General features: G+C 48.9%; 3 protein-coding genes across 3 annotated transcripts in view; 1 reads left to right on the top strand and 2 right to left on the bottom strand.

Moving 5' to 3' along the window:
• Nucleotides 1-10945: 10945 nt before the first annotated feature.
• ZNF488 (zinc finger protein 488) lies at nt 10946-31493 on the top strand. The gene is made up of 2 exons (XM_007962655.3): nt 10946-11081; nt 25397-31493. The coding sequence occupies exon 2, from the start codon at nt 25548-25550 to the stop codon at nt 26526-26528; it is 981 nt and encodes a 326-aa protein (XP_007960846.3). The 5' UTR covers nt 10946-11081; nt 25397-25547; the 3' UTR covers nt 26529-31493.
• A 3878-nt stretch (nt 31494-35371) lies between these two features.
• On the bottom strand, nt 35372-46589 carry RBP3 (retinol binding protein 3). Its single transcript, XM_007962654.3, has 4 exons — nt 43227-46589; nt 41218-41408; nt 38826-38968; nt 35372-37254 (listed from the first exon to the last, which is right to left on the bottom strand). Exons 1-4 carry the CDS (start codon nt 46278-46280, stop codon nt 36899-36901), a joined length of 3744 nt encoding a protein of 1247 aa, XP_007960845.1. The 5' UTR covers nt 46281-46589; the 3' UTR covers nt 35372-36898.
• A 20211-nt stretch (nt 46590-66800) lies between these two features.
• GDF2 (growth differentiation factor 2) overlaps nt 66801-69632 on the bottom strand; it is a 5161-nt gene continuing 2329 nt past the window's right edge. The window contains exon 2 of the mRNA XM_007962653.3: nt 66801-69566. Coding sequence (XP_007960844.1) covers nt 68623-69566 — 944 coding nt within the window. The 3' untranslated portion in view covers nt 66801-68622. The remainder of the gene's footprint in view (nt 69567-69632) is intronic.

The following is a 69632-nucleotide window of genomic DNA, read 5'->3' as shown; positions in this document are numbered from 1 at the left end:
TACAGCCATCTGATCTTTGACAAACCTGAGAGAAACAAGAAATGGGGAAAGGATTCCCTATTTAATAAATGGTGCTGGGAAAATTGGCTAGCCATAAGTAGAAAGCTGAAACTGGATCCTTTCCTTACTCCTTATACAAAAATTAATTCAAGATGGATTAGAGACTTAAATGTTAGACCTAATACCATAAAAATCCTAGAGGAAAACCTAGGTAGTATCATTCAGGACATAGGCATGGGCAAAGACTTCATGTCTAAAACACCAAAAGCAACGGCAGCAAAAGCCAAAATTGACAAATGGGATCTCATTAAACTAAAGAGCTTCTGCACAGCAAAAGAAACTACCATCAGAGTGAACAGGCAACCTACAGAATGGGAGAAAATTTTTGCAATCTACTCATCTGACAAAGGGCTAATATCCAGAACCTACAAAGAACTCAAACAAATTTACAAGAAAAAAACAAACAACCCCATCAAAAAGTGGGCAAAGGATATGAACAGACATTTCTCAAAAGAAGACATTCATACAGCCAACAGACACATGAAAAAATGCTCATCATCACTGGCCATCAGAGAAATGCAAATCAAAACCACAATGAGATACCATCTCACACCAGTTAGAATGGCGATCATTAAAAAGTCAGGAAACAACAGGTGCTGGGGAGGATGTGGAGAAATAGGAACACTTTTACACTGTTGGTGGGATTGTAAACTAGTTCAACCATTATGGAAAACAGTATGGCGATTCCTCAAGGATCTAGAACTAGATGTACCATATGACCCAGCCATCCCATTACTGGGTATATACCCAAAGGATTATAAATTATGCTGCTATAAAGACACATGCACACGTATGTTTATCGCAGCACTATTCACAATAGCAAAGACTTGGAATCAACCCAAATGTCCATCAGTGACAGATTGGATTAAGAAAATGTGGCACATATACACCATGGAATACTATGCAGCCATAAAAAAGGATGAGTTTGTATCCTTTGTAGGGACATGGATGCAGCTGGAAACCATCATTCTCGGCAAACTATCACAAGAACAGAAAACCAAACACCGCATGTTCTCACTCATAGGTGGGAACTGAACAATGAGATCACTTGGACTCGGGAAGGGGAACATCACACACCGGGGCCTATCATGGGGAGGGGGGAGGGGGGAGGGATTGCATTGGGAGTTATACCTGATGTAAATGACGAGTTGATGGGTGCAGCACACCAACATGGCACAAGTATACATATGTAGCAAACCTGCACGTTGTGCACATGTACCCTACAACTTGAAGTTTAATAATAATAAATAAATTTAAAAAAAAAGAAAAAAAAAAAAAAGAAAAAGGCCATATATGAAAACACACAGCTAAAATACTCAAAGGCGAAAGATAAAAAATGTTTCTCTAAGATCAAGAGCAATACAAGGATGTCCATTTGCATTGTGTTCATTCAACATAGTATGGAAATTCAAGCCAGAGCAATTAGGCAGGAAATAAAAATAAAAGACATCCAAAGTGTAAAGAAGAGACAAAATTGTCCCTGTTTATGAATGATATGATCTTACATGTAAAAACCCTAAAGATTCCACAAAAAACTGTTAGAGCCAGTAAATAAATTTAGTAAAATAGCAAGATACAAAATTGACATGCAAAAATTAATTGCATTTCTATAGACTAACAAAAAATCAAGTGAAATTAAGATAATAATTTTATTTACAATAGCACCACACAAATAAAATACTTAGGAATAAATTCAGTGAAGGAGGCAAAAATAGGTATATTGAGAACTATGAAACATTGTTAAAAGAATTTAAAGATAGAAATAAATTGAAAGACATTTTATGTTTAAAGATTAGAAGACTTAATGTTGTTAGACTGACAATAATAGCCAAAGACATCTACAGATTCAGTGTAATCTTTACCAAAATCCCAACAGCAGTTTTGTTGCAGAAATGGAAAAATCCATATAAAATTCACATGGAATCTCAAGAGATTACAAATACTACCCCTTAGACCCCCCAAAAATCTTTAAAAGGAGAAAGTAGAGTAATTGTATTTTCTGATTTCAGTATTTATTACAGAGTTACAGCAATCAAAACAGTGTGGTACTGGTCTAAAGACAGACATATAGACCGATGAACAGTATAGAAAGCATAGAAATAAATCTTTATGTATATGGTTGATTGATTCTTTAAAAATGTTGCCAAGACTATCTAATCTGGAAAAGCACAGTAGTTTCAACAAATGTTGCTGTGAAAACTGCATGTCCACATGTAAAAGAATGAAATTGGGCCCTTACTATACACCATTACAGAAATTAATCCAAAATGAATCAAAATGTAAATATATGAGATAAAACTACTAAAATCTTAGTAGAGAACATAGGAGAACACCTTTATGACACTGGATTTGATAATAATTTTTTGGATATGACACCAAAAGCACAGATAACAAAAGAAAAAAGTCAAAAACTGAATTTGTCCATGGCAATTACATTGTTATGCATCAAAGGATAGTATCAAGAAAATGAAAAGACAGTCCACAGAATGGAAAAGAGCATTTGCAAATTAAGTATCTGATAAGAGATTGATATCCATAATATATAAAGAACTCCTACACATCAACAACAAAAATCAAACAAGTCCAACAAAAAATAAGCAAAAGACTTAAGTAGACATTTCTCCAAAGAAGATATACAAACGTCCAATAAGCACGTGAAAAGAGGCTCAATATCACTAGTCATTAGGGAAATGCCAATGAAAACCACAATGAGAAGCAACTTCACATCCATTGGGATGGCTAATATCAAAAAAGAGAAAATAACAAGTGTTGGAAAGACCGTAGAAAAACTGTATCCATTGTGCATTGTTGCTAGGAGGGTAAAATGGTGCATCCACTGTGGTAAACAGCTTGGCAGTTCCTCAGAAAGTTAAACATAGAATTACCATATGATCCATGAATTCCACTTGTAAATATGTGTATGCCCAAAAGAAGGGACAGCAGAAACTCAAACAGATATGTGTATGCCAGGTTTCATAGCAGCATTATTCACGATAGCCAGATGGTAGAAGCAACCCAAGTGTTCATCAACACATGAATGGGTAAACAAGAAGTGGTACATATACATACAAAGAAATATTATTCAGCCATAAAAACGGATGAAATTTGATAGATGGCATAAGATGGCTATACCTTGAAAACCGTTTGTTAAGTGAAATAGGTCAGATAAAAGAAGTCAAATATTGTATGTTTGTATGTATGTATACAATTATATATCTTATAATTCCGCTTACGTGAGATATCTACAGTGAACAATTCATACATACAGGAAACAGAATAGAGATTACCAGGGGTCAGAGGAGGGAGAAATGGGTGGTAATTGTTTAGTGAGTAGAGACTTTCAGTATGTGAGGATGAGAAATTCTGGAGATGCATGGTGGTGATGGGTGCAAAACTGTGAATATACTTAATGTGAAGGATTGTACACTTAAAACTAGTTAAAATGATCAATTTTATGTTGTATATATTTTATCACAATTAATAACTTTAAAAACCTAATAGCATGGATTGTGGATCAGGCAGACACAAGTTAGAAGCCCCAAGTCTGAATCTACTGAATGTCTAGGGCATGCTACTTAACCTCTCTGAGCCAGTTTCCTCCTCTCCCCAGAGCTAAACATCTTCCCCAACCCTACTTCATGGCTGGTGGTAAAGATAAGCCAGAAACGTGAGCTGGTGCAGGGGACCCCACAGCGCAGGCCCCAGTGCACGGTCACTAGGTCAGCCTGAAATCAGAGACCCAGGCTGAAAGAAGTGAGCAAGGAAGCCAGTAGGTGAGCAAGGTGTGGAGACTGAGGACTTGTCAGCCTAGAGCAGGAAATATTCCTGGGGAACACAACAGTACTAAGCAGGAAAACAAAATGAAATGAAAAAGAAACTTCCTGCATTAATAAGAGGACAACAAAGTCTATTCTAGATGAGATCATTTTTGGGGAAGTATAAAAATGGTGCTTCGTGCAAGGAAGTATCTCTCCAAAAGAGTGGGCTGGCTCAGAAGTATGTGTGCCCCAGGTCACTGGGTTGCGTGAGCAGAAATAAGGGGTCCCTGCCCCAAGCAGGATGGGAAGAGATTGGGCTTGACCAGCTTTGAGACCCTCACAGTCTCCAGGCCCTAAGCATTCTCTGAACTGTTAATCTTGAAATCCAGCAAACAAGGCAGAGCAGAGGGAACACCATTCAGGCAAAACCCCAGCTTCCCCACCCCATCTTCCCATTACCTGCATTTACTGAGGTCAGACCACAAAAGCCCTCTGGGGCCACCACTTAGTTAGGGAGTCCAGTGAGCTGTCGGGGTCCTGAGCAGTTTGGGAAGAGGCCCCTGGAATCTTGTGGGCAGCAACATCTGGTGCAATGGCAGCCCGGGGCAGGCCAATGTGTGGGGCAGCCAGACAGCACCTGCCGTCCAGTACCGGAGGTTGGGAGCACTGGAGAATGGAAGGACAACAGGGCTCAGCCAGGACCCAGGGGTCCATCCAGTCCTCACCCTGTGCACAGGCTGGAACACCTGGTGCCTCCCTACCTAGCACATAAGCATGGCTAGCTCCTTGGGGGGTTGGATGTGCTCAGCACCCTGCTTGGCATGTGGCAAGTGCTGAATGTTATTTCACATTCCCCACCTGTGCCCAGAGACCTTCCCCATCCATCCCAGGCCTGAGCTGTGCCCCCACTGGGGTCCCAGGCAGAACACTAGGGGAGTGGATAGGTGACATGTAGCAGGGGGCAGCTGAGAGGATCCTTTGGACCCTCACTACCATTCTGGAAGAATGGACTCAACAAGGCTGCCAGCCCCCCATGAAGTCCATCCGTTGTCCAAGTCCAATCAGATGCCCAAGAGGGGAATCACCACCCCGAAGGATCAAGGGGCAAGACCTGTCCAGGGCATCTGTGCTAAGGATCAAGGGGGCAAGACCTGTCCAGGGCATCTTGGAAGTCCCTAAGCTGAACAGGCAGGAGGGACTTCCAGCAAGCAGGAAGCCCCCGCCATTGTTGGCTTTCCTTAGGAGCTGGTGGGTTGGGGTCTGTGTTCCCCAAGCATCAGCATACAGGGGGAATTATAAAAATCAGAGGGAGTTCAACCTGCAATGCTGGAAACAGCCCAGCACAGGAAGCCTGAGTCTTGTCCCACCACCTGCTTCTGGGGACTTCTCCAACCTCCAGGGGTCACCCCTGACCAGGAAGCCAGATAGAAAAATACCTAAGCTACTCATAGTCCAGGATTGTAGTGAGGTTGCCAGAAGGGCAGGGGAAGGGCTTTGGAGACCAGAAAGGGCTTCAACATTCTCCTGAAGATTACACGACTGCTACTAGTGAATAAGCACAGAGTGTATTCCCACCCAACAGGAAGAGTGGAAAAGGGAACCAAGACAATTTCTCCAAGGCTTAACACTGGCCCCGTTTCCTACTTTGAGAGCCAGAAGGTGCCTAATGCACAGCCCAGCTTTCCTAAGGCCACCCCAAGACAGGCCAAACTGTTCCTGAAAGTGCAGAGCCTGTCACGTGGCTCTCCAAGTTGTAGAAGGAGCGCTTTTATTGCAGTATTCCAGAATCTTCTCCTTGTGGCCTTAGCCATGGATTGCACTCCAGTCTTGGTGGTCTTGGAAGTTTATGGAGACTGGGTGCGGGTGGTGGCAGAAGATTCTCCAGCCAGGGCTGCAGTACTTGAAGCTCCCCAAACTAAATGGCAGAGAAGGCAGCAGCAACAGCAAGAAGAGTGCCAAGAAGGGCTCACTATGGCAGTAGCTCCCCATTTTCTGGCTGCTCCTGTGACCCCACCTCACTCTTGAGTCCCTGTGCCAGGGCCCAGGTTGGCTAAGCACAGGCTCCCTCTGGCCACCTTCTCTGCTGCCTCCCCCTGTGCCCTGGGGCTGCAACCCTCATGCTCTGTCACCAGTGCACACTGAGGTCCTCCACCTGGAAACTGCCCAGGTCACAGAGACTAGGGTCAGCAGCTGGCTCTGGGAGACTTGCCTCCAGCTACCTGCCTGGCTCTCCCCCTACCCTGGGAGCAGAATTCTGTATTATGATTGACAGGAAGAGTGACATGGTGACTGTGACCTGCAGCTCTGCCCAATGTTCTGCATGTTGACAACACTAGGGGGAGTCATAGGATCTATGGAGGGGGTGTAAGACGAAACCTCTATTTCCCTTACAATAGCCCTGACACTGTCCCTTAAACCCCCCCAGATCCTGCCTTTTTGTTTACTGGAAGAGTTAGCCCAGGTGATGTAGGTGAGGATGTCACTGTGGGTGAGGAGGTCAAGGACTGAGAGGCCAGAATGTTGGCAGTGAGAGGTCATTTGCATGATACTGAGGTCCCCCAGGGGATGGCAGACCTGGAGGGAGATGGAAACTGCAGTGTTACCAGTGTCCTTTGAATGAAGGACATTCTGGTTCTCTACTGCTGTGCACCAGATCACCCCACACTTAGGGACACAGAACAAGGCCCATTTTATTACACTCACAGGTTCTGAGGGTCAGGCACTCGGGCAGAGTGGGGAGGGCTCCACATGTCTGGAGCCCCCAATGGGAAGGCTTGAGCAGCCTGACATGACTTGAAGGATTGGACACTGGAATTTCTGGAGGCTCCTCCACTCAGAAGTGTGGGTTCTAGGCAGGAGAACTCAAAAGCTGGGCTCAGCTGAAACTGTGAATGGAGACTCTGCATGTGGCCTCCTTGCATGACCTGGCCTTCCTCTCAGCATGGTGGCTTAAGGATGTTTGGGCTTTAACAGGTGGCTCAGAGCTCCAAGAGTAAGTATTTTCAGTGAGGAAGTCAGAAATTGTAGCGCCTTTTATGGCACCACCTTGGGAATCACACAGTGTCACTTCCACTGTACTCTATTAATCCAAGCGGTCAATGGGATACAAGAGTCAATGGGAGGGAACACAGGCCCCATCTCTAGGGCAGGAGCGTGAATGAGTTCACATTCCAGTGTCAAAACTGCTGTATGACCAGGGCTTTGAATGGCAGAGAGGGTATAGTGGGTGGAAAAACATGGGCACAACCAAGTGGGATTCAGGAGTCAAACTGTTACTGTAAAACATTTGTAGAGATACCTTAATCAATTTTATTTTCTCCATTTTTGTATGCACAAGAGTGATATATAATTTTAGAAAATTTCTAGCAAGTCTATATGTTCTGGTTCTGTGTTCCTACCCAAATCTCATCTTGAATTATAATTCAAATTGCAACCCACATGTGTTGGGGGAGGGACTTCATAGGAGGTGGTTGAATCATGGGGATGGTGTGCTGTTCTCATGATAGTGAGTGAATTCTCATGAGATCTGGTGGTTTTGTGAGGGGCTTTCCTCCCTTCTGCATTTCTCCCATTATTCTCCTTCCTGCCATCATGTGAAGAAGGACGTGTTTGCCTCCCCTTTTGCCATGATTGTAAGTTTGCTGAGGCCTCCCCAGCCAAGCAGAACTGTGAGTCAATTAAATCTCTCTTTCCTTTATAAATTGCCCAGTCTTGAGCAGTTCTTTACAGCAGCATGAGAATGGACTAATGCAATAAATTGGTATCAGGTAGTGGGTTGCTGCTGTAAAGATACCAAAAAATATAGAAGTGACTTTGGAACTGGGTAAAGGCAGAGGTTGGAACAGTGTGGAGTGCTCACAAAAAGACAGGCAGGATGATGTGGGAAAGTTTGGAACTTCCTAGAGACTAGTTGAATGACTGACCAAAATGCTGGTAGTGATATGTACAATGAAGTCCAGGCTGAGGTGGTCTCAGATGGAGATAAGTAACTTGTTGGGAACTGGGATAAAGGTGTCTCTTGCTATGTTTTAACAAAAAGGCTGGTGGCATTTTGCCCCTGCCCTGGAGATCTGTGGAACTTGGAACTTGAGAGAGATGATTTAGGATATCTGGTGGAAGAAATTTCTAAGCAACAAAGGGTTCAAGAGGAAGCAGAGCATAAAAGTTTAGAAAATTTGCAGCCTGAAGATGTGATAGAAATGCAAAACCCATTTTCTGGGGAAAATACAAACCCACTGCAGAAATTTGCATAAAAATGAGGACATGAATGTTAATCATCAAGACAATGGGGAGAATGTCTCCAGGTCATCTCAGAGACCTACAGCAGCTCCTCTCATCACAGGACCAGAGACCTAGGAGGTAAAAATGGTTTTGTGGGTCAGGCTCATTGGCCCTCACCTCCGCTATGCAGCCTTGGGACACAGCGCTCTGCATCTCAGCTGCTTCAGCTCCTGCCATAGCTAAAAGGGGCCAAGGTAGAGCTTGGGTCATTGTTTCAGAGAGTTCAAGCCCCAAGACTTGGAAGTTTGCACATGGTGTTGGGCCTGTGGGTGCAGAGAAGTCAAGAATTGAGGTTTGGGGCCAGACGTGGTGCTTGCATCTGTAATCCCAGCACTTTGGGAAGCCAAGGCTGGTGGATCACCTGAGGCCAGGAGTTCAAGACCAGCCTGGACAACATGGTGAAACTCTCTGAACTAAAAATACAAAAATTAGCCTGGCATGGTGGCAGGCGCCCGTAATCCCAGCTACTTGGGAGGCTGAAGCAGAGAATCACTTAAACCCAGGAGGTGGAGGTCACAGTGAGCCAAGATTGTGCCACTGCACTCCAGCCTGGGTGACAGAGTGAGACTCCATGTCAGGAAAAGAAAAAAAAAATAATTGAGGTTTGGGAATCTCTACTCAGATTTCAGAGGATGTGTGGAAACACCTGGATGACCAGGCAGAAGTTACTACGAGGGCAGTGCCCTGATGGAACCTCTGTTAGGGCAGTGCAGAAGGGAAAAGTGGGGTTGGAGCTCCTCCACAGAGTTCCCATTTGGGCACTGCCTAGTGGAGCTGTGAGAAGAGGACAACTGCCCTTCAAATCCAAGAATGGTAGAGCCACTGACAACTTGCACCTTGTGCCTGGAAAAGCCACAGGCACTCAAAGGCAGCCCAAGAAAGCAGCTGGGAGGGGGGCTGCACCCTGCAAAGTCAAAGGGCCAGAGCTGCCCAAGGTTGTGGGAGTCCACATCTTGCACCAGCATGACCTGGGTGTGAGACATGGAGTCAAAGGAGGTCATTTTGGAACTTTAAGGTTTAATGACTGCCTTGTTGGGTTTCAAACTTCATGGGGCTTGTAGTCCCTTTGTTTTGGCCAATTGCTCCCATTTGGAATGGGTGTATTTACCCAATGCCTGTACTTGCATTGTATCTAGGAAATAACTTTCTTTTGAGTTTACAGGTTCATAAGTGAAAGGACTTGTCTTGTCTCAGATGAGACTTTGAACTTGGACTTTTGGGTTAATGCTGGAATGAGTTAAGATTTTGGCAGACTGTTGGAAAGACATGATTGTGTTTTGAAATATGAGGAAATGAGATTTGGGAGGGACCAGGGGTGGCATAATAAGTCCTGCCTCTATTTTCCCACCCAAATCTCATCTTGAATTGTAGTCCTAATTGTAATACCCGTATGTAGGGTGAGGGACTTAGTGGGAGGTGATCGAATCATGAGGGTAGTTTCCCTGTGCTGTTCTCATGATAGTATAAGTGAGTTCTCAGGCAATCGAATGAGTTTGTGAGGGGCTTTTACCCCCTTCACTCTGCACTTCACTCATTCTTCTCCTTCCTGCCACTCTGTGAAGAAGGACCTGTTTTGCTTCCCTTTCCACCACGATTGCAAGTTTCCCGAGGCCTCCCCAGCCACGCTGAACTGTGAGTCAATTAAACCTGTTTCCTTTATAAATTACCCAGTCTCAGGCAGTTCTTCATAGCAGTGTGAGAATGGATTAATACAGTCTAAAATATATCTTTCTTTATATAACTTAAAAATTACAAGTGATGAAAAGCACTGAGTTGGTTGGTTGTCAGTTTTTTCCCCCTCTTTTGGAGTTGTATTTAGTATAATAGAGTATCTTAAATTAGTGTTGTTTTATAATCAATGAAATTGGGTGTACTTCTATGCTGTACTAATATGGGTGTTACTAATATGCTGGGGGCATATTAGGGTTCTCTTGCTTCATGCCTTCCGTGACACTTGTTATTGTTATATTTTAACATTTATGCCTAATGATTAAACATCTCCTTGTGGTCTTAATTTGCATTTTCTAATTACTCTAGAGACTTCCTCCATTCACATGATTTTGGTCGCTAATGGTTCCTCCGAAGTGCCTATTCATGTCTGTGTCCATTCTTTGCTTTGGGTGTTCCTCTTTCATTAAAAGTATATATCCTGGATACTAATCCTTTATCAATTGCTGCAAGCATCTTCTTTCAGTGTGTGGCTTGCTTTTTCACTCCGTTTGTTGTTTTTTTAATCAAAGTATAAGTTCTTAATTTTAACGCACTTGAACTGTCATTTTCCACCACGGCCCGAGTCGCGGAGCCCGCCTTCCTGGTAGAGCGCTGCGTAGTCACAGCTGGGGTCTGGGGAGCAGAGGCTGCGGGCGCTCCCAGGGGTTGGCGGGGAGAGCTGGGCGATTTCGGCGGGGGGAGGTGGCGCTCGAGGGGCCGCCAGGCTGCGCGGGGAAGGAGGGCCAGGAGGCCGCGGGGGTCCTCGGCGCAGACTGGAGCCGCAGGCACCACGCGCAGCCCCCGCCCGCCTCGCCGAGGTCCCGCGGGCCCAGGAGCGAGAGGTCTGGCGCCCAGAACCAGAGCGGGTCGGCGGGAGCAGGCGTCGCCTCCAAAGGACGCCCTCGCCCTCCGGCAGGCGCTGGCTCCAGACCCTGACCAACCAGCTGGGGGCGTCTCTGCGGAACTGAGCCGGGGTAGGGCCGGGCAGCCCATAAGATCAGAACGGGGTTTTCTCCCGGGGTTGCGGTTTCTTTGGCCAGCGGCGCCCTCCCCCGCCGGGGCCGCCCACCTGCAAGCCCCGCCCCGAAGACTGGAGCTTCCCTGGGGGTGGGCTAAGCCGAGGCCACGCCCCGAAGGCGGGAGCGGCTTTGGGCCGGGACCTGTCCGCCGTTAGGGCTCCAGCGCCAAGTTCAGAGCCACGCGCTGTGCTCTTGGCCGGGAGGAGGCTGTGCTGCCCCAGCACCTCTTGCTCCACGTCTCCAGAGAGCCCAGGTGAGGCGCGCCCTCCTGTCTGCAGGGACAGAGCCGCGAGCGGGCGCGGGCGGCGGGGTCCATCTCACTTCCACTGCCTTTCCCCAGGACAGGGTTGTTGAGTCCTGCCTTTGACTGTGGGGTCCTTTCCTGCCCAATGTCGCCAGCTTCCTCTAGCTCTCTCATGTCGTCTCCGAGTCTCATCCCCGTTTCTGTTCCCTTTCTCCTCTCTCACTTTTTCTCCTCTATTTCTTCTTTATTGTCTTCCTGTTTTCATTTCCTTCCGTGTCAGTCTCTCTCCCTCTCCCTCTTTTCCTCTCTATCTTTATCCTCCTCCCTCACCTTCCCCCTCTCCCCGCTGTTTTTTCAGCACTCAAGAATTCTACCTATGATTTTTTTTTTTTCTCCTAGGGTGACTTTCAGGCTGCAGTTGTTTTCATCCCTCCCTCTGCCCCTTCCGGGGTTTATCGTGTATTGCTCTGTTATTCTCAGCCCAGGCTTGCGCTGGGCAGTAGGGTAAGAACCATGCATCAGCCCCAGATCCTTTCTCCAACAGATTATATCCAAAGATCTGGACGTGTAACCTGTTCACTGCCTTTCCTGGGAAACAAAACAACGCCAAATGATCACATTATACTGAGTTTTAGAATGAGCTGAAAGAACATACCTGGTTTTAGAGGCAAGGGGTTGATTGAATCCTTTCCTTGACATTTTGCCTTTACTAATAGACACAGACAGCACAGCAGGAAGCTAAGCCGTGCAGAAGCATTTAAGGGGTGTTCCCACCCACACCTGCCTTCTGGGCAGGTTATGCAATGCCAGGTGCAGGGGAGGGAGGGGACAGGATTCAGAGCAGGGTTGTGGGAAGACAGTGGGAGGCCAGAGCTTTGCACCTGAAACATCTGAGGGCCCCTGAAAATGAGAAATTAACAGTAAATTTCTAAAATATGTAGTTGCCAATGCCACTGATGTACAGAAATGAACTTACTTAATTACTCCTGAGGGAGACGTTAGGCATTTTATGGCAGTAATTATGGCATTTGAAATTAATGATTTTATGTACATTAAATAGGAGGGCCAAGGGGAAAATATTTCCTGTTAGTGTCAAAGATTGTCATAGATGCATAAAGGACGAACTCTAGAAAATCAAGCCTCATTCATTTTTGAGGGATAAAATAGAACTATATCGAGGCAATTTTTTGTTTCTTGGTTAAAATGTAATCTTATCAGAGATATGTGATTTAATTTTTAATGATATTTATGACACATAATATTTATGTGTTCAAACACACACAAATACTTAATATATATGCACTATGTTATAAAAGAGCCTTTGTTTGTTTGTAAAGATCTTAATTACCAATAAAGCTTGAAGCTTTTGCTTCTTGGAAATAATTTAACATGATATTGTAGTTTATTATGACCTTTAATGAAAATTCAACTAATTTACTTTTGATTGATACAGAAATGGAAGTTTGGCCATAGATAAATCACACAGAATTAAACAGAAGTTAAGTATGATGAAGGTACATTGCAGTGTGTTCAGTGAAAGAATTTGCATGTGCTAGATATTTTGGACAAATTCATAGGTATGTGCGTGGAACTGTGATTTGTGAGGCTCTTTTCTGGTTTAAAAAGTTAAATTGCCTTTCATATCTAATCCCTGATCCCCAATATGTGAGGATTCTCGGGGGAGGGGTAAAAGACTTTGCAAATGATTTAGAATCATCATGTCTGCTTTGCTTGGCAGATTTCTTTTTGGGTATCCAAGAAGTGGCAACTTTTGTTTGAAACATGTAATCACACCAATTATTTTTTTTAAAAAAGGATGAATTTCAATATTTTTAAACTGATCATTCCTCATTAGTGGTCAGTGTCTCTGTAAGAATGTCATTGTCTTTTTATCCTTAGATGATGCTATTGTTGGAACCTGGGAATGTCAAAAGGAGTAGCTGAGGTAAAATCATGGACTTTTTCCCGGAAGGCTGCCAGTGGAATTGGGACCACCGTCTCAGGCTCCACCTTTATTCTCTAGTTGTATTAGGAAAAGAGCTGCTGTTCCTTGTGCTCTTGCTGCCTGGCATGTACAGAGCCCTGTTGAGTCCCGTCTGTGAGTGCCTGAAGTGAAGATCACTGTTCTTGTTTTACTTATGAAGAGATGGAGGCCCAGAGTATTTGTTTGAGGTCAGGCAGGTAGTAGCAGGGCTGATTTGGAACACAAGTTGTGCCCTGGAGCCTGAGTGACCAGGGATAATTCAGTCCTGTTATGTGACTTCCATGTTGCTGCAGCCCTGGCACATGTAACATCTAAAATATCACTCCACACAGCACCAGCCATTGCCTATTGGCATTGTTTGGCAGAACACTGCTCCCTGTTCTGTGTCCTGGCCATCCTCAGTCATATCCATGGCAGACTCTCCATCTGCACAGCAGGGCCCCATTGAAGCACTGGATTTGCCCTCTGCTTTCACTGGCCCTGCTTCTGCACAGTCTCAGGCATCTGAGTGGGTGATGAGATTGCATCCACTCCTATGAGGGTCCACATGGCCAAGTTATGTTGCACTAGGGCCACTCTCCCTGCTTCCATGGGTACTGGCTGTGTCCGCAGTCTCCTGCACTTAGCTTTCCTGGAATGCAGCAGGCGTTGCTGCTAGAGGGGTCCAGGCATAGCTGGCCACAGAGCCTGTAGGGGCTGACTAGGAATTGCTCATCTCCCCAGTGCCACCAGTCAGCCTCTGGGAAAGCCTGGATCACCTTCCGTGTTTAATTTCCTCAGTGTGCCAGAGCCAGGAGAATTCCTGGAAACAGGTGTATTTCCTTTCTTAGGAAACCCCAGGACCTCACAATCCAAATGCAAAAAAGGCCCATAGATGATTGTCCTCTGGAATCTTCCAAAAGGATCTGGGAAGCTTCTCCAGAGACTGGGGACACTGAAGGTTAGAAGACAGGAGGCACTTTCTGCTGTTGTGTGTTTTAGCTGAAGAGAAAGGCAGATGCAGCAAAGCACTGCATGGGGGGTCAGGGGTATATGGTGTCTCTGAATAAGATCTGGTGCCTGACCTGCAGCTCAGAACAGCTGGAGGCTGGCTAGTTGGCTTGGGTTAGGGAGTGACTTCAGACATCTCAGGAAAAAGAGGTTATCCAGCTGTTTGCCAAGAGTTCTTTCTTCTGTAGGTGTAGTGGGAAGGAGAAAAATGCCCAGGCTGTTTGGTCATTCATTAAACACTGTTGTGCGCTGGTCCCTGAGAGCTCAGGAGTAATGGGAAGGCCGCCATGGGGTGGACTCTATCCCTTTGCACTCAGTGCGATAAGAAGTGATACCCCTAATGTTTACTGAGACAGGTTTCTTAGCACTTTCTCTGTATTCATTCTTCTAATCTTTCCAACAACCCAGTGAAGAAAACACCAAGGTCACCCTCTTTATAGATCAGAAAACAGAGGCCTGGAGAGGACCCACACCTTGCCCAAGGTCACAGTTTGGATAGAGCAGAGCTGGCCTCTGACCCTGGAGCCCGTGCACTTAACATCTATGTGGATGGAAGACTCCAAGGTTACCTAAGACAACCTGGTTAAGGTATAGACAGGTAATGTGGGAGAATGTGGCCAGTGGTTCCTAGATGAGTGAATGATCAGTGTGCGGTCAGGGTCCAGAGGATGGGTGATAAACTGAGAACCACAAGCTCTTAACACTGTGGGGTATGAGAGGCTTCATCTCCCAGGATGCAGCACCTGCTGAGTTGGGCAATAGGGGACCCTGGTTGATGGCCCAGCTGGGCTGGGAGCCTTGGGGAGATGTGCTCTGTGTTGGTGGGGAAGGCCAGGCATGGTTAGATCCCCTGTAGAAATTGGGGAGCTCAGTTTCAGAAAGTTTCAAAGATCATCACTTGATTTCCGTGATTCATGTGATCTGAGGGCTCTGAAAGTGGTGGGTTAGTCCTGGAATGAAATCTGTTTTTTTTCAAGTAGGAAAGACATGGGGTGGCAATGAGAGACATCTGTGTGACTCAGAAAGATGTCTTGCTGAGGTCAGAGGGACAAGAGCCAAGGAGGAGAAGAGGAGCCCTTCCCAGGACACTCACAATGACAGAGTGACAAGGGCCAGTAAAGAGTGTCAGGGGGCGAGAGCCCGGGCGTGAACTGAGCCTACTGAGGAGAGCTGACGACCACAAAGCATCTTTTCATATCATGTTCAGAGTCAGGAGAATAGGGCTTCATAGATCCATCGCCATCTAGGGCAGCTGGTGTCTGTGAAGGGGAGGAAGGTGCAGCTGCACTGTGCCCACAGTGGTCTGGGCAGAGGAGGATCTGCAGGTGCAAAGGGTGCAGGCCGGTCCTCAGAGGAAAGCAGGAGCCTGGCAGCCCTGGGCTGCTGTGGGTGTGCCTCGGGGCCCTGACCCAGAGAACGCGCTGGCCAGGGCATGGTGTGACCTGGAATGGTATTCCCTCATCTGAGGTGCTGTCTGAGAGGTGTTGAAGTTGAAGCCTGGAGGTAGATGAGACTCAAATCTGATGTTGGCCCTGGGAAAGATCATAGAGTAAGAAAAAGGCTGTGAGTCTGTAGGCAAAGGAGAGACGGGCATGAGGAGCTGGTGGGGGCTCCCTGGGGACAAGTCATGCCAGACTCACGTCATTTTCCACCTTTCAGGTCTTCAGTCTGGCCCTTGTTCTGTCGGGGTTCTGGAGGACATCCTGTGCCCTGGCCTCTCTGACCTTACTCCATGCAGTGCTGATGCAGCGACATCAGTGACCCTCGCAGGTCCTGAGTGGGATGAAAGGTCCCCAGATAGTTCCCAGTTTCATCTCCTCATTTTCTCCATCCTCCTGCTCCTTCTTATTAAGATCTGGATGTTAACACTGATGGATTGTGAAGCTGGGTGGGATATTTAATTCAGCAGTTCGCGGTGTCCAGATCCACAATGGTCTCTAAAAGCTGAGATGCTGCCCTGAGTTTATCAGGATGGCATTTGGCAGATTGGAGATAAGTGCCCCTGAACTGAGACACGTAGCTTCCCCTATATGGTTTTTATGAAAATGAAATGAACAAGGTGCCTTATTTCATTTATTAATACTATCGTTTGTCATGTAGACACTTACGTAGCCGATAAATGGTGACTCCTGTTCTCATACCCTGAAGCATCCTGATGGCAAATGTTCCGTCCTGCTGTAAAGGAGATTGGCTTCATCCCATTAGTCATACATGGGAAGGTTTGGGATGGACTGGAGAGACAGCTTAGCCCGAGCCCATTTTACAGATGGAAACCTGAGGCTCAGAGAGGTTGAGCGCTTTGCTCGGGGTCACAGAGAGGAGTGATGTTTCTGCCGCTGCCTCTTTGGGAGACACTGGCTGACATTAATCTCTGACGTCAGGCACCACCTCTGAGGAATCCACTCAAAAAGGGCATCAGGAGTGGTGCAGAGCCTGCTGCAGCGTGTAGTTTGCATCCTCTCCATGGGACAAAGGACCTGGACTTCCAGAAGTCACACAGGGTGGTTTGCAGGGCAAGGCGGGGTGGCGATGTTCCACAGGAGCTGGGCAAAAGCTTGTGACAAAAGGGCACGCTGAGGTTTTATGTTCACTTTTCTTGCTTTCTCTCTGATTTATCCTGTGCTTTCACTCTGTGAGAGGGTTGGCCTCTCTGTCTCATCTCCTTGAGAGCTCCTGCAGGAAGTGACTGGACACAGGTACATCCTTTCATGGGTGGGCAGGAAGCAGGGAGAGGAAGAAGCTGATTTGGCCCAGGTTATATTTATGCATAGCAAGCCATGGAGGCCCCATTGAATAAGGCTCTCATCCACTCCTAGATTCCCCCTGAACCCTGGGATAAATATTTTCTAAGGATGAAAATTCTGGAATGCTGAGTGGGGTCTGGCTTTGCCAGTACCACTCACCAGTGATGGGGGCACTTGGAAGAACTTGAGTTCTGGTTTCCAGAACTTGAGGGTGGGGCTGGTGAGGGTGGGTAGGGATGAAGGCATCCCAGCTGGCTGATGCCACTTCCCTATGGGTGGCACCTTCACATGTGGTCACTGCATGTCTTCCCTTCTACACCATGGGCACTTCCAGGGTGAGGCTGAAAGCTAGTCCACCCATGGGTGTCCAGTTTGGCACAGGCAGACCGTTCACGAACCTCTGACAGGGGAGCAGAGGAGAAGCGAGTGGATTCATGTGTGGGGAGAACCAAGAGTGAGCACTTCTGGTGAGTGGAGATGAGGTTACACATGTTGTCTCTAGGGGCAGGGCTAGGTGGTCAGGTGACTGCCCCCTAGTGTGCGGGTGGGGGCCAGGCACAGCCAGACCCATCCTGCCAAGCCTGCATGTGCATTGCTCCAACGTTTGTCCTTCTGTGCACCTATGCCTGCAGAGCCCCTGTCCCCAGGTGCCTGAAGTGGCCTGGCACTCCTGAGGGTCAGGAGAGAAAATGAGTATGGCAACTAGCAAGGAAGGAAAACTGCCCTCAACCAGGGTGCAAGCACAGTTGAATTAAGTCAGAGCTGGCAAGCGGAAGCCCTGTGTGCTCTGTGAATGTGGCAGCTGCTGCTAGATGCTGACAGGTGCAGGGGCAGGGCTGAGCCAGCGCCTCTGGGTGGCAGCCGTATGTGGGGTGTGTGTGTGTGTGTGTGTGTGTGTGTGTGTGTGTGTTCCATGAGAGAGTCCTGGAGGCATAGCGCTCCAAGCTGAGGTGAGTTGTCACATCCATAGCAATCAGGATTCTTTGGATGCAAACCACAGTGACGGACTCTGGCCAACTTTGTCAAGAAGGAATTAATTAGAAGGTTATGGTGGCAGGTAGATCACAGTGTCAGAGGGAGAACTGGAGAAATAAGCTCAAAAAAGACCAGGATTGAGCTATTCAGAGAGTTCCAGTACCAGGCACACATAAGCAGCTTCTCAAACTGAAACTGGGTTTGGTTAGGAAGGATGCTGAGTAGCATAAAACAGAACCAAGCCATCTGACTGTTCTTGTCATAGAGATTGTGTATTCCTCCTTTCCTGACAGCTGGTTTAAAAACCTGGGCAAAGGGGGACCCTGCAGTCCACCCCACTCTTCCTGAGATGCCCTGTGGGGGCTGCAGAGATAGATCAGACACAGGCTGTCTCTTCCCCACGGACCAACAGAATAAATGAATGACTGTCTCCCCTAAGAGATATGGTCTGCCTCCCTGTGGCTAGACCATGTGGTCTTACCTGTAAACAGTCCTCACACTCTTGATTTACGTCTAACCCACTCTTGTCACTGCCTGGCATTCGTGTGTGCCGTTCTTTCTGCTCTCTCTTGTCTTTGTATCTGTCTGCCCTTTGGAGGCCTCCTGCCTCTTCCAGGACGGCCTCTCATTATTCTGGTGCCCAGAATTTGAAAGTATATGGGGTACACGCTGTGGTGTGCTGGTAAGTGTTTAACAACTGGTTCTCAGCATGTAGCTCCAACATGAATTTTGGGTAATATTTTCATTTACAATAAAGTGTAAGACGAAAGTGGAACAATGAACATGTCAGAACTTCACTTGTTTGTCAGTGATCTAAATCACTTCTTTTGTAAATCACATAATAGTTTCAGAATACTGGAAGAATAGTCCCTCAGCTTTTTGTGAGCTATTCACAATATAACAGCTATCGACAAGACAACAATTTCAGTTTAATCTGCATTATTGACAATTTTTTCCCATTACTTTCTTAAGTCCAGACAATGAACAAAACAAGAAATCAAGCCTTGATTTATAGCATTTCCATAAATGATCCCATTCTGACTGATTTCCTGATTTATGGCCACTCACGATATCCCTGGATGTGGTGTGAGGAGGAGTGGACCGTGGCAAGCCCCCGCACCGGCAGGCAGAGCGGCGTCCACAGCGTAGGCAACGGGAATGTGTAGTAGAATGCCTAGGAAGTGATGGGTTCTGACTATGTATTACCTGTGTTTTTAATACAATTTCTACGGCTGTAAGTTTGTATAATTTAGTTTTGAATAATGTCTGAGTTAAAACAGCTAACTCAAAACATTCCTGATCATCTCACAAGCCAATGTGAGCTGGCTCCAGCACACCACTGGCCACATGCCAAGAAAATCAAGTTGCAGGCAGAGAGGAAAACCTTCAGACAGAGTTGCATGGCTGTGTCCTCTCAGTTTTCTCAGGGGGTGAGCTTTATGAAGTGCCACAGTAACAGATCCTGTCATTGGTTCAATCAACAACCATTTCTAACCCCATCTCACTTGGTTTTCCTGCACTGCAGAGGTTAGGAAGCTGAATCCATGTTTCCCAGACTCCTTTGCATCCAGGGTGCAGGCCTTTGACATAGATCCCCACAAGCAGCCAGGTACATCACCCAGTCCTGGATGTGCAGTCGAGTCCCATGAGCTGAAGTCTTTGGCAGGCAGGTGATGTCTGTCATTCACAGTGGCAGGGACATCTGGTCTTGTGGGGTGGCTGTGGAGGAGTTTGTAGGAGTTTGATCCCTTGTGATAGGTGCTGATACCAGCAGAGTTTCTACTAGACAGTGCCAGGGCATGGTTAGGCTTTTTTCTCTGGCTATCCTGACCCTTGGAGAGCACCCAAACTTGGTCTGTGGCTCTCACAGAGATTTAATGAGCTGCATGATACCCTTTAATAAGTTCCTTTCTGTTTAAACTACCTGGGTAGAGGTTGCTGTCTGCAGCTAGGAAGCCCTGATTGCTGGAACCTAAGGGATGTGAGAAATCACTGCGGAGTGTCAAGGTAACCAGGGGTCTGCTCCTGGGACCTATTAATCCACCTCTTTTAGAAGGAGTCCGCAGTCGTGTTTGTGTTTGAATGTTCATGAACGTTAGAAGAGCAGCTTAGTCTGGGTATGGCTATGGCTGACCGAAGTATCAGGCTGTTGCACAGTTGATTATTAGAGCTGCATTTTTTACCCTTTAGCTTGTCAAAATAATGTCTAAAAAACCAGATTGATCACAAGAGATGCATCATAATGCCACATAAAAATATCACTCGGCACCTTATGGTATTTAGGACCATAGAGGCCACCTGGTCCAGCCTCCTCATTTTGCAGCTGAGCAAGGTCTTTGAAGGACAGGGACCTGTCCAAGGCCCTCTTGAAACACTGAAGCTGAGACTCATACCCGAGCGTCTTAACTTTTGCCCACCCCACGCTGTTTCTCAGTCTTAACCAGCAAGCTTTCCTTGTTATTTTGGTTTGTCTTATGTCTAGGTTTGATTTGGCAGCACGTTTCAACATCTGGTGAAGGCGTGGGAATAAAACAATGTAGGTGGGTGGAACACCTAAGAGCGGAATGTTTGGTGTTCTCTTAGGGTATACTGGGCAAGGCCTGCTGGGCCGTCCTTCCTCACCATGCTGCCTGCGTTTATTCAGTTAAGAAAGTGGCACATTTTGTATCTTTGAGAATGCAAGTATTTTAGTTAGGGAGTGATGTTCCGTCTATGGAAGACTTTGCCTGTCTCCATCATAGGCTTGGAGAGGGTGTCCCGTGTCCCAGCAGCATGGCTCTGTATAGTCATTGATTCTTTTGTTTACTTCTCCATGTCCTTCATTTTGTTCCTGTCCCTTGACCACAAAGAAATAAATGAACATTCCCGAGGCACTGACATGGGCCGGGCGAGGTGGGAGCCTCCTTCTGGATATTATTATCCTGTTTAAATGCATTATTTTCCCACTCATTTCACGATTGCCCAGTATTCAGAGAAGTTACATTACGCAGCTGAAGCTCCATAATAAGTGCATGGAGGTGAGATTTGAACCCACGTCTTTCCCATTCTGCTTTTTGTGCCCTTCTGTTTTATTTTGCTTCTTGGTATTCCTGTGTATTATTAATAGTCTGAAGCTTCGTAATAGATGCAATAGTCATTAGAGTAAAGCAAATACGGTATTGTGCTCTCTGAAGGATAACAGGGACATTTTTGTTTAATTGCTATTTTGATTGTTCTTTTAAGAGTGTTCTCGAGGAAGGAAAACAGAGGGAAAGACCAGCAAAACTCACTGTGTCTAGCTTTTGCCATATGCATGGACCTAATTTCTCCCTTGCCAAGCAATACAGGCTTTATTTTTGAGACTCTTTGAGGGTGGCTGAGTTCTGCATGCTTGCTGGGGTTGGAAAAATCTGGTGTGATGGGGGTCAGTGGCTCCACGACATGCCGAGGCGGAGTAAGCCACAGAGCTCAGTCTGCCATAGGTGTGGCCTCCTTCCTTCTTCACATCTGTGTCAACACCTGGCAGGAGGTGCCTGATTCCAGTGGGGATGGAGCAGCCTCTGCCCATCCCTCCCACCCATCAAGAGCCTTGGACACACATGAGGTAGAACCCCCAGATGGTGGCTGCCAGTGGAGTGTGTCCACCTCTTACTTGGGCCAGGCGTGTGGCAGCTCACTACGGCAGGCGTCCCGTGGGTGGGCGAGGTCGGTGCTCTGCTGATGTCTTTGATAGTTTTCTTTATCTGGCCTAGTCTGAAACCAGTACTTTCCCCTGCCTGTGACCCCTGACTTCATTTGCAAAGTTTTCTCATGCACTTTCTGAAATTTTCATGACAGAGAGCCCTGGAGAAATTTGGGGCAGTGATAGAGGTAGAAGAAGTTTAGAGCTGGGAATCTTTATGCATTTTCTCTGTTTTCTCCTTCTCTTTATTTTTTTTTCTTGACCTATGCTTCACACTGGTCTCTGTCTTCTCTATGCTTGGAAAGCAGAGGAGGCTTGAGCTTCCAGCAAAGACCTTGCCACATATTACTGGAGACAGGCCGGTGCACGGCAGGGGTGGGTGGGGAGGGCCAACAGGAGAGTGTCCCTCCCCTGAGCATCACTGGCTCTGTTCTCAGCCAGTTACTCTTTGTCTCCACATTTTAGGTACTCTTCCTGCATTCAAGCACGGGCAAGGCCAGGGCTGCTATTTCAGGACACGTCCAGCCCTGAAGTTTTCTCTGGGCCTCCACAGGGGACCTTCCTGCTCTGAATTCCACATGCATCCTCCAGGCCACACCGCAGGCCACACTGCACACTCACCCTACTCTCCAGCCATTTCCAACTACTTAGAATTCAGTTTTGAGAGTCACCAGTCTTATGTAGACTGGAGCCTGGCACATAGTAGGTGCTTTGTGCATGTTTACTGAGTGAATGAACAGAAAATGAAATGCACTTTGCCTAAAAGCTGATCTGATCTGATCTGAGTGCCCAGGCACCCTTCTTCCGAAGCTCTCCTTTTGTTCCTGTGGCCCAGGGAATGCTCAGTTCCAGGCTTGGCAGAGGTGAGGTCTCTCTAGGCGGCGTGAAACAGACTGTGAAGCCCCTATGAGAAATAGCCTGCCTGCTGGGCAGGCCCCTCCGCTCCCAGGAGACTCCAGCCAGAGCACTCCAGTGTGGGGGCTAGGACTTCTCTTTTCCAAGGGAGAGTAGACAGCAGGGGGAATTCACCTCCGAATTATTTCCTGGAGCAGTTATGAAAGTAGCATCTCTGAAGTCACAGAGGCTTCAGCTCCACTGGGCTGTGAAAATCCCTTACAGAATTCTGACCCCAACCACGCAGAAAAGGGCACTGCCCCCTTTAAAACAGTTGACTGCAGAACAAAACAAAATGCTAAAATAAGACTAGTTTGAAAATATTGGAAAGTTAAGAAAAAACTCCCCCAAATTCCAATACTAGCATCATCATAGTATATAGCATATTACATATATAGCATATTATATGGTATATTATGTATACATTCTATGTATACTATATGTTATATAGTGTACGTACATAGTATAAATTATTTTTCACCTACGTAGTGCTTTGGTATGTTTTCTTTCATGTTTCTGTTTATTTGGTAGATAGGCTTTTTTCCTGTTTTGTTTTACAACATGTTTATATCTGACACTAACATTGTATTATAAACGTTTTTTCCCATACTATTGCATAGTCTTTATAGCCACACTTAAAACATGAATCATTTATTTCTAAAAACAGTCAGGTCCATTTTATTTTGACTTCTGGATCCTGCCCCTCCCCGAGCACTCTCCCACTGCAGAACTGTGTTAGGCTCAGGTTCTCCACACCGCAGGCACCATGCAAGCTTCTTGTGAACCCTGGGCAGCCCCTTCTGGGTCCTCAGAGCTCAGTTTAGATGCCACCATTGCCTGTTTGCAACACTGGCACATGTGCAGGTCCCTGTGTTCTGTACAGCTGAACTCAGGACTGCCTCATCACCACTGTCACTACCGCACCTCGCACAGGACCTGCATGCTGGGTGCTCTCAGCGAATGCTTGTGGAATGAACGGAAGAGGGAATCAATGAACAAATGACCTGGTGGTCGTTTTCTGTGTTTCCTCCTGGGGTTTTTCCTTTGGTGTATGCATTTTGTGTGTGTGTACATAGAATAGGTAACACCAAATCTTTAATCTTTTTGTCCTTTTGCCTCCTCAGCATTTGATCATAAGCATAGTGAGCATCACTGTCCAAGGCTGCACAGTGCTTCGATTTGCATATGCATCCTGCTTTGTTCACCATATCTCTGGAGTTACTCATTTACTTGCTTGTTGCTTTCACCACTATAAACCATGATCAGCATTTGATCATAAGCATAGCGAGCATCACTGTCCAAGGCTGCGCAGTGCTTCGCATTGCGTATGCGTCCTGCTTTGTTCACCATGTCTCTGGAGTTACGCATTTACTTGCTTGTTGCTTTCACTACTATAAACCATACTTCATTTCCTTCTCCTGTTAGGCAGATCTGACCCCTCAGCCTGCCTCTCCTAGCCATGGTCAGACTGTTGTTAGTCCAGCGCCTGAGGGAAGGTACTTTTGGAGTTCCGGGCACTTGTGTGACCCCCACCCTTAAGGTAACTCTTGGCACCCACAGGCCAATCAGAGCTCTCTGAGAATACAGGCTGGTGGGCTATACCCTAAGGAAAAACGGGGTGGGTTCTCACTGGGGTTGGAACTAGGGTCAAGGGGAGATAAGGAAATGGGAAGAGGCTGGATACCCTTGGTGGGGCTTCATAGTTTGATCTTACTTCAGAGTTGGAAAGCAAAGCACACCCTTCAGCCACAGCTAGTGGTTTCCCCACCTGCACCTGAGCTATGGACTGGGCAGGGCCAAGTGCCTGGCAGGGAGCACAGGGTAGGAGCAGGAGGTGGAGAAGCTAGGAGGCAGGCTGCAGTCGGCTCGTCGCCCTTCTCACCATGTGGATGTCTCCTCCCTTGGCCCTGTGGGAATATGGAGGGCTCACATTCTCCTCTCTGTGCAGGAGCAGGTCATAGGCCACACTCTTTGGGAAGACAAAGTTGACTTCTTTCTAACAGTTGCTGTCCTGTCATTCATTCACTCATTCATTCAGCAAAGGCTTCCTGAGCTCCCGTCCTGTTGCATGCATGATTAAGTACTGCAGATGTGAAGGTGAATTGACATATTTGGCTCTTAGAGTTTGCCTTCTAGCAGACCACAAACAAGTAAATACAATGTTGCATGTGGTGCATGCAGGCCTTTGGTGCCCAGGACAGTGGTGGCAAGGAGGAGGGAGTGTTGTCTGTGTCTGAGAGCACTGGGGAAGCCTCAAGGGGAGCCTGTGCCTGAGGTGCATTTTGGAATGAGTTCACAGGTATGATGGGAATAAAGCCATCCACATGTACTTGGGAGTTGGGGGAAGAGTGGGGACACATGACTCTCACAAGAAGCATGGCTCTGAGAAAATCGGAGATCGTACAGAAGCTGACAGGGAATGTGATGTGGACAAAGGGGTTGCTAGGCCTGGAGGCAGGTCTGGTAACCCGTGGAGCAGTGGGTTGACATTAGGGTCAGTACAGAGAGGGCTGCGTGAGGAGCAAAGGCCATGAAGTCCATGATCCTCCAACACAGTGGCCCTAATGCTGTGGCCTCCCTGTGCCCTCAACACTCAGCCAGGGCCAGAGGGAGCTTGAGCATGGAGTAGGGGCTGAGAGCACGTGGCTTCCTCATGATGGAGTCTACTTGTTGACAGATGACCCAGAAACTTCTGGAGGACCCCCAAGTCCCTAACGCAGTCCCCAGAGCAGGCTCTTTCCATTCACCTCCAGACTGTCCATTTCATGCTGGTTAATCCCCAGGAACCACTTCTGACAGGGGACTCCTACATTTCTCTCTACTGAGCGGTAGGGGCTGCTGCCCATGGGCATTTTCAGCAGAGACCCCTGTCCCCACTCTGCCTCAGGGAGGTGGGCCCTGGAGGATGGTGCCATCCATGCTCCTTGTCTCCTCAGAGGTGGTGTGGTCAGCAGACCCATCCCACAGACTGCGGAGGAGGCCTGAGCGTCAGGGTCCTGTCTGATGCCAGCTCATGATGCACTGTGCCTGAGTGATGGATGCCCATCTCACTGCCTGTCACTTCCTCTCTCTGCAGGGCCCTGTGGCCGAGTGTGTCCAGCCCAGTGTCACAGGGAGCTTCCACATCTCATGGCTCCTTGCTGGGCCAAGCCCTCCAGAACCCCAAACCCGCAAAGACTGATGGCTGCCAGAGTGGCCACCTTGCTTATCCTGTGGCCCCGGCCCTGATGATCACCATGGCAGCTGGGAAGGGAGTCCCATTGAGCCCATCGGCTGAAAACAGATGGCGACTTAGCGAACCTGAGCTGGGCCGGGGCTGCAAGCCAGTGCTGCTGGAGAAGACAAACCGCCTGGGCCCTGAGGCTGCTGTGGGCAGGGCGGGCCGGGATGTGGGCAGTGTGGAGCTGGCACTGTTAGCAGCCCCAGGCAAGCCCCTACCTGGCAAGCCACTGCCCCTGAAGGCGCGTGGGGAGCAGAGGCAGAGCGCCTTCACGGAGCTGCTGAGGATGAAGGACTGGCAGGTGGATCCTCAGGCCCAGGAGAGGGAGCACGATGACCCCACAGGCCAGCCTGGCGTCCTGCAGCTGACCCAGGACATCCCCAGAGGCCCAGCTAGCAGCAAAGTCTTCTCTGTGTGGCCCAGCGGAGCACGAGGTGAGCAGAGAAGCGCCTTTAGCAAACCAACCAAGCGACCAGCAGAGAGGCCTGGGCCAACCTCAGTCTTCCCTGCAGGGGAATGTGCAGACACCCTGGGGGAGCTGTCTGGACTCCTCAACACCGCAGACCTCGCTTGTTGGGGTCGACTTTCAACTCCCAAGCTTTTGGTTGGTGATTTCTGGAACTTGCAAGCATTGCCGCAGAATGCTCCACTCTGCAGCACTTTCCTGGGTGCCCCCACACTGTGGCTGGAGCACACCCAGGCCCAGGTGCCCCCACCCTTGTCATCCTCCACCACTTCCTGGGCCCTCCTGCCACCCACCCTCACCTCCCTGGGCTTGTCCACCCAGAACTGGTGTGCAAAGTGCAACCTGTCCTTCCGCCTGACGTCCGACCTGGTCTTCCACATGCGGTCCCACCACAAAAAGGAGCATGCAGGGCCTGATACACATTCTCAGAAGCAGAGAGAAGAGGCCCTCACCTGCCCTGTGTGCCAGGAGCACTTCCGGGAGCGCCACCACCTCTCCCGGCACATGACTTCTCACAGCTAGCAGGTGGCCGAAGAGTGACCTGCTGGGTGCGGCAGCCAGCCTTTGGCAGAAGGGGGCTCCCTGGGCCTGCCTTGAGGGCGATGTCATGGTCCTTTGCAGAGCTGCCACCTTTGACATTCATAGATAAACAGCTCAGGCATAATTTGAAAAAGCCACACCTGCATGATGTGTTTTGAGGGAAACGAAGTCCTGAAATAAAGTGATGGGCTTTGCAAATCCAGGGTAAAGGCCCTAACAGGCACAGAGAGCGGGGGGCGACTCCTGGCACACATCATGGGCTTTGGAGGCACCCAAGCCTGGATTCGAATCTGGGCTCTTTCACATACCAGCTGTGACCCCGGACAAAGAGCTTTAACCTGCTGAGTCCCCATTTTCTTGTCTGTGAAGTGGAGATGATAACGCTGTGTATCAGTCTGGCATTCAGGTCACATGAAAGGCGTGCGGAAAGTGGCCAGCATTCTGCCTGCAGACCCTGAGCACTGAGTCAACGAGGTTTGTGATGATGTCTGTACTAGTCAGCTATTGTCATTAACAAGATCTCCATGGCATACAAGCTAAAGCATCTGTCTCAGTCATGAGTCTGTGGGTTGGCTCAGGTTAAGCTGAGCTTGGCTGGGCTTGGCAGCAAGTCTCAGATTTGATCAAGTCATGTTCGTTTTCTTCTTTGACTGGTGGGCTACCCAGAGCGAGCATGCTTCTTTTGCAGTTATGCCAAGAACACAAGAGGGTGAGTCTAACAAGCACACTTGAAGCCTCTGCTTGGGTCGCATTGCCAACGTCCTCTCAGCCCATACAAGTGGCAGAACCAGGCCCAATACTGAGGAGTGGAAAAGTGTAGACTGCCCTTGATGAAGCTGTGACACGGGAGTGAGCATCCATCCCCTCCACAGGAGGGTGAAGAATTGGGATAGGTAATTCCAGCCAACACCTGGTCCATAGTTCTTTACATTGTGAGTATATGAGTAGAGGGAAATAGAACCCCCTCCCCACCACCTACACACATGCCCTTTTACCTTCCAAGAATAGGACATGTGCAAAAACTAGGCTTCCAGATTGTGAAGCTGGGGAGCATTCTAGGTACCATTTATTATCTACTGCATTTCGGTCAGTAGCTATTGTAGGTACCCGCATCGGCCCTTGTTCCTAAGGATGTGTGGAGCCCAGGCTGTACTCTTTGACATTGCACAGGTCAGTCTGCGTGAAAGCCCTTTGTGGGGAGTTTCCAAGCCAGTGTCGTTTTTGCACTGGTTTCCACCTCACTGTCAGATACTGTTCTTTGGATGTGCAGTTTCCAGCCCTCCAATGAGCCCCCAGCACAGAGCTCAGGCTTGTGGCTGGGAATAAGCCAGGGTGAGCAGGTGGGGATCTCAGCCAGCCTCCCAGACTGCACCTCTTCTCTTGCTCTCCTCTGTCCACCCTTCCAGGCAGCAGCACTCCCACCTGGCTGCTCTGATGTCCTCACTGCCTCCATTCCTGCCTCTCACCATGCACCCATCCATTGCCCACACGCACACAACCAGATCATCTTCTGAACGTGTAACTCAGATGATGCCTCCAAACCTGTGGCTGCCCTTCACACTTACAGGCCTAAGGACCCAGCAGGCCCCAGCAGGACCTGCCAGCTGCTTCACAAACAAGTCCTTGCCTGTTGTTAATTGCAAACACTCATTTCACGTCCCTGTGTGCCACACAATAGCATAAGCACTGGAAGAATACAGATGTTATAGTGAGGCCTATCATAGCCCTGGGAGGCAAGAGCTGTTTCCTTTCCATTTCTACAATGAGTCAATTGCAGATGATGCTATAACACTTCCAGTGTTTCTGACACTCCCCTGAAGCTATGCCTGCTACCTTCATGGGCTGAGCTTGCCCTTATGAGGCCCACAGGTGGCAGTGGGCAGAGGGCACCCCGCTATACCACCTCGCTGCTGTTCTGCTGTCTGCTCCCGTGTTCTGACTGCAGCTCTCATGCCGTTTCTCAAGCCTGGGCTTCATTCAGCATTTTCTCTCTAGCTCTTTGTGGTGCCGCTCCTGCTGTGGTTCCACAGGGCTGCTTCTCACAGGTCAGCTCCTTAGAGAAGTCTCCCAGATTCCCTATAAAGCAGCCCTGCAGCCTCTGTTACTCCTGCCGCATCACCCTGTTGCTTCCTTCACAGCATGTCTCACCATCTGCAACCATCTTTCTGTTTGTTGTCTTGTTGATTTGCTGCGGCCACACTGTCAGCTCCTTAGGGGTAGAGATTGGTTTGTTTACTGTGCATCCCTGGTGCCCAGAACAGGGCATGGCGTACTGTTGGTGCATAATAAATATTGTGGAAATAATTTCTGTGTGAGAAGCTGGGTCTGAATATGTGTGCAATCTTCCTTTGGCTGTGGAGGGTCGCAGGAGGCTGCCATGTAGCTGGAAGCCTCCATGTGTACTGAGCTTCCTTCACCTATGCTGTCTCCCTGGCCTGGCAAGGGATTGAGTGAGTGGGTCCATTTCCATTCATTTATTCAGCAACCCTGGGCACTTTGAGCTGAGCCTCAAAGACAAGTATGTGCTGGTGATTTGGTGATGCAGGCAGGGGAGCAGTGGCTGAGGAGAAAGATCAGTCCAGAGTCTGCAATTGTGTCAGGGTGTGAGGAGGAGATGGCGGGGCAGGGTAGGAGGGCCTCACAGGAGAGCAGTTTGGACCGAGGGGACTGAGGGCTTGGCTCGGAGAGGCACTTTGGGGATGCTCTCCAGCTGCAGTGGGGAGTGTGGCCTGGAGGAGGGAGCCTGGACCCCCTGAGCTCATTGTCTTCCACATCCAGAAGAGGGAAGGATGCTCCCTACAGATGCCAATAAAGCATCAGCATTCCCATAGGGACACTGGGAGGTCCCTTGCTCACTATGACAAGACAAGGAATGTTCAGCCTTGCCGGCCCCTTTAGGTGCTGTGTGGGGGTATCATTTGCACACAGAGAGGCTGAGCACAGAAGGCAGCTGAAGCTACGGGAGCCTCCGTGTGTGCTGTCTTGGGTGAGGCAGGAAAGGGCAACTCAAGGTCTCGGCATGAGGCCCCACACTATGCACTTGACACACAGCAGCCGGGAGGCAGATTGTTATTAATAATTCCCACCTACTGCAGATGACATTAAACTCCAAGAGGTCAAGGACGTTCCTAAGACCATGGGCTCAGGAGCATCAGTGCAAGAATAAGACTCCAGGACCCCAGATTGAGCTTTTCATGTCCTTTTCAGCCTGCTACCTGTCTGCCCAGTCCAGTGTGGTCATGTGGCATTGTGGATGGTTCAGGAACTGGGACAGCAGCAGGTGTAGGCTCCCTGTCTCAAATTCCAACTCATACCTGCTACGTGTAAACACACACACTTTCCTATCGCCCTTCTCTCCAGCACTTTCACTATCTTGCATACTAACTCTTTCACTGGTTTATCTTGCTTACCATGTCCCCTATCACTAGAATGTAAGCTCTGTGAGGGATTTTTGGTGGTTTTTTTTTTTACCTGCAGCATTGCTGGCATCTAGATAATGTAGGCACATAGTAGGTGTTCAACAGACATTGGTCGAATGAATGAATGAATGAGATGCCTGGTTCTGGCCTGGCACTTGCCACATCTCAAATCAGCTTCTCGGGAGGGTTTTAGGATCTATCAAACGCTGTGCACAATTGTCCTTCTCTGGCTTAATTGATTGGTTTGTAATTTCTGTGAAATCTCTTTGAAAGGCAGAAATATGCCAAGACATGCAGACACTTAGAACTGAAGGGACTTTAGATTTCTAGACCACCCCCTCCCTGTACAACATTGGACTCTGAGGTCCACAGACATGAGCTGATGTGCTCAGCGTTGCAGGGCAAGTGGTGGTGAGGCCAAGGTTAGAACCGCTGAGAGGTCTGGACCTTGCCCCATCCACAATCTATGAGGAACCTCAGCTACACCAAGCAACAGTTTACATTGCACGTGAATAGAACGGCCTCACATTCAATTATTACTAACCTCGACCAGTTACAGCATTCCCAAGCAGGATAGGCATTTAGGAAAACTTGAAGCTGTAGAAAACAGCACACTATCTTCCCCCAACTCTGATTTTTAACTTGGAGTTAATTTTGGTAAAAATGGATGTAGATCCAAATTGCTCACAGCCATTTAAATGGACAAACTCAAAAGTGATTTGTGGAAGTGATGGGTTTACAGCTTGTTAATATTGTGGTCCCTAATTATCACCAGGCTGGGTTCCCAGAGTCTGGGAGTCAAATTCTCTCTTAGCCCTTCTTCATTTCTGCCCTCCTGTATCTACTGGAGAGTAGACAAGGTAAATCATGGTTTTGCCCAAGCTCTCTCTACCACTTCTATGGTCTGAATGTTTGTGTCTCCCAAAATTTATTTGAAGTCCTAACCCCCGAGGTAATGGTATTAGGAGGTGGGGCTTTTGGGAGGTTGGAATTAGTGCCCTTACAAAAGAGTCTGGGTGCAGTGGCTCACACCTGTAATCCCAGCACTTTGGGAGGCCGAGGCGGGCAGATTATGAGGTCAGGAGTTCGAGACCAGGCTGGTCAATATGGTGAAACCCTGTCTCTACTAAAAATACACACACACACACACACACACACACACAATTAGCTGGGTGTGGTCGTGGGCACCTGTAATCCTAGCTACTTGGGAGCCTAAGGCAGAAGAATTGCTTGAACCCGGGAAGTGGAGGTCGCAGTGAGCCAAGATTGCACCGGTGCACTCCAGCCTGGGTGACAGAGGAAGACTCCATCTTGGAAAAAAAGAAAAAAGAAAGAAAGAAACCCCAGTGGCTGAGCACAGTGGCTCATGCCTGTAATCCTAGCACTTTGGGGGCTGAGATGGGAAGATTGCTCAAGGACAGGAGTTTGAGACCAGCCTGGGCAACATAGTGAGACACCCCTCTCTACAAAAAAATACAAGAATTAGCTGAATAAGGTGGTGTGTGTGCCTGTAGTCCCAGCTACTCGTAGGAGGCTGAGATGGGTGGGGTGGGTGGGGGAGTTACTTGAACTCAGAAGTTTAAGGCTGCAGTGAGCTATGATTGTGCCACTGCATTCCAGCCTGGGCAACATAGTGAGACCCTGTTTCTAAAAAATAAAAATAAACCGCAGAGACCTAGTTCCCTGCTTCCACCTTGTGAGAATGCAGCTTAAAGTTGCCATCTCCCAACTAGGAAGATGGTACCAAACGCCAAAGCTGCTGGCACCTTGATCTGGGACTTTTGAGCCTCTAGAACTGTGAGCAATAAATTTCTGTTGTTAATAAGTCACCTGGTTTATGGTGTTTTTTTATAGCAGCCTGAATGGACTAGGCAGTCACCTTCTATATGCCAGTTAAGAGTTGGCATGAGATGTTGCCACAATATATCACATCAGCAGGTATTAATTTTACAATCCTGGGTAAGAATTACTGCATTCCTTAAATTCTCTACGTCTAATTGAATCAGCTCAGCACCCCATCCTGTGGTCCTGGTGAGATACTCACCCTGTCACTGTTGAATTCCTAACCTGCCTCTCAAGCTCACAAAAGCTCCTCAATGCCCCACCTCAAGATCGTACCCTGTCCCTTGGTGCCCCAGGGTGTCCCCTTGCTGTTCTGGCCAGCTTTGCCTCTCTCCTCCACTCTCCTAGGATCTAGGGCCTTGGTGGCTTTCTGGCAAAGCTGTTGGTAGGCATGTGACCCAAAGACACTGAGTCGATGAGCAGAAAGTCTTGGCTGACCTCGCGGAACAGAGGAGGTTTTATTTACAGTAGCTGGAAACATGGCAAATTCTATCATAATAAATTATCTCCCAGCGGCAGCCATTCAATTCAGATTTACAAAAGTCCTCAAAATATGCTAATGAGGCTAAACTAAGACATTCTGAATTCAGATTCAGTTTGGTTCTCAATTTTAACAAAGGTCAACTTTTCTTTCTGTTGTTACCTGGGAGAGAAGTAAAACCACTACAAAGTTGGGCTCCTAGAATTCAACTTCTTGCCAATTCCTGCATCTCTAGGCCAGGGATCCTAAGCTCAAAAGTCCATTGAAGTAGGCTAATGAGTGGATGGAGCTGCCTGTAAGTGGCAATGGTGGGGAGCTTAATGCCTGGGTGAAGACTGCACAGCCAGGCTGGATGCAGGCCTCAAGAAAGGCCAGAGTTCAGGTCTTTGTATGAAATTCGTTGTCAACTGACTCAAGAGTTTTGCAAGCACTGATGGATAACCAAAGTGGCATGGAGTCATGGAAGCATGTCACTGGTGGTGATGGTTCAGGGTTGCCACCAGCCGGTGATCCCTTAACTCTGTTATGCTCCTAGCTTTGGAACAGGCCAGTGCTGGGCCTAGTGCTTCTAACCTCAGCCGTACCACCCTGTTCCTGTGAGCACTGAGACAGAGCCCTTATCAGGGGTGAAAGTCGGCCACAGTAGCCCCCAGACCAGCCTTGCACTCCTCATACCCTTGGAAAGTGATGGCGCCATCTGGAGGCAGCAGGCCTTCCTACAGGCCTCTTCCCTCGAAAGAGGGAATCACGCACCCTTGTCATTTGCCTAATTTTGTTGTGTTTTTAGAAGTCATGTGGTAGTTCTACAGATGGCATAGCAAGATCAGAACCTCATAGAATAAACCTTTTATCTGAAAAATAAGCCGTTCTCCAACATGTGTTGGGTTGTGACACTTCCTAGGAGAGAAGGTTCAGAAACCGTTTTGTTTGTTTGTTTTGTTCTGTTTTTGGAGACGGAGCCTTGCTCTGTTGCCCAGGCCAGAGTGCTCGATCATAAATCACTGCAACCTCAACCTCCCAGGTTCAAGTGATTCTCTCACCTCAGCTTTCTGAGTAGCTGGAATTAGAGGCACCCGCCATCACGCCCAGCTAATTTTTGTATTTTTGTAGAGACGGGATTTCACCATGTTGGCCAGGCTGGTCTTGAACTCCTGACCTCAGGTAATCTGTCCACCTCGGCCTCCCAAAGTATTGGAATTACAGGCCTGAGCCACCGTGCCTGGCCCAGAAACCGGTTATGAAAGGGATTAGGGGAGGCAGTGCCTGCAGGGAGAATGGGAGGGGTTCTCTGACGTTTTCTTTCCATTCATCTTGCCATCTCGTGTTTTCCTGGGGCAAGATGCAGGAAGCTACTGTCGTCTGATCCCATTGCTATTCTAAACTGCTTGGATTAGGAGGCTATTTTTAGTGCTGGCCACCCTGGTCAGCAAAGCAGAGAGGGTACCTAGGCCAGGTGGCAGCTAAATCCCATAGGAACCAGGAGATGGGAGGTGGGTGCCCCCAGGCGGGGATCTTGGAGGTGGGTTTCCTGGCCCGGAGTGTGAACCGGCTGTGTTGCTTTTCTTTCTGAGTCACATCGTGTGACTGCATCACAGCTGTGTGGGGAACCAGGGCCCTCTGACACACAGTCAGGGCCATCTACTGTGTGGGCCTGTGCGGGGCAGACATGGACACAGGAAGAGGAAGCTCCTCCCTTATTGCTTCAGTCCAGCCTGAAAGCAGCAGGCCCACAAGGGTCCCCACATGGCCCCTTTGCATTCTCTATGGATGAAGCATATCACTGCAGTAGTCCCTGGTTCCTCCTTCCCTGGATGGGGGTCACCACGTCTCCAGCAAGGACTTCCTCTCCTTACAGAGCCTGGCAGAGGCATGGCTTATTGCTGACTAAGAGCACCTGGAAATGAGCCCCCAGCACCCAGAGTCACCACCCCCACCATGCCCCCCAGCTCTGTGCTGTCAGTCCCTGGTCAGACTGCAAAGATGCCCGTGAGTGGACTGTGCCCATGCCCTGCCCCTGCTGCTAACATCTGGTCCCCCAAGTCTTCTCTGGTGCCGGGGACCAGGTCTGAGACAGCTCTGTTTCCACCAGTTGCCCTGTGGCTAGCCTGGCATCCTCAGGATCTGCCCTGGAGGGGAAAGAAAGGCAGGGAGAGATGGACCCAGTATACCAGTATACCCTGAGTTCCTTTCTCTACCCAATGGCTCTGGCTTGGCTGCCCAGAGTGTGGCCTGGCCTTTGATGGCGAACAATAGGGAAACTCCTAGGCCTGTCTTGCCCCAGAGAGCCAGCTTTGAGTCCCTGCCAGGGCCTTTATAATCCATTTATTGTACATGCTGTCACAACAGGGCTGAGCTGACTCCTAGGGGCACTCCAGCACCCCTGGATGCCAGTCAAATGAACCCCTGCTTGGTCCTGGTTGACTTACCTCTCCATCACATCTGCAAGAAGGACAGATAAATATGACCTTCCAGAAGTGTCTGCATCACCTAACAGCCCTTCCAGTGAAGATGAACCCCTAGTTGCAGGTCAGGCCACAGAGATGGGGCAGGAAGCTGTGTCAGGGATTTAGGCACAAAGCTGGGACCCCAAGACAAGGCAAAGAAGATGGCAGGCTGGGTGCAGAGCAGAGTGACATTAACTCAGGTATTAACTTACCTTGGGTCCTGATCACTGGTGGACACTGGGTGAGAGGTGTGGGGGACAGAGAGGAGGGAGTCTGAGTGTCTGGAAGGAGGTGTGGCTATGTGCAAGATGTGAGCTGGAGGTAAGTAGGATTTGGCAGGATGCAGGCCATGAGCTCAGACCAGGGCATAGAGAGTTGAAGGGGCCCAGGGCTCATCTGAACAGAGACTTCTAGGCAGTTCTTGGCCATCTGGGTGTCCCACCAGAAAAGAGACCTGATGGGATTTTGTTTTCCTTTTGTTTTTCCTCCAGTCTTGTGCCTGCAAGCAGGTAACAATGCAAGAAGGCTTGCACTTAGGAAGGCTGAGCCTGTACTTTGCTATGCAGAGGACTTTCGCTCCTGTCTATCTCAAACCCCTTTTCCAGATCAGGCCCAGGGCCTCTTCATGATGTGGTGGAAACAGAAGGATCTTTGGAGCTGTACAGAGATGGGTTCAAATCCCACCTACCCTTTAACCAGCTGCACCAGACTGTGCTGTTCATTACAGAAAAGTCTTTGGTGGATGGAAACAGACAGGGATTTCATGAAAGACCCCGGATGGTGCCCAGTCCTGGATGGGTGGACTGGGGGACCTGGCTGAGCAGTGGGTAGGGACAATGGGTCACTCCACCAGGACCACAGCCAAAGTCACACCGGGAAGTCTGGGAAGCACCCCTTGAGGGTGCTGCTGCTGTCCCTGCTAAGCATAGGGCATGGCTGTGCTGTCCTTATACACTAGGCTTCTGGCAGATGGCCACTGCCCAGGCTCCCTGGCCACTTGCTTCAGATTAGACGTCTTGCACAGGAGCTTCTGGTTGACCAAGGCAGGACCACATGCCCATGCCCTACTGCCAGAAGGGCTGGAAAAGTGGGCTTCCAGGGTGTTCAGCTTTGTAGTGGAGAAATTATGACAGCTAACATTGGCTGGGCACTAGATTGGCTCACTTCATTCTCACAACTCCAAATGTATTATTATTTCTCCCATTGAACAGATGAAGAAACTGAGGCCCAGAGAAGTGAAACGAGTTGCCCAGAACCACTCAGCTGGGGAAGTGGCCGGGCTGGTTTCCTACCCAGGCGGGGCTGACATCACTGTTTCCTACCCGTTCCTATGGGCAGTGATTCTCTGATCACCCAAAGGTGCTGCAAATGCTGGGTGGCCCAAAGGAGGACATAGGTCCACCGTGCTGGCTGTGTGACCTTGGGTGAGCTGCAGAGTTTGTCTGTGTCTCAGCTGGCTCCTGGGTAGAAGATGAGAGTGGCCAGCTATGCAGCTGGCGTGAGGCTCAGAAGAGACACAGCCAGCATGTGTACATCACCAGCAGAAGGGCTGCACCAGCCCTTTCCCTATTTAACATCCACAGGACCTTTGCCACCTGCTGACCCCATAGCATCTTGCGCCACATCTTAAACAAAATCAGCTGTCCATAGAGGCCAGCAGGGCAGATCTGGAAGATCCAAATAATGTGAATGGAAAACCCATGAAAAAAAGAGATTTAACAACCACTGGTGATGACTAAATTGTGGTTAATGGCTCAGTTATATAATTTATTTTATCTTCTTTATTTTTTATATTTTGGAATAATGACAGCTGCATCTGAAAATAATGATATATGCACATTAATGAGTATTTAAGAAAAAGAGCAAAGTATGAAGAAGAAAGATACCACCCCAAGTTCTACCACCTAGAAGGAACCTTTTTTAAAATTTAGGTTGTTATTGGAAAGCCATACATATATATACATATACATACACATATATATATGTGTATATACGTGTGTGTGTGTGTGTGTGTATGTATACACACCTCCAGCTCTAGCCTAACCAGAGCTCAGCAGGCCCCTTTGCTGCCCCTGGGAACCTCAGGCCGGGCCACCTGCAGGAGTGCCCTTGGTGTATATCCTAGAGGTTCTGTTTGTCCTGGGACTCTGCCTACGGGGCCCTTCCCTATGGGTGGTCCTGCAGGCCTGGGCTCCGCTTCACCCTCAGTTGATTGTGCTGGAGCATCTCCTTGGCCCTGGTGAGAGCCTCTTCTGCAGGGACAACCATATGGGGTGTCACCCCCACCCCTTCCCAGGAGCTGCCATCCGAGGCCCCCACAGAACGGGCCGTGGGGATAGTGAGGTAGAGGTTGGTGTCATCCACGTGGTAGGTCTGTGGTGGCTGGCAACCCCCGCTGGTCACCTCCCCGATGACCAGGGCCCGGCCCAGCCTCTTCATGATGTAGGTGAACTCCTCCGCAGTGCCGGCCGTCACACTGCTGGTCAGAATGACCATGCTCTTCTTGGAGCCATAGCGTTCACCTGGAAGACATAAGGCCCTTCAGGATAGGGGTCATGTCAGGACCCTGGAGCACCTGTCTTCTCTATCCTGCCTGGACCTGCAGTGATGGAGGAGGCCCTGGGGTTTCGGTCTGTGTCCTTGTGTCCACTTGTGAGCCACTTGACTTCTCTGAGCCTTGATTTCTGCATCCGTAAAATAGGGATAAGAATGCATGCCTAATCACGAGGATTTCAGTGCTTGACAACTCCCAACGAGGCATTCTTATGCCAAGTGATAGGAAAGACTTGACTCTCCTGAGAAAGGGACGTCCTCTCTCTTCATGAATAATGAAAACACTTAAACTGACCTGACTTCCTTTTCACTTTGGACTCGGAAAAACCCAATTTGTGATGTCATCAGAACAACCCTCTAGGACAGCACTGTCCAACAGGAATGCAACGTGAGCCAGAATGCTGCCCATAGATGTCATTTTAGGTTCCCTAGTAGCCATGTTGAGCAAGCAAAAAGAAATCCCTGATGTTAATTTTAATCATGTTTTGTTTAAGCCAATGTATCCAAAATATATCCATTTCAAAATGTAATCAAATAAAATTATTAATGAGGTTTTTTTTCGTAATGTCTTCAAAATCTGGTATGCACGTTACACCTCCAGCACATCTCCACTTGGGAGAGCCACATTTCAAATGCTCGGTGGCCACAGGTGGCTCGTGGCTCCCATATTGGACCTCACGGTTCTGGGACCTCACTATCTGTAGAATTGAGTCTATCTTTAACTTCCAGTCTTGAACATCTATTTGAATTTAGAATTCACCTGGTTCTGATTTGTATTTACACTTCGTAATATTATTGAATGTATGTCTTACAAGCTACAGCAAAATGCCTGTGTATTACAGAAGCATGGACATGAAAATGATGGGGTGTTTCTCTGGTCACAGGCACACCCCCATTGATCTCTCCAGTCCTTTCTCGTTGGATAGGAGCACCAGTTCCTTGGTCTTACACACTGGGCAGGGAAGATAGATGGAGGCCGTCCACCCTGGAATGGGGCTTTGAGAGTCATGGTTCTGTAAAGCTAGCTCAGGGCCTGCCTTTGCTCCTGTAGCCACAGCTCTGTGTCCAGGGCAGTGAACAGAAGCCTGATGAGCATCATGACCTTTCCAGGCAAGTGTGTGGCACTGCAGCTGAGAGCTCAAGTATGGTGCGCACTGGAAATGCCCATTGGGGTTGGTAAGGGGCGGGGAGAATCCTTCAAATTCTGCATTTGTCCCGCAGGCTGGTGATCATAGTGCTAAGCCTGGGGGAAATTTTGGTATTAGACAAACTAATATTCACATTTTGGGTTCCACTTATTAGCTGCATGACTCTAGAAAAGATACTTGACCTAGTCAATCCCCACTTTTTTTTCCTCTAGAAAACGGGCGTAGTGATACATGCTTTTCAGGGATTCGAGATCATGCACATCTAGTGCCTGGACTAGGACAGGGCTTTACAGTCTGGTTACTATGACTTTTACCTACACTCAAGCTGTCTTTCCCTGGTTTCCCAGAAGCTTCTAGAATGACAGTAGAAAGGGGAAAGCTTCTCCACGTACCTACAACCTGGGCGTGTGTCCAGAGTTCACTGATGGAGTCATCAGGCCGGCTGTAGATCTTATCCAGCAGAACTGGAGGGCCTTCATCAAAGAAGTAGGAGCACAAGATGGGAATGGAGGATGTGGGGCCACCGATGTTGAACCTGAGGGACGGGAAGCAGAGCCTGTTCAGGGGCTGAGCTCACAGTGAGGCCCTCTGTGCCCTTCGGGGAGGCCAGGATCTTTGTCCCATGGACGGTTCTAATTCTTGGCAGCCTCAATGTACTGCCTCTTCCTCCTTTAGAATACCATGGGTTAGCATTTTCCAGAGTATTTCCAAGAGTACTAGTCTCTTGAGAACAAGAAACTTTGTGGTCAAATATGTTATCCTTTCCTTCCGCTATATAATTAACACATGTTAATATATTAAAGGACCAGTCGGGTGCAGTGGCTCACGCCTGTAATCCCAGCACTTTGGGAGGCTGAGGTGGGTGGATCACAAGGTCAAGAGATCGAGACCATCCTGGCTAACACAGTGAAATCCCATCTCTACTAAAAATACAAAAAATTAGCCGGGTGTGGTGACAGGCACCTGTAGTCCCAGCTACTTGGGAGTCTGAGGCAGGAGAATGGCGTGAACCTGGGAGGCGGAGCTTCCAGTAAACTGAGATCGCACCACTGCACTCCAGCCTGGGCGACAGAGTGAGACCCCATCTCAAAAAAAAAAAAAATATATATATATATATATATATATATATATGTGTGTGTGTGTGTGTGTGTGTGTGTGTGTATGTATAAAAGGTCCTGACAAGTCCTGCAGTCAGAAACTTGTTGATCAGTTTCCCCCATTTATTGACCATGGACTACTCCCCTGCACCCATATCTGCCTATGAGTGGAACACATTTTGGGAAACATTGTTTTTCCTGGTTGCATTCTGTGACAATCTTATGACACCTACCGGCTGTCTTAGTTCAAGTGTCTTAACAGGGCACTTAGTGTGTTGAAATATTCAGGCTTGTGGAGCCACATTGGAAGAAAGGGAGCCTGCATTTCTCCCAGGCCATTTAGATTTGTCCCACTGTGTGACCTCACTGGGGCCCTGTCTCCCCACTGGGGCTAGTGACATGTTAAGCAGCCTCATCCAGTTGATGGCCTGGGATGACCTGGCTGGGTTCTGGGCCTGTGATGTCAGTGTCTGAACCTCCAAACAAACCTCAGGGGTGGAAGGGTCTTTAAGCAAAGTGCACTTGCAGGCTGGGGCCATCTCCTCTTTAAAAAGTGTAAATGGCATATTCAGAAGAAAGGGACTTAACATGAGTGTCATTCGGGTGCTCAACAGAACTTCTAAAGAAAAAAATGATCAGAGAGACCACAGGAGCCTCAAGCTCGGGCTGTGAACACACACAGAACTGGAGCCAGGGCTAATGTTTTAGCCTTAATGTTCCTTCTTCTCCCAGGGAGGAGAAGCAGTGGGTACAGGACTGAGAGCCACCTAGTGACCACTAAGAACCATGTGAGTGAGCACTGAGGGCTAGAGAACTGGAGCTGGGTGAATGCTCCTGCTCTGCCACCCCCTGCCACTTCTTTTAGACAACAGGGGAGCGTGGAAGGGTCCCGTCTGAGGAAGGCAGCCTGCCCATGGAAGGTGCCAGGGCATGTCCACCAATGGACCCCAGAGTCACGGGATGCCAGGTCTGGCCACTGCCTGAGGGTGCTCATCCACCTCCTACCCCTAGTCCATGATGTAAACTCACGACATATGAGGCACAGTTTTACAGAAACAGGGGGGAGGTGGCTAGCTGAAGACATCCTTCTGACAATCATTTGGTGATGCAAAGAATTCTTTTGATAACAATAGTGATTAATTTCTAAATTCTCCCTGTGCGATTTCCAAATTCTGCCTGTATGACGATTCATGTGACCAGGGTTGTCATGAGTTGATTTTGTATGACGTGAGGCGCCTTCCCAGGTGGGAGGCCTGGCTGTCTCACACGCCACTGGCCATCAGAATCACCTGGGATGCCTGTCAAATAGAGATTATCGGGCCTGTCCGCCGGAGCTTCTGAGTCAGTAAGGGAGGAGTGGGGCCCAGGAATCAGTGTTTTTAACGTCTCCTTCCTCTCCTCCCCACTGAATCCTATGACCAGGCAAATTTGGGGTAATTCTCAATCTGGAATGCACATTGGAATCATTGGAGAAGTTTACAAAAACGACCAGTGCTGGGCCCCGCCTGCAATGAAACAAGAACCCCTGGGCTAACTGGCTGGAGCCCTGATAGGCAGGAGGCCTGGCCCCCTCGGGCCCTCTGCTGTGTTGCAGGGTTCCTTTTCTTCCCTGCTGTGGCCCATAGCTTTGACTGTCCCCCGGCAGTCCTGCGTCCTGGCTGGGAAGCACTGACCCCTGGCCACTGACCTCATGTCGATGATCATGGCATCCGTGTGCATGATCTTCTTCCAGATGTGCTCCACCAGCAGCTTGGAGACCTGGGTGAGCAGCTCACCATCCCCAAACATGTCAAACCTCAAGTAGCCAATGTTGTCCTCAAACACATTAGTGTGGAAGGAAAACTTGATCAGCTCTTCAAAGACTTCAGGGGAAGGGATCTGTAAGAGTTGGAGGTCCTACTTAGTGTCAGGAGGAGCAGCCGGTTTTAGAGTCCAGGAAAGCAGGCACCACGGATCGCCTTTATGTCATGGGAAATATTAAGGGCATGGGACAGGAACCGACATTTCTGAAGGAGTTAGTAGATACCAGGGACTTTCCCAGTGACATGTCTGAGATGTGACATGCCACTGGGACATGTATGATCCATGGGCAGCCTCCTTGCAGAGGATGCTCCTGTCTGCCACCCACATGCCCTGATGTCCTGAGCTAGAAGGCCCAGGAATGGTCTCCCCTCTGACCTCTCCAACCTCACCAGATACTTCCTAACGTCTCCAAGCTCACCTTCCCCTCCACTGGGGCAGGATTGGAAGATGTTAGTTACCTTTACCAGGCGCCTGGCCCTGTACTAAGCACTTTGTAGAGCTTATCATCATCCTCACAGCCACCGGTGCAGGAGATAACATGATCCCCATCTTTTCCACGGAAAAACTGAAGCACAGAGAGATTAAGTAACTAGTCTCAGGTCACACAGTCAGTAAGTGGTGGAGCCAGAATCTGAATCTACATCTGACCCCAAATCGTGAACTTTGGCTATACTGGAAAGGAAGGAGCAGATGATTTGGAAACCGGGGATCCTGCAAGCCTAGCACAGGCTACTCCCACGTGGATGCACCTCCTCCTCCCTCTCTAAGGCTGCTGGAGGGAGGCAGGACTTGGTGAGCTTGACTGGGACCAGGAGCCTTCGTTGACAGAGACACCGCCCTCTAGGCCCTGCCCTGCCCTTAATCACAGCTCTCTGGCCCCAGGCCACTCCCCTCTGCTCCTCTCCAGGCCTCAGTAGTGAAAAATGGGGATAACAATTCTGTAGCAGATGCTTTTGGCACTCTCAGCCCCCTCTGCTTTCAGCTGCCCCTGGCCCCACTGACAGGCTCTCCTATAGCACAGCCCTGTCTTTTCACCCTCAGCTCAGGCCTTCTCCAAGAAGGGGGAGCCTGCCCCACCCTGAGTGATGTCCTCAGGGCAACTCTTGGCCAATGTGGGACAGGAGCCACTGGGCCCCACCTGCAGAGGACTGTGCCTGGGAGCATCCCCACACTCATCAGTGTCCTTGCTTCAGCAGAACAGCTTTGAGGCACCTGCTTGTCAGCTTCCCGTCTCACTCTCCCTACTCCCTCCTTCACGCCTGCTTCAGCAATGGCCTCCCAGACAAACTGCCTGCACTCAAGCCCTGGTCTCAGACCCTCCTCACAAGGGATCCCACGACAAATGCTGCCCTGCCCAATCGTGATGATGCAGCAAAACCACAGGTAGAACAGCGTGGAGGTGTGAGTGCTGCCTAGGTGGAACTCTCGGCCAGCGGTGGGGCACTGGGTGAAGCCCACGGCCACCTCTGCCAGGTGTTGGCCTCTTCCCCAACACTGACAATGAGAAGCCCTGCCATCACTCACCTTCCACCCAGCCAAGGCTGAAATGCCTTCTATCCCAGGGGCTTCCAAACTGGCTTCCTGTGAGTATTGGTTGGCTTTCAAACTGGCTTCCTGTGAGGTGGGTGCAAAAATAATTGCAGGCTTTGCCATTGAAAGTACTTTTGCACCAACCTAATATGCATGTTCAACAGAGGTGTTCAGCAACCCCAGGGTCACAGAGAGTGGATGGAACAGGTTGAGAAAGAGGAAAGGACTTGACTGGTCAAAACTTAAACATGAGAACAAATCTAAAAGCCATTGTCATGCACTGTGCACAGAGCCCAGCCTGTGCAGACAATGGGCCAACTCACTCCCGGGACTGGGCTCAACCAGGTCTTCCTTGGGTCTCACCTGCATAGGGACAATTCCAGGAATGCGGTCCTTGGCATTCTCAGGGATATGGGCCGCCTTCAGGTGTGGGTCTCCGGAGAGCATCTGCAGGTCGGCCCCCAGGATCTCGGCCAGGGCCACTTCTGAGGTCACCCTGGAGTAGCGGCTCTGCAGACCGCTCAGTTTGACAGCCATCTTGGCCCCCAGCTCGGCGGAGGCATAGTTATCAGCCACCAGCTTCCCGGCCGTCTGCAGCACCGTGGGCACCTTGGCACGCAGAGCCACGATGTCCTGGGCTGTGGAAAGGGCTTCGCTCATGGGCACAGTGATGTCGGGCTCCACGCCAGCCAGGTTCCAGGCCTTGCCTGTGGTGGCACTCAGGGCCATCTGGGTGGGCATGGATGCGTATAAGGGGCTGCTGCCCACCTGGTAGATGCCCACAGAGAGTGCCCCTCCAGCTGTGGGCTCCCCAATGACCGTGGCCCGCTGCAGGTCCTGCATGGTGTGTGCAAAGGCCTCGGCCGCAGAGCCACTGGTGTGGCTCATCAGGATATAGAGATCCTTGTGTGAGCCATAGCGCTGGCCCGTGACCTGAGGCAGGGTCCACACCTCCATGACTTTCGAGGTGGCCCTGTCAAAGACAGAATACAGGTGCTGGCGGGGTTCTGCCTCAAAGAAGTAGGAACAGAGCAGCGGGATGGCCGTGGAGTAGCTGCCAGGGTTGTAGCGCAGGTCGATCACCAGTGCAGCGGTGTCCACCAGCTGTTGCCATACCAGCCTCACAAGCTGTGGCCCGACGGCCTTCACTGTCTCCAGTTCAGCCATGGCGTCAAAACGCAGGTAGCCCAGCTGGCCGGGCAGCACCTCTGTCTTAAACAGGGCCTCAATAAGGTAGGTGAGCTCCTCTGGAGAGGGGACAGCAGGAGGTGGTGGGGGTGCTTCCTCTACCACCAGCTCACCAGGGCTGTGGAACACTAGCAGGCGGTGGTCCCCAGACACCTCCTGCAGGTCTGCTGTGAGCTGAGAGGCCAGAGACTCCAAGTCCACGGCTGTGCGGTAGGCGCCCTGGGCCAGCTTGGCCCGCAGCAGGGCACTGGTCTGGCCCACGACTTCTGGTCGAGCATAGTGGGCCTCCAGCAGGTGCCCTGTGCCCTCCACCAAGGCCCCCAGGCTCTGGTGGAACTCCAGCACTTCCTGGGCTTTGTCCAGGGCCTCCTCCGCCAGCACGATGGCATCAGGCACCACTCCACCACCCAGCCAGGCCTCGCCGTGATTGTCGATGAAGGTGAGGACCGGCACGGTGAGCGCCAGGCTGCCTTCCGGCGTGTCTAGCAGCGGCACAGTGCGGGTGTGCAGCAGGTTGCCCGCGGTGATCTCACCTACCAGCGTGGCCCAGCCCAGGGACTGCATGAGGAAGGCGAACTCCTCGGCGGCCGTGGCGGTGCGGTGGCTGGTGAGCAGATACACCCCACGTTGGGTGCTGTAGCGTGGGCCCGGTAGCTCCATGTGGCTGAAGTGCTCCTGTGTGATGTTGGTGCGGCGATCATAGGTGGTGAAGAGGTGCACAGGGCCGGCCTCGGGGCCCTGGAAGTAGGACAGGAGCAGCGGCACAGCGGAGGATGGCCCTCCGGGGTTGTGGCGCAGGTCCATGATGAGGTGCTCCGTGTCCTGTAATGGCTCCCACACCTGGCGCAGGACATATGGGGCCAAAACACCTAGCACGGAGGCGTCAGCAAAACTATCGAAACGCAGGTAGCCCACGTTGCCCGGCAGCACCGACACCTGGAACACAGACTCCACCAGTGCTTGCCGGATAGCGTCGTCCTCAGGCAACTCTGGGGCTGCCCCTGGTGGGTCTTCAGCTGCAGCATCGGGCACGGGCCCAGAAGGGGTTTCTCTGGGCCTGATGGCTCGCACCAGGAGCCTGGGATCCTCGGATGCAGCCTGCAGGCCGGCATTGAGCTTGGTGACCAGATCGTCTTCGGAGACCACTGTGGAGAAGTCCATGCTGGCCAGGTGCTGCAGCAGGGTAGGCACACGGTCCACCAGCGTGTAGTAGTCCTTCAGTGCCTCCTGGAGGCAGTGGACCACCCCTGGAAGGGCGCTGCGAAGAGTGAGGATGTCCAGGGCTTTCTCCAGGGCCTGCTCCGCCGGTGTCCCCACACAGGGCAGCACTCCGCTGCCCTCCCACGTCTGGCTGCCTCCACCCAGGGGCCCCAGGGACCTGGACACCGGCACGGTGAAGAAGAAGTCAGACTCGCCTATCCTCAGCTTCCGGAGGTCCAGGGCCCCTCCTCCAGTCCGCTCGCCCACCACGATGGCCCTGCGCATCTGCTTGAGGATGTGCGCGATGTCCTCGGCCACGCCTCTGGTCTGGCTGCTGGTGAGGACCACCACATCCTTGTCGGCACCGTACCTTTCTCCCAGGACCTGGGGCAAGGTCCAGATCTCCGTGGTGGTGTTGGAGGGGCGGTTGTAGATAGTGTCCACGTGCAGGATGGTGTTCCCTGGGTACAGGTAGGAGATGATGTAGGGAATGCCGGAGATCTGGCCTCCCGTGCAATGCCGGAGATCCAGCACTAAGGCGGAGGTGCTCATGAGCTTCCCCCACACGTGGGCCACCAGGAACTCCCCCATCATGCTCAGCACCTCCTGGCCCGGGACACTGTCCACCCGCAGGTAGCCCACATTACCCTCCAGAACCTCATGGCGGAGGCCCCTTTGCAGCCAGGCAAGCAGTTCCTCTTCTGAGAGGCTGGTGAGTGCTGGGACTTGTGGGGGAGGCTCGGGGGTGCTGGGCTCATAGGAGATGACCAGGCGAGGGTCGTTCAGGGAGCTCTGCACCCCAGCTGTCAGCACACTGGCCAGCGTCTGCGGGTCTGAGATGCTCAGAATCTCTTGGCTCTTGATGGCCTGCTGGATGGCTTCCTGCATGCCCAGCAGGTTCTCTGGGAAGCAGTAGTTATCCAAGAGGACCTTGGCCATGTCCAGCACCAGGCTTGGCTGGAACAGGTGTGTGGGGCCAGCCAGGCCACAGAGCAGCATAGACATGAGCAGAACCCATTCTCTCATCATGGGACCCAGGGGGAGGCCTGGCTCTTGCACAAAAGCCCCCTGGACTGTGTGCAAGGCCGTGGCCCTGCTCTGTGCAGCTGCCTTCTGCCCTTGTCCTCCTCAGCTGGTGGACAGAAGGTCTGGGGCTAAACTCCTGAGTTGGAGCAAGGCTTCCAGCTCCAGTAAGCCTTTAATCCTGTCTAATTCAAGCACATCAACCCTGGGTATCGGGGAGGAGTGGCCAGGGTGGTTTGACCCAGAAGGTACATTGCATCTTATCTTGCTATGCTGCGTCTGCATATCACAACATTAATCGCTGCCATTATTTTAGTTCCTGCCACATGCCAGACACTGTGCTTCATCCTTTACAAGCTGACAGTTTCCACCAGAGCCTTGCAGAGTCCAGTTATTAACTTGCAAGTCCTCCTTGGAGAACTGGTTCTTCCACTGTCTCTCCCATGGCCTTAGGGAAGTGTCTTAATTACTTTTTGTGTAGATTAAGTGAGAAAATATGTGTAAACCACTTCTTCCCAGTACCCAGCAAGTAGGAAGCACTCATTACTGGCAAGTTCTCTGTATTAGATATTATCTCTGTTTCATAGCTAAAAAAAAAACAGGCCAGAGAGTTTTGTAACTAATAGAAGCCCATTGTTTTAGGTGGGGACAGGGGTTGCAGCAAGAAGAAGCCCTTGGGGCTACAGTTGGCCCATACAGTACAGAGGCTGAGTCTGAGGCTGCCATCAGCCTCAGAGCCTGAGATTTATTTCTATGTACCATTAATGCCTCCAGGGAACAGAAGGGGTCCATTTACAGCTTTCTAATGCTAGGAATGATGTGTCTGGACCATCACGTAGGGTGTGGCGTATAGAGGCGCCCACCTTCCAGGTATCACAGGACTAGTATTCCCATTCAGATGAGGTTAACTCTGAGAGTTAATGGCTAGAGGTGACTCCTGATTCTTGAAGGCTCAACCCACAGCCTGCCGTTTGCAGGGAGAATCAAGCAGGAAGTCTTGGGTCTCTGTGGTCCCAGGCTTCACATGGAATCCAGATCATTCCTTCCGAATGCATAGAGCACAAGAAACAGGGAAAGGTAGACTGCTGGACTCTTGAGATCCCAGCTCCTGCCACTTCTCATAGAAATAATGTGGGTGCTGCTTGCAACTGACTGGCTGCAGAAATCCAAGAAGTCCTGCTATGGGGTCGGAACCTGGAAGCCCTGCTTTGCCACTGAATGCCCCTGGAAATGGGCACTTCCCTCACTTAACAGACAGACAACTACTGCCCAGACAGTGGTCGCAAGGCCAGGGCAGAGTGTCGGGAGAGCTGTCTCAAGCTAGCTCCGGTAACACCGCCTTGGCTGAGTGGGCAGCAGGCAGGCACGCCTGTGTGCCTCAGCAGGCAGCTGGAGAAGGTGGTCTCAGGGACGTGGGCTTTCTCTGCACAGCTGAGACCCACAGTCTGCTCTTTGGAAATCATTACCTGAGGATGTTTACCAACTGCTTTATGAAGGCCAAAGAGGTCAATTAGCTAAAACAAACATATTTTTAGCTCATTAGGATTTGTGTAATGCTCAAGTGACATATGGTCACATCACTCCACCATATGCAGCCAATGGAAGTGAGCCTGATTTACTATGAGAATGGGGCGGGGCTGGGATGCTGCCAACACCTCCGGATGAATGCACTCCTTGCATATCCTTAGCCCTGCTGGGAAGGCTGGGCCTTTCTGCCTCCACTTGGAGAATCAAAGTTCTGAGCATGCATTTCCATGTCCTCAGAGGGCACTTGTCTGCCATCGCTTGAGTCCAGGCAAAGCTTCTGGCCCAGAAAGGGCTTCGGGGAGAACAGGAGTAAGACTGTCTTTGGGGAAAGGATTCACTGTAGTCTTACTAGATGTAGTTTCAGGATAGGATGTCTGGACCTATCACTGGGATTTGATTTGTGTGGCTAGCCCGGAGCCTTTAGAGGGATATGAGAAAAAATCAGCCTGTTGCAAGTCCCTGGGCTGCCTGAGTTGGAGGGGCATGGGTAGAGAGGCAGTGCATCTCCTGTGGGTAAGGCCCAAGCAGGTGGAAGGGCAAGTTCTGTCCTCAGAGTTCTCTGAGCTCCAGGGGTTGTGGGGGGATGTAAGCCGATGGCGGCCGGCTTCCTTAGCTCATGAGGAGAGTATGTTCTGGGTACGTCCCCAGAGTGAAAGCCTAGAGCTCTACGTCTTCCCATCCAGTCCCCGACAACTGTAGGCCCAGGGTGGGTTCAGAGAGTCCATTTGATCTCGGGGGCTGAGTTTTGGAGTTGGAGGGGGCTGGAAGGCCCTGCACCCCCTCACTTATACAAATGTCCTCTGGGCAGGGCTGTGGAGGGCAGCTTAGAAGCCACCCTGAACTGAACTGGTGAGAACTGAATAGGTGAGTGGGTGAGACCTTGATAAGGTGACATGAAACCATGATTAGGTGACTCGACTGCTCTGAGCCTTGGCTTCTTCAAAAGGGAAAAACAGAACAAGGAGAAAAGCCTCAGTATTGCTGGAGGACTAGGTCCTCCAGCAATAACCGTCCTAGAAGTTTTGAAAGGAAGTTGAGGACATAGGAGTTGGTGAGGGGCAGCTTGGCTCTGCCTGGGATTAGAACACCCCTGTGGTATTAGGGAAAGTCATCCCAAGAAGCTAGGGCTGCCCTGGAGACCTGGAGTCCTAGGGCTTCTTAGGCTCCAAACATTTTCTGGGCCTCTACATATCTAAGGAGAAATGCCCAGACCCAGGCTCCGGAGACCAGCGCTGCAGCATCCGCAGTGCAGGTTAAGAGGGGGACAATGACACATCAGGGCTGCTGCAGGGATGGTCAGGGAGCATGCGGAGCTGGGCAGTACAGGAAGGAGCGACTTGCCTATTGCATCACAGATGTTGTCTTTTCAGTGTATTGTTGTTTTATGTCTGTCTATTGTTTTATGTTAGTTTTCCCATCAATATTTTATAATGGAAATATTCAAGTGGTACAGCAAATATCTATATACTATCATTTAAAGAAATGCTTTGACATGTTCACATTTTAAAGAACTTATCTGAGCAGACAGCGATTCATGAATCCAGTAGCTCCCCACAAGAGGTGGTTTGGGGCTCTGCAACGGAGCACAAGGGGAGGTTTCCACAGGGTGAAGGCGAAAGTGGAATAAATATTACAGATGCTTTGGTTGCTTAGCGTCTCTGCCCTTGCATGATTTTTAACATCGTGGTGGAAAGTTCGAGACCGTGTAACTGATGTCCAGTTGGCCGTCAGTGATTGACTGGGCTTAAGCTTCAGGTTCTTTTAAATTAGCTGTTTACAGGAAATGAGTCTGAGTTAAGTTTCAATTTGCTCTTGTAGAAAATCAGGGCATTAGAGCTACCTCAGTTTAATGGCTGCCTCCCTAGATTCCACCACTAACATTTTGTTACCCCTTTCTCATCTCAGCTCTGCCTTACCAGCTTCCTCTACCCTGCGAGCCTCCTCTCCTCTGCAAGCCAACGCATTTTTTAATGCACTTCAAAGCAAATTGAACCTTGACTTTTTATTCATTTTACGTTATTTTCATTTTACATTTTTCTTAAATCAGAGGAGTAAAACATACTCATTTTGTAGAAATGTGCAAACAAACCTTTCCCAAATCTTTTAAAATCCAGCCTCCTTTAGTAACAAATAATCAGCATTGAATGTGTAGCCATTGTCACCTGTCTCTGCGTACACGCAGGGAGGTGCACGTATAGGAGAGATCCATCCACACATCTATAGGCAGACCATCCATTTGTCTATCCTATTGTCAGCCCTTTATTAGCATAGATGGTAATTTGCATTTTGTTTTACTCACTTAAACATACAACATAAACATCCTTCCCAGTTGAAGTATACTCATTAAATTCATCCTTTTAATGGCTACATATAGTCTGGGGATTCCTAATCCAAAAATCTGAAATCTGAAATGCTCCAAAACCTGAAACTTTTTGAGCACCGACACAACACCACAAGTGGAAAAATTCACACTTAAGTACTTAACACCAACTTTGTTTCATGCAAAAAATTATTTAAAATATTGATATAATTACCTTTAGGCTGTGCGTATAAGGCATACATGAGGCATAAATACTGTGTTTAGACTAGGGTCTCACTCCCAAGATATCTCATTATGTACATACAGATATTCCAAAATCCAAAGAGAATCTGAAATCTGAAACACTTCTTTCTCCAAAACTTTCAGATAAGGGATACTCATCCTACAGTAGTTCTTGATGATTTACTGATCTGTTCCCTTTGTGAGGCATATTTTAAGTTGTCTTTGTTTTTGCTTCAATATTGTTTCAGCCATATTGTGATAAATGTTTTTGAACACATGTTCTTAAGGGCCTAAGGTGCTTTTTCGTTTGTGGATAAATTCCCAAACCTGGTCTTGCTGAGCCAAAGGGCATACACACTTGTTTGTTTTCTTTATTGTGTTTTTTCGGTACCTTTTAAATTATCTAATAAGTGTGTCCTTTTTTTTTTCACAACTTAATTGATGTATAATTAACATATAATGAACCTATTTGAAGTGTATTATTTAGTCAGTTTTGACATGTGCGTACCCCCCCAAAACTCTCACCACCACCTGGGCAACTTATACTGCTGTCGCCCTCAAGTCTTCCTGGTGCCCCTTTGCTCCCCAGTCCCCTCTGCATTCCCATATCCAGACAAACATGGATTTACTTGCTGCCAACACTATAGATCAGCTTGCAGCTTCTAGAATTTGCTATAAATGAAATGATACCATGTGTATTGCTTTTTTATCTGTTTTATTTTGCCCAACATAATGATTGTGGGATTCACCCAGATTGCTGAATGTACCAATAGTTCATTTGTTTGCTGGGTAGCCTTCCATTGCACAGATGGACCACAATTTGTTATCCATGCACCTGTCGAGAGCCCTTCAGGTTGCTTCCAGTGTATGAATATTACAAAGAAAGCTGATATGAGCCGGGCATGGTGGCTCAAAGCTGTAATCCCAGCACTTTGGGAGGCTGAGGTGAGCCGATCACCTGAGTTTAGGAGTTCGAGACCAGCCTGGCTGACATGGTGAAATCTAGTCTCTACTAAAAATACAAAAATTAGCTGGGCTTAGTGGCAGTTGCTTGTAATCCCAGCTACTTGAGAGGCTGAAGCAGGAGAATTGCTTGAATCCAGGAGGCAGAGGTTGCAGTGAGCCAAGATTGTGCCACTGCACTCCAGCCTGTACTACAGAGCAAGACTCTGTTTAAAAAAAAAACAACAAAAAAACGAAAGAAAGCTGATACAAATATTTGAGTGCAAGTCTTCGTGTGGATGTATGTCTTTTTTTTTTTTTTTTTGGCTGGAGTAATACAATACCTAGGATAGGAATGTATATTTAACATTTTGAGAAATGACTCAATTATTTTCCAAAATTTAAATTTCTACCAGCAGCAAGAGACTGCCAATTCCTCCACATCAATGGCAACAATTGGTAAGGGGAGACGTTTACATTTTAACGTTCAAATAAGTATGTTGTGGCATCTCATTGTGATTTTAATTTGCAATGGCGTTGAGCATCTTACTATATATTCATTTGCCACTTGTATGTCTTCTATGGTGAATTCGCTGTTCAAGTCTTTTGCCCATTTGTTGGGGAAGGGAGGCAGTTGTTTGTCTTATTATTGATAAAGTAAAAGTTATTTTTATATTCTGGATGTAAGTCTTTTACCTGATATATGTGTTGCAAATATTTTCTTCCAGTCTATGCCCTGTCTTTTCATGCTGTCAACAGTATCTTTTGAAGATTAAAATGATGAATCCAAATTTATCATTTTTTTCCCTTTACGATTCATGCTTTTAGTGACACAGCTAAGAAATATTTGCTGATCTCAAGGCCACAAAATCTTTCCTTTAGTATTTTGTTCTAGAATTTCCATAGCATTAGGTTTCACATGAGTCTGTGATCTGTTTTCAGTTAATTAGATATCCAGTTGACCCCATGCTAGTTGTTGAAAAGACTTTCCTTGTTCTAGTGAATTGTATTGGCATCTTGATAAAAAAGTGATTGATCGCATCTGTGTGGGCCAATTTCTACAGTCTATTCCTCTGCGTTCATCTATTTGTCTGTTTTCTACCCACATCACACTCTCTTGTTTACTACAGTTTATAATATGTCTTGAAATTATGTAATCTGAGTCTACTAACTTTGTTTTTCTTTATCAAAATCATTTTGGTTATTCTAGTTCCTTTGATTATCCATATAAATTTTTGATTCAAATCATTGACTGTACAATCACATTATTGATTGGGATTGAGTTGAATGTACAAATGAGTTTGGCAGACAATTTATCTCTTAACAATACTGAGTCTGCCAACCCATGCATATGCTATATCTCTTTACTTACTTAGGGCTTCTTTGATTTATTTATCAGTGTTGTGTGGTTTCACTATATAGATCATGCAAATATTTTGCTAGGTTTATACCCACGTATTTTGTGGAGATTTTTTTTTGGTGCTATTGTAAATGGCACTTTTTTCTTTCCATTTTAATGTACAGTTATTCATTCTGTTTTGATCATATATTTTACAACTTGCTAAACTCCTTTATTTATTCTAGTATACGTTTGGAAGAATCCTTGGAATTTTCTAAAAGGGTGTTCATGTTGCGTTTCTTGATTGACAACTTATGGATGCTATTTTTTATTCTTGTCTTATTGCCCTTGCTAGGGTCTCTAGTGCCTTGTTCATGATCTTAGGGGGAAAACATCCAGTTTACCATTAAGTATAAAGTTAACTGTAGATTTTTTTTTTTTTTGTAGATGCTCTTTATCAGTTAAAAAATTCTCTTCTGTTGCCAGTATTTTGAGAATTTTTTAAAAATCATGAATTAGTTTTGAATATAGTCAGATGCATCTACTAACATGATGTTTTTTCTTCTTTAGTTTGTTAACATAGTTAATCATATTGACTGGTTATCTAATATCGAACCAGCCACTCATTTATGGGTTAAATCTCACTTGTTCATGATGTATTAGCCTTTGAATATGTTCCTGGATTTAATGTGCTGGTATTCTGTTGAGAGCTTTTGCATGGTTATAAGGAATATTGCTCTCAAGTTTTCTTTTCTTTTGGTTTTAGTATCAAGGTAACGTCTACCTGATAAAAATGTTGGAAAGTAATTTTTTCTTTTCCTATTCCTTCCTCTTTCTGTTTGCTGGGAAAAGTTTTTATGGAATTGATATTGTTTCAAGTACTTGAGGGGCTGAGAAGTATTGCGCTAAGCATGTAAGGAGGGCTGGTTGTGCTTATACCTTATTCCTACTTTTCAACTGAGCATTTCACAGTTTTGTGCCATCAGAGGAAAAGATAACTGAAGTATCAGAACATAGATTATTCCAGCTGTTAATGATCTATATTAGAAAGTGTTCACAGCCTCAAAGATGACATCACTTGCCTGATGTAAGGCAGGAGCTGGAGTCATGAGGGCGCATTACCCACTGCCGCCTCCAGGGGGTGCTGTGTGTCAGGCAACGGAGCGCAGGGCCTTTGAACCTGGGTGAGTTCTGAGGTGTGTAAGGGGCTCAGAATAGTGACCAAGGTCCCAACAGCCAGGGGCCCATCACCTACACAGTGGTTGGGTAGAAGGATGGAAGCCCGTTCTCTGCAGGATGGAAGCCCCTTAGAAGCACATGGCTGTCCTGCCCTCCCTGCACCACACCTTTTCTGTGCAGTGAGGACAGAAATTCAAGTTTTCAGACAATTAGAGTAAATTTCGGCCAGAGATATCCTAGAGACTGAACACAGGAGGGCGGGGCCTTAGGCGGTTTGGAAGGCTTGATATGCACAAAGAAATGAGGAAGCAATTTGCATCTGGAGAGAATGCATGAATGACATTGTTTAACAGGAAAGTAAGGCCACAAGGCTAGTGACCCAGGATCGGAGTCGGGTCCCTGCTGCCTGCATCTGCAGGGAATGTGCCGTGTTTATGGATGATGCCTTAATCACTCCCCACCCAGGCCATTTCTCCTAAGCTACTGTTCCTTCTACTTTGGGGATGAGGAAGCTGGGGCTCAGGGAGAGCACAGAACTTTCTCAAGAGCACAGAGCTAAGGAGCCATGGACCTGCTGAAGGGAGAGAGGATTCCACACACACTCCCGTGAGCTTTGGTTACTGTTGGTGTCATAATCCCAGGCACAGACTCGTGGCAGGAGGTGGGGTGGGGAGAGAGGCTCCAGCAGGGACTAGGACCCCTGCGGCTGTGGCAAGGCTGTGTCTCCAGTACCTGCAGGGCAATAGTCTAGAGGAGATGAAGGAGATGGACCCCGCACTGACAGATGCAGGGGTGAAGCCTGAATCCAACAGGCAGAGAACCCCGGGTGCCCTTCAGGAATCCAGGCCATTAGGTGGGATGACACAGGGGGCTTGGGAGTCGTTAGTGGAACACAGCCTTGGGAATCTGAGAGCAGGACATTGCAGGGTTTGGGAAGCAGGGTTCACCGGGGAGGGCTGAGAGCAGGGAGCGGAGCAGACCCCAGAAGGCTCAGGGCCCAGGACTGGCTTAAAGTCCGGGGACCGAGGCTGGGTCCACTCATCGGGATGTGGGCTCAACATGAGGACCGACTTCTGGGCAAGGCAGAGTATGTAGGGAGCAGGGGGTGCAAAGCATGGCCAGGCAACAGGAGGCAGCCTTCTCTCTCTCTCTTGCCTAAGGTGTCTGATGTGGAACTGATTCAAGGAAGTGGGGATGTTGGTCCAGGGGCTCAGGGTGGTCTAAGGTGAAGAGGTCCCTAGCAGGCATTTGCAGGAGTCATCCTCCCTGAGTGTCGTCCTTCATCAGCACCGTAGGCACTTTCTAGAAGCTGAGCAGGGATGCTGAGGTAGGTATCTCACCAGAGCACCACATCCACGAAGCCCTGTGCCGGGCGCTCCCCTGACAGTCCTGTGCTTTGGAAACCTGGGCTTGTGTGTTCTGAGCCTTGCTGCAGGGAGGACTTGGTCTACAGGGGCATCTGGCTCCCCGCTGGTGGGTCTGTCTCTGAGAAGAAAAGCCTGGAGTCTGGCATCTGAGGACAGCCTAACCGTGAGGGATTGGAGGAGATGCTCTGACTCATAAAAGGGAAGGAGTAGCTGGGACAAAGGCAGAATGGCTTTGGAAAATACCGCTTCTGTTTGTACCCTGTCATGAAGATTGTCTCGTTTAATCTTTTTTTAAAAAAATGATTTTCTTGAGATACAATTCACCCATTTAAAGTATATAATTCAATGTTTTTTAGTATTCACAGAAATGTACGACCATTACCACAATCAATAATATTAGAACATTTTCATCACCTCAAAATAAAACCCTATAACCTTCAGCTCTTACCCACTATCCACACCCACATCCCTGCCTCCCAGCTCTAAGAAACCACTCATCTACTTTTGATTTCTATAGATTTTCCTGTTCTGGAATTTTTCATGTGAATAGGATCATATAATATGTGTTTTTTTGTGACTGGTTTATTTCATTTAGCAAAATGTATTCAAGGTTCATCCATGTTGTAGCATGTTTCAATACTTCATTCCTTTTTTTTTTGTGCAAGGTCTTCCTCTTGCCCTGTCACCCAGGCTACAGTACAGTGACATGATCATGCTCACTATAGTCTCGGCCTCCTGGGCTCAAGCTCACTCCTTTTTATGGTTGAATAATATTCCGTTCTATGCATATTGCCACATTTTGTTATTCATTCATTAATTGATACAAATTTGGGTTTTTTCCACCTTTTGGCTATTATGAATAATTCTGCTATAAAGATGTCTGTATAAGTTTTTGTGTGAACATACATTTTCATTTCTCTTGGATACATGCCTAGGCATGGGATTGTTGGGTCATATGGTAACTCTATGTTTAACATTTTGAGAAACTGCCAGTTTTCCAAAGAGACTATATAATTTTGCACTCCCACCAGCAATGTGTGAGTTCTGATTTCTCTACAACCTTGCAAACAATTATTATCCAACTTTTTGATCATAGCCATCCAGTGGGTGTGAAGTGGCATCTCATTACAGCATTGATCTGCACTGCTTGATGACTAATGATATTGGGCATCTTTTCATGTGCTTATTGGCCATTTGTGTGTCTTCCTTGCAGAAATGTCTATTTAGATGATTTGCTTATTTTAAAAAATGGGTTATTTATCATTTTATTATTGAGTTGTAAGAGTTTTTTATATATGCTAGATTCAAGTCCCCTATCATATATGAAATTAGCAAGTATTCTCTCTCACTCTGTGGATTAATCTTTAACTTTCTTGATGATGTCCTTTGAAGCACAAAAGTTTTTCATTTTGATGAAGTCCAGTTTATCTAATTTCGCCTTCATCGCTCTTGCTTTTGATGTCATATCTAGGAATCTTTTTCCAAAGCCAGACTCATGAAGACTTACCCTTATGTTTTCTTCTAAGGGTTTCATAGTTTTAGGTCTTATTTTTAGGTCCTTGATCCATTTTAAGTTAAGTTTTGTATATGTTATGAGGTAAGGAAGCAAATTTATTCTTTTGCATATGGAAATCCAGTTGTCTCACCATGTTCTCATTTAATCATTACAACCCAGAGATATCATGAGCCTATTCTTTAAAATAAACATCTCCCTTTTACATCCCCCCTTTAAGGAGTCTTACGGGGATATGTAAAACGGAGATGTTTATTTTAAAGAATAGGTTCCTGTGATTGTGGAAGCTGGAAAGTCTGAAGTCTGTTGTGCAAGCCCCAGCAGACTGCAAATTCAGGCAAGAGTCGATGCCGTAGTCTTTTTTTTTTATTTTTATTTTGAGGCAGAGTCTCGCTCTGTCGCCCAGGCTGGAGTGCAGTGGCGCGATCTCTGCTCACTGCAAGCTCTGCTGCCTCCTGGGTTCACGCCATTCTCCTGCCTCAGCCTCCCTAGAAGCTGTGACTACAGGTGCCCACCACCACGCCTGGCTAATTTTTTTGTATTTTTAGTAGAGATGGGGTTTCGCCGTGTTCGCCAAGATGGTCTTGATCTCCTGACCTCGTGATTCACCCGCCTCGGCCTCCCAAAGTGCTGAGATTACAGGCGTAAGCCACTGTGCCCGGCCTGATGCTGTAGTCTTGAGACCAAATTTGACAGGGCAGGCAGCTGGCTGGTAACTCAGACAGGGTTTCTCTGTTGTAGTCTTGAGGTTGAATTGCTTCTTCCTCAGGAAACTGGTCATAAGGCCTTCAACTGATTAGATGAGACCCACCCGCATTATGGCGGGTGATCTGCTTCATGTACAGGCTACTGGTAGCAAAAGTATATCACACCCACTAAATACCTTCCCAGCAGCATCTAAACTAGTGCTGCACCAAACAGCTTGGCACCACAGGATAGCCAAGTTGACATCAAATCAGTCATCACAGGTAGTGTGGTTGCCGTTTCTTAGGAGAAGAATCTGAGGCTTGGAGAGGTTAAAAGATTTCTCTGGAAGCACAGTCAGTAGCAGAGTCTAAACATAAACTGCATTATCAGGTGCTGGGTGAGGAGTCAGGAAAGGGAAATGGGAAAATGTTGGTCAAAGGGTACAAAGGATGCATAAATTCCAGAAATCTTCTGTGTAGCCTAGTGACTATGGTTAATAATGCTGTATTGTATGCTTGAAAATTATAAGAGAGTAGATTTTAAATATTTTCACCACAAAAAGTGTAAGGTGATGTATATGTTAATTAGCTTGATTCAATCATTTTGCAATGTGTACACAAACATCACATTGTATACCGTAAATATATGCAATTTTATTTGTCAGTGACATCTCATAAAGCTCACGGATAAAAACGACACTCGGACCGGAAGCTGGCTCCTTAGGGCACTCCGTTCTTATGACCATACTAAGCCTTTCTGTTCTGAGAACAGTCCAGGCTTAGGGAGCACTTGAGTTCTCAGAACTCCAAGTAGGTTCCAGAAAAAAATACCATTTCATTGATGGCAGACACACACATTGTGTAAATGACTAGAGTTTCTCTAAAGCATACATTCCTCTTCTCACTGTGCCTGAATTCTAAGTCACAGCAATGTGGGATGCCATCCTCATTTAGGAAAGTTCTGTCATGATGTGGCCTCTCTCTTTGCATTTCTTCCTGCTGTTTCTCCTAAGCCCATCAGACGTGTGCATGTGTCTGAACCCCAGCTATGAACAGGCGTTAGGATCTTTTTCCTGAGAGCCGGAGGCACTTGGCTCGCCTTCAGGAGGCTGTGGCTGCCCGGCAGACAGAGGGCCTGGGGGTTTGCGTGCGGCAACTTCCAACTCAGGTATGACTAGAAAGGCCAACAGCACTAAGAGAGCAAGGGAAAGACAATGAAGAGGAGGAAGGAAAAAAAAGAATGAGGAATAAAATGAAGGTCTCAGGTGACAGAGAACATGGTGGTTCAAATGTTTTCCTGAGCATTACACACAAAGAGAAGTAGGCAAGGACAGAAATGCAAGAGCCCAGGAAACATTTGTGTATGTGGCACTTCGTGGGTGATGAGCAAGGACCCAGTGAGCCATGTCCCCTGGCTGTGAGCATGCAGCCAGCACGTGATCTGGTCAGGATTTGAACACAGGCGGGGCCAACTCTCCCCCGTGCCCTGCCAGCCACCCTGCTGCTTCCAGCTGGCCTCTGCTATTGGCTCCTGAGCTGCCCCTGACTGGGGATACTGCATAATATCATCCACTACCCTAGTACTAGTTACACAGGAACAGCGACATTAACCAGAACCATGCCAGGCAAACCAGGACAATGGTCACTGAGCCAGAGGAAGAGGTGGCCCAAGTACTGCCTAGTATAAGCATTGTCCAGAGAAGGGAAGAAGAATGGTCCAGCAATCACATGGATGACCACAAAAGGTGCCAGATGTTGGGGTGCAGCATGACCTCCAGGATTTGAGTGTGATGTGGGGGTCCTGAGCACTCACACCTGGCTCACATGAGGTGGTCACACCTCAGACATTGTCGGCGATTTGAGAAAGGTTTGCAGCTTTGTGCCTTTTGAGCTGGATCTCCCTTTGTTTTGTGTCCACTGCTGAGCCTCAGAGTGCCCGGTCCGGTGTGGCCCGGGGACAGCCTGTTGCTTCCAAGAGTCATTTCCAGGGTCAGCTTCATTTTACTTATGCTGAGACCTCCTAATGCCCTTAGTACTAGGGATGTCACCCCCCACCAACCGAGGCGAAATGTCAATGTGCAAGTTCAGAACACCAGGAGACTGGGAGTGCGGATGAACTTTGAGACCTCTCTTCCCTAGCTTTCTGCCTACACACTCTCCTAAGAGCTGACAGGTCAGTAAGAGACAATCAGGCATGAAGGTGTCAGTGCAATGGGGGGACAAAATCACCCAGAACCACCTACTCTCAACACCAGCTCATTCGCTTCCATTCTTGTTTCCATGTATGGATTTTACAAAATCACAGAAGTAAAAAAGACCATTATCAATTAAGTGACATGTCTTTTTGACATTCTTCTCCTTCCTGCCATTTGCTGTGTGTCTTTCTGGTCCTTTTATGAACTACTTCTTTATATATAAGCATATCCTTGGAACACAGACGCTCTGTGGGTTTTTATGTATGTGCCAGATATCACATGCCACTCCACAACCTGCTCGTTTTGCTCAGCACTATATTTTTGACATGTAGCCATGCAAGTGTGCGTCAACTAGGATGATTTTTAATGGCTCTACGTTATGATATAGCCATATATCACTCTTTAGTCAGCTCTTCAGTGACTGATGGATATTTGGTCTGTCACAGTTCTGGTTTCCAGTGAAACAGACTGAGATGGGACTGGCTACAGGAAGCATGAAGGTGGCACCCTAGGGAGCTGCACTTGTCAGGAGGGGAGGGCCTTGGACTGCACAGAGAGAAGGAAAGTTTGAGAGTGATGCAGCTGCCACAGACCTCAGCCAGTTCCAAGGGGAGTGGGGTTGTCTCTTCAAAGTCACCCCAAATTGAAGCCAGAGCCAAGCCTTCATGCCTGTCATGCCATTCTCGGATGGAGGTTGTCCGCAGGGACGGAATGGGACCTGGGCAAATTGAGGCGAAGGGGTCCTGATCTGGGCAGGTGCTTGGCACCACTATGAGGCCATGGCCAGCCTTTCGTGATTCCAAGTAATGCTCCAGTCTTCTCTCCGCAGTGCCTGTTTGCTCATGTGCAAGCGTGTCTCCAGAATGGGCATAAGTAAATGGAGTTTCTAGGTGTTTCATCTCTATTTGATGCTGCCGAATTGTTCTCCAGGATGACTGAAGCCATGACAGTCCCACCAGCCACTGATGATAGTGCCCGTTCCTCCCCTTACCGGTGCCAATATGCTGTATTGTTACATGCTTTCATTTTTGCAAATCTAATGAATATAGAACGGAATCTTGCTATCATTTCCATTTGCTTTTCCATAATTATAAATAAGGCTAAGCACACACACAGACAACACTTTGATGCCAATTCTCTCTTCTACGTCTGACTTTGGTCCTGATTGTAAACCACAGCATCCTCAGACACCCTTTCTTCTCTTCCTTTCTTTCTGCCTCAGTTCGCCCAAGAAGAGGGTGTTTCCTCTGAGCCTTTTAGTAGTTTCAGAAGTTGCCGAATGCATCAGAAATTCCTGTTGCATGTATGTGTGAGCCTGTGCGGGTGTGCACATGTGTGGTGCACATGTGTATACATGCACACACGTACGTACAGGCATGTGTTAATGTGTGGTATGTCCATGTGTGCACACAGGTGATGTGTATGTAATCAACGAGAAGTTTCTGTTAAAGAGTCTTGCAATGCTCATACTCTTTGTAACAGGAATCTTGACTCAGAGCCTCTATCTTAAAAAATATATGAAATATGGAAAGATTGAATATATTAAGTTATAATGTAATATATTAAATCATATATGGTGTGTCCGTGTGTGGACATGTCCACATGTGGTGTGTGGTGTGCCCATGTGGACATGTGTACCCGGTTATGTGTCTGGGGCGGGTGTGGGTGAGGGAGCTGTCATTCCTGGTCAGGCTCTGCTTCAATTCAAACCTGTATTGTTTGAGGCTTAAAAAGAGGCTGGTCTCTGGGGTAACTGAAGACACACACAGTCTTGTTATCTTTCTATCTCCTGCTGCCCCTCAGCCGTGTGCCCCAGTGACTTCTGGAGAAAAACTGGTTGCTCTCTAACCTCACCCCAAATCAGGTCCAGGAAGAAAGAGGAAGGGAACTAACCACAGTTCATTAAATTATTCTCCTATTTTGGGTCATTTTAGATAGTTTCCTGTTTTTCACTATGAAAAGCAATGCTCAATTAACATCAAATTATACTAAATTAAAGCTAAACTTATTTTTAAAATTAATTTAATTAAAATTAATATACTGAATCTTTCCATATTAAATATTGATTTTGAAGATACACACTTGGAGTCAAGATTTCTCTTTCAGCGAGTGTGAGTATTGGGGTCTCTTTAATAGAAACTTCTTGTTGATCTTCATTCCTTTGGTTAGTAGAGCAGCTGCTTTTCACTAAGGGTTCAGAGCATGCCAGTGCCGATGCCTGCGTGGGACTAGCATCTGTGTTCACCTCATCTTCCCACTTCTGGGATTCGGTCAGAACTTGTGTAGTAGTAGTAGTCCCAGCTACTTGGGAGGCTGAGGAGGGAGGATTGCTTGAGCCCAGGAATTAGAGGTTATAGTGAGCTAAGATCACTGCACTCCAGCCTGGGCAACAGATAATCATTTTGAAATAATGTCTCAAATAATCATTTTGAAAATCAATGCAAAGTTGTCACAATTTTATTTTGCCAAGTCTGAACATTATTAAAACAAACCCCACGAACCTATTACCTACTGTCTCAATTATTTCATAAAATGTAGGAAGATATTTGAACACTCCCAAAACTGTATTTGGCTTTTACAAACAATATTTCATCGTCTTCATTTTTCTCACTTTGATCCAGAAACTGACCCAGCCCTGGGTCCCTGGTTGGCTAGAACCCTGTCCATTTCTGCCCAAGCCTAACCCCCTCTACCCTCCAGGGAGATGGCTCATATGTCACGGCTCTCCAGGACCAAGGGGACTGTGGAGTCAGAGCAGAAGCTCATGGGAGGGTGCTGTGGAGAGAGAGGCTTTGGCTCAAGCTCGAGAACATCTCCAGATAAATGGGCGTGTTCACATGAACCGGGCTTTCTGGGAGAGCGGTGAGCGGCTGAGCCAGAAGTGTTCCAGGAAAGCTGAGGCCACTGCTGTGCAGGTTTCTGCCTGGAGTAGGTGCTTTTTTCCAAGGCTCAGATTCTATGATTTGTAAAGGAAAAGAAAAATGTTCTAAAGATTTGTTCAGTATGACCCTGCATAAACCACCTGTGTTCCCCGCTGGCTTGAGATGTGGCCTGCCTTGGGCATGGTTTCCTTGGTGCTTCGGGAGAAGGCCAGGGAAGAAGTGGCAGCAGTTCCGAGCCCTCCCCCAAGGCGCTGCTGCACGGAGGTCACAGGCTGGCCTTTGAGAGATGAGCAGTTTCTCTGACCTTGGCTGACACAATGGAGAAGCCTCAGGGCTTCCTCACCCTGCTCCTGAGGAGGCAGGCAGGGCTGTTGGACTCCTGGGCAAACTCTTAGCAGCAACATTCAGACTCCTGTCTTCCCAGGACCAAGTCACCCCTGAGGCCTGAAACACCTCCCAAGTATGTCTGGGACTTGAGAAACCAAGATGCCACCCCCTACATGCATTTGGAATCGGTGGAGCTGAGTGCAGAATGAAAACGCGGGCCCCTTCTTCTAAACTAATTACACATTTCAAGATGGCAACAGCAGACCATGAAACCAAGCACAGAGCCTGGGCGCCTAGTGGGCCACACACCTGAGCCTGCGAGCACGGTAACGTTCTCGGAGCCAGGCCCCTTGTGGGTGAAAGGCCAGCATGGTCCCACTGGCCTCTCCTCCATCTCTGCACCATCACAGCTGGAGGCCAGGCCTGCTGCAGGGCTGCCAGGGAAGGGGGTGCACCTCCAGAGGTGACAGCGGCCCGGGCTCCGCTGCTGTGTGCCCAGCACTGCCTCCTCCACCTCCCTTCCTCATCTGCAGAGGAGCAAACCCACCTCTCTGAGGGCTGCTGTGAGGACCACCGGGGATGATGGTGTGGAGCCTTCCAAGTCCAAGTGGGCCTATCTTAGGGGGCCAGAATAAAAGGCCCCAGGGGTAGGCATGGCAGCAATCTAAGGAAGATTCTGAGGAGGAGCTGATGTCCAGGGCAGAGAGAGCAGATCAGAAGAACCAAATATGGAACAAAAGCCTTGGTGCTCCACAGGGAAAAAGAGCTTCTGAGTTCAGTGGGGCGGGGCGCTGTGGAGTTAAGCCAGGCTTGAAAAACAGAAGGCTGCACACTCCCAAAAGTACTGACCAGGGATTCTTCTCTTCCAATTATGGTAGAATTCTGAAAGTGGGACATCCCTAATGTTTAGTGACCCTGCTAATAGCACTTCTTCTTCTTAAGTGGGTAGTGCCCTACAGGTGCCAGGCTGACCAGAGATTCTCACACTGGCGGGGCAAGAAAGGCAATGCCTAGGGAGAGTGGTCCCCAGGTAGGGAAGAGCCCAGGGAGGGGAGAGTCCAGGGAGGGAAGAATCAAGGGCAGAGAGAACCCAGGAAGGGTAGTGCCCAGGGACAGCAATGCCCAGGGAGGAATGATCCCAGAGAGGGCGGAACCCAGGGTGGGCGGAGTCCAAGACGGGGCAGCACCCTGGTAGGGCAGCATTTGCCCAGGAGAGCATAGATTGTGTTTGTTTTTTTATGGCCTCGTTTTGATTTTTCCTTTGAGTGTGACTTTAACCTTGACACTGAGGAAAGCACCAGGACAGTAGTCCATACAGTAGAGAGAATCTGGGCTTGGTGTCACAAACTGGAGCTCAAATTTTGGCTCCAGCAGTTGCTGGCTTATGGCTCTAGCAAAGTGTGAGGGCTCCAAGTGCTTCTGTCTCCTATGTGTTTGCAAAAGGTAGGATAAAGATTCCTGCTCATCTGCTGGTTATTTAGAGGCACTGGAGGCAGTGCTGGGCCAGGGCTGGTGCTCAGAGGTGCTCCTGGCAGCCTCTCTGCATCCCCATTGTCTCACTGCCTGTGTCTCTCCATGTGTCTCGCTGTTGCTTTCTACATGGCATTCCCCAGCCTCTCTCCACTTGCTGTGGTACAGAGGTCAGGTCACAATGAGGGGAAGAGGACAGCCTGGCCATCCTGCCAACTCAGTGTATGGCTGGGGACAGGCCCCTGGATTTGCTGGACTTCCACTTCTTCATCCATGTGACGTTGGTAAGATCACCATCCTGATGGAAGCAAGGGAAATACTTCAGGAAACATTACAAATGCAGCCTGGAACATGGCAGTCATCAGGCAGAGGAAATGTGATCAAAAGAATCACCCAGTGACACGGAGGCCAGGGAACATGCTTCGGGTGTTTCCTTGCACATCCTGTCACTGCACGTCTGTTCCAATCATGTTGGCCCTCCAGGAGTGACCAAGATGAGAAGCACACAGGCCTTTTCCCCAGGGGACTCAAGACAAGATGTCAGCAGCTCTCAGAGCCAGGCTAATGATGACCTTGTAGGAGGAACATTGTGGCCCTCCTCAAAGCCAGAGTGGTCTATCAGGAGCATTAGGAGGGGGTTGGGGTGGTGGCACTAGGGATGGGCCACTCAGAAGATTGCCTGGAGCTATGGGGCTGGGAGTGGGGCCAGCAGGGCAGCCCCGTTGGCGTGGAGAGAACAAGAAGGTGGTGTTAGGCTGGAGAGGAGGGGAGGACTTAAGGATTGTCTTTTAGGGCAATTCAGGGCCCCTTTTTCCTGACATGTGGGGAGGTAGAGGAAGGCAGGGAAGTAAGTGTCATCTTTGACTTGCAAACCGCTATACACAGACGTCCCAACCTCTCACACACAGTAGCCCATACATGAGCACTCCACTCACCCCATTGTACACACACAACATCACTCACCCCAGAGTGCACACACATCACTCACGCCAGTGTGCACACACATCACTCACCCAAGAGTGCACACACATCACTCACCCCAGTGTGCACACACATCACTCACCCAAGAGTGCACACACATCACTCACCCCAGTGTGCACACACCACATCACTCACCGCACACACATCACTCACCCAAGAGTGCACACACATCACTCACCCCAGTGTGCACACACATCACTCACCCAAGAGTGCACACACATCACTCACCCCAGTGTGCACACACATCACTCATCCCAGAGTGCACACACATCACTCACCCCAGAGTGCACACACATCACTCACCCAAGAGTGCATACATATCACTCACCCCAGTGTGTACACACATCACTCATCCTAGAGTGCACACACATCACTCATCCCAGAGTGCAGACGCATCACTCACCCGTGTGTACACACATCACTCATCCCAGAGTGCACACACATCACTCACCCAGTGTGTACACACATCACTCATCCCAGAGTGCACACACATCACTCACCCAAGAGTGCATACATATCACTCACCCCAGTGTGTACACACATCACTCATCCTAGAGTGCACACACATCACTCATCCCAGAGTGCAGACGCATCACTCACCCGTGTGTACACACATCACTCATCCCAGAGTGCACACACATCACTCACCCGTGTGTACACACATCACTCATCCCAGAGTGCACACACATCACTCACCCCAGAGTGTACACACATCACTCACCCCAGAGTGCACACGCATCACTCACCCCAGAGTGCACACACATCACTCACCCCAGAGTGCACACACATCACTCACCCCAGAGTGCACACGCATCACTCACCCCAGTGTGCACGCGCATCACTCACCCCAGAGTGCACGCGCATCACTCACCCCAGAGTGCACGCGCATCACTCACCCCAGAGTGCATACATATCACTTACCCCAGTGTGTACACACATCACTCATCCTAGAGTGCACACACATCACTCACCCCAGTGTGTACACACATCACTCACCTCAGAGTGCACACACATCACTCACCCCAGTGTGCACGCACCTCATCGCTCACCCCAGTGTACATGCACCACATCACTCACCCCATTGTGCACACACATCCCTCACCCCAGTGTGTACACACATCACTCACCCCAGAGTGCACACGCATCACTCACCCCAGTGTGCACACACCACATCACTCACCCCAGTGTGCACACACCACATCACTCACCCCAGTGTGCACACACTGCGTCGCCCACCCCAGTGTGCACACATATCACTCACCCCAGTGTGCACGCGCCACATCACTCACCCCAGTGTGCACACACTGCATCGCTCACCCCAGTGTGCACACACATCACTCACCCCAGTGTGCACACACTGCATCGCTCACCCCAGTGTGCACGCACCAGGTCACTCACCCAGTTTGCAGACACCACCCACCTGCATCCACCTAGCCCTGAGGCGGCTGCCTGTCCCCTCCCCTCTGCCTCCTTAGGAAAAGGAGACCCATCCCAGTGGGGTTGGAGGGTGGGGTAGGCAGGGTGTGAGTCTACAGGGTCCTCAAGATCGGGTCTCACATTCAGGAGCGGCTGCAAATTAGACATTTGACTTTATTTCCAAGTGAAGCTTTCAAGCAGGCACAGAAGCACAGCACCAGGACTGAAAGAAGATGCTCAACACCCAACACGGAATAGCATTGTAACACCACACTGCCCGGCATGTAGCAGGAATTCATATTTTCTCTAACACCAGTAATTAAACAAGAATGTTGTGTTGTATATTTGTGTTAAAGTTGTTCATTGGTTCCATGTAAACATTTAACATAACGCTTTCCCCACCCCCCACCTTTTTTTTTTTTTTTTTAAATAAACGGGAGCTTCAACCATGGGGAGAGGCACTGGCCTCTGTAAGCCTCCTCTAGGCCCTGCTCTGGCTGGAGGTCAGAGGGCTATAGGTGCACTCTTCATCACTTTCAGACTCTTCCTCATACTGCCCCGTTCCATGTGTGGCCAGGAGAGTCAGAGGAGAGGGTGAAACACAGAGCAAATGGAAGCCTTATCATCCCTTGGGTTCCGGGAGGCTGAATCTGGTCCCACAATCCGAGCCCAGGCGGGGCGCTGGGATGCACGTGACTCAAGAGAGCCAGCAAATGCAGGCAGAGCCAGTGATCGCCGATAAGGACTGCAGCTCTTCCGAGGCTGGGGAAGCCTCGCCCAGGAAGGCTGGAGTCTTGTCACTTGAGGACATGTCACCAAGGATTAAAAATAGGTATGTTTCAAAGACCAAAGCAAGAGCACATTTAATTCCAACAAATTCAAATCCAGGCCCATCTCCCCTGGGCTGTCGCTGGGGGGCACCCTGGGCACCGCATCCTGGTGGTCTGGCTATGCTGAGTAACTGCAGAAGTGCTGGCCACAGGCTACTCCTTCCCTCAGGAGAAAGTGTGCCCGGCCCTCTCAAATGGTCACATGGTATCAGTCCATGGACAGTGAGTGGCCCTGTGTGCACCATTGACCGTGGGAGCACTGCACCAGAGGGTCACAATAGCTCTGGCCACAGTGTATCATGCAGCCCACAGGGCTGCTGTCCTGACCTCTCTCTCTGTCCTGCAGTTGGCCTGGGGTTAGTTTTTCAGTGCCTCAGGGGTGATATTAAAAAGCATTTGGCCGCTGAGTGAGCACTGGCAACAGTGGCCAGACCACGCCCTGTATGTGACAAGCAGCCCAGTCACACTTGTGACTGATGGGCCTCAGCCTGGCCCGGCCTCAACACTCCTGGGCTCCCAATGTCTCACTGCTCTTTAGCTGGAGAGGACCTGCTTAACTGCAGCGGGGCACTTGGGAAGATCCTGGGCTTTGGTGTCCCACAACTCTGGGTTGGAATCATGCCATTGACCAATGCTACTTGATCTGCCTGTGTTTCTGTCTCTCTGTCTCTAAATTGGAAGCCATGCCCCTCTAACTGGATTGTAGGAAATAACATGCAGTGATGGGTGTGGCGCGCAGCCTGCTCCTTCCCTCTACTCCCCAAGGGTTTTGGAATAAGCCAGCCTCCTCCACCTCTCTAACTCTCCATCAATCTCTGCAGTCACCTGCCCGCCTGTGCTCCTCTGGCTCACTGCTGTTGTTTTCTGTTGACTCTGGATTACTTTTCCCCTTGTCTCCTTTTCATCACCTCCTTGCACCCCAACAACCCTCCTAGGCTTTCCCGTTGTGCTCAAATCCCCATTTCCTTAGCCTTCCCTGGCAGTTGAGCTCAGTGGTGTATGCTTTGGTTGGGGGGTGGGGAGGGAGAGCAGGCTCCCTTTCCTCCTCCAGGCTGGCATGCAGATAGAATCAGTCCTTGTTGTGCCCAGGGGGATGCAGAACCTCTCATGTGGAGCCCCTTTGGCCTGCCTTCCCAGCCCCGCAGGCAGGTACTACCTGCACCCACACTCTGCCACGCTCATGCCCTCGTAGTGGTACTTGAGGGTGGGCACTCCCATGTCATCCTTGTAGAGGATGGAGATGGGGCTCAGTTTGGTGGGCACACAGCAGGCTTTGCCCACCTTTGTGGGGAACTTGAGATGCACCAGGGTCTGCACAATAGCGTGTTTCGTCGGCGTCACATCGTCAGCCAAGGGGAAGAAGCAGCCACCCTTACACTCGTAGGCTTCGTACTCCTTGGGCGCAATGATCCAGCTGTTCCAGCCGATGTCCTCGAAGTTTACCCGCATGGAGGTCTTCTGACAGTGGCTGCCAGCCCCAGTGCTCCTTTTCCTCCTGGCTAAAGTCGACCCCACAGCCACGTGGCCATCTGCGTCCTCCTCGTGGCTGCTTTCACCTGCCTCTGTGGAGCCCTCCTTGGACAGCTTCTTGAGCATGCTCTCTTGCTCATGGCTGATCATCTCCCTCAGCTCCAGCCTGGTCTCCTTGGTCCCACTGCTGTGGTCATTGGAGAAGACGACAAAGAAGGGCAGGTTTCTGGAACCTGGGGGGACACTGATGTCCAGCTTGTCACAGCCCTTCCTGTGGCTCTGCACAGTCACTTCCAGCTTATTTTTGCTCTTGGTGGAGTCGGACCGGACCCAGCGCTTCACAGCGCTGGACACTTCCAAGGTCTCCCAGCCCTCATCCCGAATGTCCTGGGACACCAGGAAGGTCTTGGTCTCCGCAGCACTATCCCAGGCATCTGTTCCATCCAGAACATCGTAAATGACCATGCTTCCTTTCAGGTCGTGAGAGTGGTCCATGTGATTTTGACAGGAGACATAGAGTCGGAGCTCAGCTCTGGTGATCTGCTCGTGCCTGGGAATGGAGATGTTGAAGAGCAAGATGTGCTTCTGGAAGGGGAAGTCCTCCGTGGCAGTTATGGAGATGGCATCTGAAATGCAAACACACCTGGTGGGCATCTGCCGAAGGGTCTGTTTCCATGACACTGAAGCTGAGT

This window comes from Chlorocebus sabaeus, chromosome 9 (assembly GCF_047675955.1).
Source record: "Chlorocebus sabaeus isolate Y175 chromosome 9, mChlSab1.0.hap1, whole genome shotgun sequence".
NCBI lineage: Eukaryota > Metazoa > Chordata > Mammalia > Primates > Cercopithecidae > Chlorocebus > Chlorocebus sabaeus.
Note: the sequence above shows the minus strand (reverse complement) of the source record. Positions and strands in the feature narration are given on the sequence as shown.

Excerpts from the sequence above, each read along its gene's own strand:
- ZNF488 (XM_007962655.3), top strand. The coding sequence starts at position 25,548 with ATGATCACCATGGCAGCTGGGAAGGGAGTCCCATTGAGCCCATCGGCT.
- RBP3 (XM_007962654.3), bottom strand. The coding sequence starts at position 46,280 with ATGATGAGAGAATGGGTTCTGCTCATGTCTATGCTGCTCTGTGGCCTG. Across the intron at positions 41,409-43,226 it reads CTGGAATTGTCCCTATGCAG|ATCCCTTCCCCTGAAGTCTT; the intron begins GTGAGACCCAAG and ends CAACTCTTACAG. Across the intron at positions 38,969-41,217 it reads GCCATGATCATCGACATGAG|GTTCAACATCGGTGGCCCCA; the intron begins GTCAGTGGCCAG and ends CCCGTCCCTCAG.